The sequence below is a fragment of the Vipera berus genome, assembly GCF_964194415.1.
Source record: "Vipera berus genome assembly, chromosome: 2".
In the NCBI taxonomy this organism is placed as follows: domain Eukaryota; kingdom Metazoa; phylum Chordata; class Lepidosauria; order Squamata; family Viperidae; genus Vipera; species Vipera berus.
In genome coordinates this window covers 208,174,324-208,246,217 of record NC_138203.1, presented here as the reverse complement: position 1 = coordinate 208,246,217, position 71,894 = coordinate 208,174,324, and the positions used below count along the sequence as shown (strand labels likewise).

At 39.7% G+C, this 71,894-nt stretch overlaps 3 protein-coding genes across 5 annotated transcripts; 2 read left to right on the top strand and 1 right to left on the bottom strand.

The window, feature by feature from the left end:
- Positions 1–8,431: 8,431 nt before the first annotated feature.
- SMIM3 (small integral membrane protein 3) lies at positions 8,432–25,495 on the bottom strand. 2 transcript variants are annotated; one of them, XM_081321169.1, is made up of 3 exons: positions 25,207–25,495; positions 12,861–13,390; positions 8,432–9,044 (listed from the first exon to the last, which is right to left on the bottom strand). In XM_081321169.1, exon 2 carries the CDS (start codon positions 13,372–13,374, stop codon positions 13,183–13,185), a length of 192 nt encoding a protein of 63 aa, XP_081177295.1. In that variant the 5' UTR covers positions 13,375–13,390; positions 25,207–25,495; the 3' UTR covers positions 8,432–9,044; positions 12,861–13,182. The 2 variants fall into 2 exon arrangements, with proteins under 2 accessions (XP_081177295.1, XP_081177296.1); XM_081321170.1 differs by lacking the exon at positions 25,207–25,495 and adding an exon at positions 24,936–25,003.
- An 8,718-nt stretch (positions 25,496–34,213) lies between these two features.
- DCTN4 (dynactin subunit 4) lies at positions 34,214–52,950 on the top strand. 2 transcript variants are annotated; one of them, XM_081317689.1, is made up of 14 exons: positions 34,214–34,391; positions 36,675–36,745; positions 37,579–37,757; positions 39,616–39,659; positions 40,031–40,138; positions 41,080–41,100; positions 43,012–43,085; positions 43,912–44,024; positions 44,151–44,260; positions 45,860–45,933; positions 47,960–48,014; positions 50,416–50,523; positions 50,854–50,951; positions 51,163–52,950. In XM_081317689.1, the coding sequence occupies exons 1-14, from the start codon at positions 34,257–34,259 to the stop codon at positions 51,374–51,376; spliced, it is 1,404 nt and encodes a 467-aa protein (XP_081173815.1). In that variant the 5' UTR covers positions 34,214–34,256; the 3' UTR covers positions 51,377–52,950. The 2 variants fall into 2 exon arrangements, with proteins under 2 accessions (XP_081173815.1, XP_081173816.1); XM_081317690.1 differs by lacking the exon at positions 41,080–41,100.
- A 4,068-nt stretch (positions 52,951–57,018) lies between these two features.
- RBM22 (RNA binding motif protein 22) lies at positions 57,019–66,364 on the top strand. Its single transcript, XM_081316987.1, has 11 exons — positions 57,019–57,131; positions 57,650–57,703; positions 58,647–58,676; positions 59,345–59,477; positions 61,701–61,801; positions 61,956–62,128; positions 62,751–62,951; positions 63,642–63,806; positions 63,948–64,036; positions 64,885–65,019; positions 66,023–66,364. Exons 1-11 carry the CDS (start codon positions 57,078–57,080, stop codon positions 66,151–66,153), a joined length of 1,266 nt encoding a protein of 421 aa, XP_081173113.1. The 5' UTR covers positions 57,019–57,077; the 3' UTR covers positions 66,154–66,364.
- Positions 66,365–71,894: the final 5,530 nt, after the last annotated feature.

Here is a 71,894-nt window from a genome sequence, read left to right as displayed (position 1 = left end):
AGGAGAAATTTCCTGACAGTTAGAACAATTAATCAGTGGAACAATCTGATTCCAGAAGCTGTGAATGCTCCAACACAGGAAGTTTTAAGGAGAAACTGGACAGCCATTTGTCTGAAATGGTATAGGGTTTCTTGCCTGAGCAGTAGGTTGGACTTAGATAACCTTCAAGGTCCCTTCTAACTTTATCATCATCATCATCATCATCATCATCATCATCATCATCATCATTATTATTATTATTATTATTATTATTATTATTATTATTATTATTATTATTATTATTTCCTGCATTATTACAAGAATATACCTTCAATGGAATCAGACTTAGCATTAACTATCATTAGGTCTTCACTACTAGTCCCCAGGCTTTATTGGATTGGACTATAGCCCTCACATCATCCCCAGGTAGCATGGCAATGTCGAAAATTATAATCGGCAAATCAAAGGGACAAAATTAAGGATTTCTGGCAATAATCTTCCAGGGCTGCAGACAAGAGACCTACTCTAGAGATGGAAGCCAAGGGTTCCAGCTGAGAAGTTTTATACTCAGATCATACATTCTGTTCCTGAGTCACAATTTTATCAGAGCATTCCCTAGCATGCAAGGCTGAATGAGAAAATTCTCAATGTTCCAGACACTAATAACCACCATGCTTTACTGCAAAGTTTTATTGTGCATACTCAATAACTATAATAAATAATGTGCCAGTAAATACCACTGCTGTATATAGCAAGCTTCAGATTTCTTATGAATTTTGAAATTAAAAATTTCATCTCTCTCTCTCATATAAATCAAGACATTTACTAGATTTAGGTAAATACCAGTGAAAAGCTAAAAATAAAATCCATGGATATTTTATTTTCTGTAAAATGCTATTCTGCTATTTTCTCTTAACAGAAGTAACTCTGCCAGATTTATGCCTTAGGAAGACATTTATTATAACATGCCAGGATATTTAGAAATGTTCTAACTCTGTGGTGGCGAACCTATGGCACGCATGCCACAAGAAAAACACAGAGCCCTCTGTGTAGGCACGTGCACAGTCGCCCCAGTTCTAGGCCTTCAGCTGAGTTTTATAAAACCTTTTCGTTTTAGGCCTCCACTGCTGTGTGCAAAAAAAAAAAAAAGGTTCAATCAATGAATCAATTTCAACTTCTTGTGAGAAAAAAAAGATCTCGCAAAGTTGGAATTGATTGATTGAACTTTTTAGTCCCACCCAGTCTGCCATTATCACCACAGCCAAACTCACCCAATTGGCCACGCCCACCCAATGGCCCACACCCACCCAATGGGCCACGCCCACCTGGCACCTGACGATATTTAAGTGGGTTCTGGGTTGCTGTTTGGGCACACAGTCTCTAAAAGGTTCGCCATCACTGTTCTAACTCATTAATTTTAAAACAGGTGCTTCTTACATTCTTCTTAGAGTTATTTTAAAATAATATTCTTACACTGATCTTTTGGCATTAGTCTTTATCTAATAATGTGCATTAACAAACAGAAAAAAGTCTATAAACAACTGACTTCTTTTTTCTTATTTATTCTTAGCAAATTACAGCCATTAAACTGAATATATAAAAAGAGTCTATTCTTCTCAATAGGAAGTTTATCTGCCTATGATATACAATTTTAAGTCTTAGGCAAGATCACAGCAGACTTTTAACATGGCAATTTTTTATGGAGCTTCTAGGTGATGTCACTACAGTGTAGAAAACAACCCATGTTTTGTCTCTTGTTAATCTTTTACTTAAAACGAAAGAAAAGTCTGAAATGTCATTTGCTAACCCTGCAAATGTGCAAGAACATTGAAGAACAGTTTGAGTGGCAGACGCTCCTGAGATGTTCCTTCATGCCTCAGCCCTCTCCATGTTGACGTCTACAGCTTAGTAAGACACACTGTTTGCAGTGCATTTATTTTGATGTCCCAGATACTGACATCTCGGTTTAAAATCAAACTCGAAAAGCATTCTGTCTGCAAGACTGATCAATTGTGCAGAAGCTCTCTAATATTGCCAATGAATGAGGCAAGGAACAAGCCATCAGAAAATAAACATTCCAGCATGAGTTGTCTATGGTTGGGCTGAAAAACAGTGGAGTTCCCAATGGCAAAAATATAGGTGAAATGTGTGAGCATCACAAAATACTGTAAGACTACTTTAACAGAATCTTGCAAAATTCTGTTAAAGTAGCCTTACAATAAAGCACAATCGGCTCATCTGGTCTACCTGGTCAGACGACAGTAAGAGAAGTGCCTCCTGATTTAGGAATGGGGTTACTGCCACGATTTATGAAATAACCCTGCTGGCCATAAGTCCACACATGTTCTTTGAGGAGGAACCACAAATCTAGGAGCACTCCCAGATTGTGTGCCGACTTTGCCTGGGGAAATTTTCCTTTACTGAATATAATGGAAAATCTCCAAAATTGTGAGGCTCTAAAACCCACAGCCAGTCAGTCTGGTTACATTGTGCCAAAGCCAATGTCTTTCTCTGTGTTTGTCTTCACCCAGACCCATGTAACCTTTAGGTACTTCATGAACTTCATGAACTTCAGTAGTATCACTTAGATAACCCAGCACAGAAATATATAACTGAATATCATCATGGATTCAAACCCATGCTGATGGGTGACTTCAGCCATTGCTTAATATGGATGTTAAATTGGAGCATGGAGAGTCAAGGCCAACAAAATAGAGGTCTAGGGTTGGACCTCACATTTTACCAACAGAAGTCTTCAAGAATTGAACTTCATTCAAGGGAATCTTTAATAACTTCCTGTTTGGATTATTGCTATGCATTATATATGGGCCTGCTGTCAAGGTTCTGACTGATTAAGCATCAGCAAGATGATCCAATCTGTTAATGCAAAACTTTATTGAGTACATCATTTCGGCATGAATGAAAGCATAACCAGCTCTGGTTATTTCCTGCGCAATCTACTATAGTTAAAATATAGAATCCTCCTTTCTGCTATTAGTGCAGGTCACATTGCCCAATCAAGTAACAAAATATTATTATGAGAAAATGTCTCTGTGGGTTAACAACCACCTGTTGAAACGTCCTTGATTCCCATGGCTTGACTTCTTGTTGTCCAAAGCCTGCATTCCATTTCCCCCTCTCCTCCCCCCAGTGCGTTTGCAAGCTAAGAAGCAGTAATGGTAGCAATATCATGTGTGTATTTCTAGTTTGACACCTGCCTTGGAACAAAGAAGAGGGCCTCAAACTATTCTCCAAAGCACCAGAGGGCAAGATAAGAAACAATGGTTGGACCAAAGAGAGAAGCAACCTGGAATTAAGGAGAAACTTCCTAACAGTGAGGACAATTAACCAGTGGAACAGCTTGCCTTCAGAAATCGTGGGCGCTCCTTCACTGGAGATTTTTAAGAAGAGACTGGATAGTCACTTGTCTGAAATGGTACAGGTTCTCCTGCTCGAGCAGGGGGCTGGACTAGAAGACCTCCAAGGTCCCTTCCAGCTCTATTCTATTCTAAGTTGTAAAGTTAAAGATTGGAGCTGACCGCCCAATCATCCTTATTCCTGCCTACATTGAAAGTGAGTGAATTGGTGCTCTTCCTACTGTTGACAAAGAGGAACAAGTAAAAAGAAGTCAGCGCCCTGCCTAAGCTACTGAAATCCTGGAATATTTATTTAAAAATAGTCTCAACTCTACTCAGTTTAAAAAAATAAATTCTGAACATAAACCACTGGCATATCTCCTTTCCAGAGTCAACCCTTTCAATATATGTTTGTGCCCTCTTGTGAGGTCACTCGTAATAGGATGCAGCTGTCCAGCTACCCAGTTACTTCTTTATTAATAATCCTGCTGAGACAGGAAAGTCTCAGTTTTTCCACCAAATGGCTTTTCCAGTGCTAAACTGAAATGAAAGACGGGCAATTTATTCCATGCAAAATGCTTGTTTTTCAGGCTACAGGAGCAGCAACTGATTGTAAGAGCATTTCCTTGCTGCCACTCTTTTCACTTCACTGAAATAATCCGAAAGTTCCTCCTCCCTTCCCCTTTTCACATAAAAGAGAAAACAACAAGACAAAAACACAAAACGACTAGCTTTGCATGCATGTTCAGTCATCCACTGCTGAAAAGAAAAGGACAGTTTTGAACTTTTGTTCATTTAATCCTTGCTAATGCTCCCCTGAAGGTCCTCTTGTGGCAAGAATAGCAGCCAATCAATTGTGCATAATCCCTGAAGACCTTTATCGGGATTTATATTTTATTTTGATTTTTCCATTTGGGTTATGCTACAGCTGAGCTGGAAATAAATCTTCTCTGTTGCCAGATCTAGGTGGTGTCATGGGATCACAGAAGTCTGGAGTTGTTTTGATACAGTGTACTGCAGTTATTTATTAAATGTATCTGCTGCTGATCTCACTGCATACTGTCATAAATAGCAGTATAAAACAATTAGAAGAGTAAAACATTAAACATTGGGGATTAAAAGTAAAAGCATTAAAATCAATAACAAAGAGGATAAAAAAGGACCAATACATAAATTTATTTATTTATTTATTAATGGGACTTATATCCCGCCCTAACTCCCGAGGGACTCGGGGCGGCTAACATCAACAAAAATTAAAGGTCTCTGTACAGTAAATTAAAATTAAGAATTGAAATAAATTAAAGATTAGAGTTAAAATTGTAAACATAATTAAAATCCCTGTCAGTCCAGGTCAGCCAGGTGGAATCTTCTCCTAATCTACTACCGGTAGCCACATCCAGAGTGGAACATCCAAATTGGGGCTCCAAGCTAGTTGGCAAAGACGGTTTTCCAGGCCCTTTCAGAAGACCAAGAAAGTGAAATGGATCTCATCTCAGTGGGATGGGGTGGTGATGGTGTAAGATGTTCCAAAGGGCTGGACCACAACAGAAAAGGCTCTTCTTCTGGACCCTCCAGCCACAATTCTTTAGCTGATGGGATCCGTAGCACGCCCCTTCTGCCAGAGGGACTAAGGCGGACCAATCCCATTGGTGTGAGATGGTTCTTCAGGTGGACCCATGCCATAAAGACAGTGGTGGGACTCAAATATGTGAACAACCGGTTCTCTGTGTGGATGCTGCTTCCAGAAGTCCATTCTGGGCCTGGGCAACAAAACATTAGCTCCTGGTTCTGCCGAACTGGTGCGAACTGGCTGAATCCCACCACCGCATAAAGAGCTTTAACGGTCTTAACCAACACCTATACAAAAAGTATAAAAATGCTTTCTAGCAAGCAATACTACTGCTTGTTTTTTTTCTTCCAGTTTATAGCAGTTTGGTTGTTTATGCTTGTTTGCATCCCTCAGATACAGTATCCATACAATTCTTACTATTTGTGAAACAAATGAGTATAATCCCAGTCTCTTGAATATGGAACTCATAATGTTAAGTCGCCATTTATGAAACCGATGCTCTGTTTACTGAAGGAAAAAGGGAGAGTGAAATATTCCTGCTTTCTCTTTGTCTCTGATTCTTACAACTTTCTCCGTCAACGAAGGGTGAAAATTTTAATTTAATTTAATTTAATAACATTTATATACCGCCCTTCTCCCTAAGGACTCAGGGCGGTTCACAGGGCAGAATAAAATAGCAAATACAAACATTAAAAAAGATTAAACAATTGCCCTAGTTAAAAACAATATAGATACAACGCTAAAAACCCCCAGAAAAATTAAAAAGCGAAAGATAAAACAACCCCAACACAACCCCCCTCAGGCTAGGCCGGCTTGTACAAACAAAAATGTCTTGAGATCGCGACGAAAGGAGCGAAGATCGGGCGCCGTCCGGAGCTCTACCGGTAGCTGATTCCACAGCTCCGGAGCGCCCACAGAGAAGGATCTCCCCCTGGGGGCCACCAATCGACATTCTCTGATCGGTGGCACCCTGAGGAGGCCCTCTCTGTGGGAACGCACAGGGCGCAGGGAGCTTGATGCCGGCAGCAGATGTTCCCTGAGGTACTCCGGCCCCATGCCATGGAGTGCTTTGAATACCGTTACCAGTACCTTGAATCTCACCCGGAAGACAACTGGCAACCAATGCAGCTCACGGAGCAGAGGTGTAACGTGGGAGTATCGGGAGACTCCCAACACCACTCTCGCGGCTGCATTCTGTACCAGTTGGAGCTTCCGAGTGGTCCTCAAGGGCAGCCCCATGTAGAGAGCGTTGCAGTAGTCCAGACGAGAGGACACGAGCGCATGAGTGACCGTGCATAGATCATCCCGGCTAAGATAGGGCCGCAACTGACGCACCAGGCGAACCTGTGCGAAGGCCCCCCTAGTCACGGCTCCTATATGATCTTCCAAGGTGAGCCGTGAATCTAGGAGGACCCCCAAGTTGCGAGCCCTATCTACGGGGGGCAATAATTCACCCCCCATAGCTAGAGGTGGAATGTCCGAATAAACCCGGGATGAAGATATGCAGAGCCACTCAGTCTTGTCGGGGTTGAGCTGGAGTCTGTTCCTCCCCATCCAGACCCGAACCGCCTCCATATTCATCCGCCTGTGCAAGTGCCAACAAAAATATCCCTGCCTCATTTATCTATGTGGTTGCCATATATAACAAAGTTCACAGGGTTTGCCTATGCTGCTATGACTCCATCCAAACAATGGGAAACATGTTTACTTATTTCATACTGATATTAATTAAGGAAGACATTCACTTAACCATAAGCAAAGGAAATTGCTTTCCAAATGATGGATCTCTCTGCCTGCCTACAAGAGTTTATTAGAAGCAGGGACTAACAAGTCAAATGAAGAAAGGGAGCTGGTGTTTTCCAGATGGGCTGGGTATGAATATTAGGAATTAAAGTTCAACATATCTGAAGGCCATTGCTTGAGGAAGGCTAACTCAATCCAGAAAAGCAATCCTCATTTGAAAATTCAGAATGCCTTTCTTTAAATGTTTGTATTTTCAAACATTTTAAATTATACACTGTGAAGTCAGTGGAGTAATGGCATGATACAAGGTAGCACACCCCCTGGGTTTTTTTATAGTAGGAATGATGACATTTTTTGTTTCCTTGTCCTAAAAGTGAATGGGATGCTCATGGACCTTTCCTGGTGCATTCATTTGCAAATAAGGCAGCATAGAGGCATCCAGGGAAGAGACCCAAGGGGAGGCTGGATATTTATTTATTTTTTGGTAGCATGCCTATCTCAGTATAAAATAAATAGTAACTCACTTAATAGCACATCTTTGTAAGATTGTTTGCACTTTTAATTTAGTTTCTCATAGCTCAATGTACTTAACATGTCAAACTTCTGCAGACTAAAGTACTGCAGTTCAACGGAATTTAAGACTGAGCCTCCTTTGAGTTGAATTTGACCTGATTCAATAAGTCTAGGAGCTTTGTTAATTTCCTTTGCACTTATGAGTTGCCACTACAATTTTCTGGATTTCCCAACCCCATCTGCCCCCAAATTCCATGTCTTAACCAAAAGCTCTGATGTTTTGAATCAAATTACTGACCACGTCTGAATTTGCCTAGCATTTTGAGACCAGCCAGAAATGGCTAAGTCACTGGGTGAGTCTATTTATTCCAGTGTAAATCTTGATTTTCTTACTAACAGGCCCCAGTATGTGAGCTGGAACAAGTATTTCTAACACAATTTTCCTGAGCACAGATTCTCCTCAGGGCTGCATCCTAAGTCCACTGCTGATCACCCTGTTGACCCACGACTGTTGTGTTAGGTTTGCCACCAACCATATTGTGAAATATGCAGATGATACAATGGTAGTGTGCCTTATTCAAGATGACAATGAGGGTGCTTACCACAATGAAGTTGAGGGCTTTGTGAACTGGTGTAAGAAAAACATTGGTAAAATCAAAGAGATCATTGTCGATTTCAGAAAAGGCAGGCACAGACACACTCCTGTGTGTACTAATGATTCACCTGTGAAGATGGTTTCCAGCATCAAATTTCTGGGTGTACAGTAGGCTGGCTTGGTCACTAAGGGTGAGACACTGATAAAGCGAGCACAGCAGTGCCTGCATTTTCTGTGTCGCATGAGAAAAACACTACACACCTGGAACACTACACATCTTCATGACCTGTTTTCTTCGTTATCTTGTGGGAGGAGGCTTTGTGGTATCCGAAGCAGAACATCCAGATTCAGTCACACTTTTGTTCCACACAGTGTTAATCTTGTGAATTCTCAAGCATCCTCTTTCCGCTATTTATTCAAGATGGACAGTTATTAATATTTATATGTTATTTATATGTAAAGGTGTAGGTTTATACATATGTTGTACATAGCATGTTTAAATGTGTGTTATGTATGTGTACACTTTTGAGAGCAAGCAACAAAATTTCATTTTTAATGTGTGCCAATGCGCCCATAGGAAAAGATGACAATAAAGGTTATCATCTAAATATATTCATTGTTGGGATATGATGCGGTTTTTCCACAAAGTTGTTTCATTAAATATAAATAATGCTAAATGTTAAAAAGTTAATGAAAGTGTTTGACCATTGCTGGGAATGCTCAAACTAAAAAAAAAAGTCATTCATTCTTGTTGGTTAGTGTGCTGCATTAGTATAGGGATAGTATAGGCTGCTCCCCCACAATCTTTATGTAATCCAGAGGAAAGGGTGATAAAATATTTGATGAATTGTAATCTAATTGCTTCTGTTTCTCCATAAAATTGATCTTTTTTATCCCTTTTCTTAAAGATGGTCACTAGATTTTGAGGCCACTTTTGCATTAAGATTTATTATATAAAGCATTCCATATGTTCCATAAAGCATTGCTGGAACATAAAACAAATTTTGTGTCAGCAAATTAAATATTTCATATGCCCTTCAGTAAAAATAAAATAAAAAGCAAAACAAAATGGAATATGGCTGCTGTAAAAAAAAATTGAATTCTTCCTCCTAAAAAATGTTTTTTGTTTACTTTCTATTCTGGTTTGGCCTGAATCAGATTAAGGCAATTTATTAGTAAACACAGAAGGACATACTTTGTTTTAGAGGTTTTTCAAGGATGAATAGTCTCTATCAAACAGTTTGTGCACTCCTCAGAGACGCTAGCAGTTCTTTTCACAGTGGTATGCCTGCAGAGAAAAGACAAATATAATTCTGGGGAAGAAATTGAACAGATTTGGGTATAAAACTATTTGGGGTAAAGCACATTATTTTTCTGAGTATTGTATTTCATTTTCTGTAATTGTCTCCTTGGTCTCCCCTGCTCCTCTGTGATTGAAACCGGTCATTATGCAGCATTTTCTTATCCTAATTGAGTCTCTTATTAATTCCTTGGAGAAAAAAATGTTTCCTCATAATTAAGACTAATAGGAGACCAGGCGTATCACATATCTTAATTGGATTTATCCTTAGCATACTTCCTTATGACACTTTAGACTAGAGACTCAAACAGCCCTTGACTTTTTCATAAAAATGTAGAGTTCATGATTTAACTGATAATATATCTGAGCTGTGAACCAGGACATTTCATCTTCAAATTTCTCCATAGCTGCATTGGCAGTATGTGCACTAAAACTGGAATAATACAAAAAGATTTGCATGATCACATATGCACTATAGCAGGCATATCAAACTCGTGACGTCATGTGATGTCGTGCGACGTATTGTGACTCTTTCCCCATTACCGGCAATGGGGAGGGAGCGGTTTTGTTGTGATGCGTCCGGCCCGCAGGCCACAGTTTGACATGCCTGCACTATAGCAATGTACAAACATTGTCAACTGCTTAGAGTTCCAGAGGATTTGGCGGTATACAAGTTGAGATACTGAATTTTAGATCTCTCCTCACTTGAGATTAATTTTGGAGAAAAAAATGACCAAAGGTGTCTGTAAAATGATATATTTTGGTCAGTTCACCTTTGCTATTTATCTTACTATTGTGTTTTGAATGCAGCACTTTTTCCAGATGGCACCCAGGATTGTATATAGTTAGTTAGTCCAATGTTAGTTCAATTATTGAATTTTGACTCTAGAGGATAGCTCTTAGGGAGAAGTGGAGAGGATATGAATATGGATATGAATTGTTGTCTGGCTGTAAATAAATGCAGAATTAACTTTGGGAATAGAGAAGGATTCTGTGAATCATTAAAGGAAGACTTGCAGAAAAGATTACACTGTCCTGAAAGAAACTCAAAACTTGTGGTTTTGAAAACAAAACAAACTCTGTTTTTAGTTTAAGATGGGGTCCACAGAAGCTTAGTGAAGTCTTTAAGATTTGGTTATTTTACTAAAATAAAGCACATTCTTTTCTAAAGGAAAGAGGGAAAAGGAAGTGGAAGAGCAGCTGAGAACAGATGTGTCACAATGGCATTGATGGTGGAGGTATGAAGAGAGAAAGTGAGATAAGGGGTAAGCTGAAAGGCCGTATGTAGACTACAGGTAATCCTCAACTTACAACACAGTTCATTTAGTGACTGTTCAAAGTTACAACAGCACTGAAATGCTGGGCTTTATGACTGTTTTTCCACACTTACAACTGTTGCAGCACCCCCATGGTCACAAAATCAAAATTCAGATGCTTGGGAACTGGTTCATATTTGTGACACAAATCATAACACAATCTGGTTTTGCACAATGTGTTACCATTTCCACTTGGAAATCAGAGCCCATCGTTATATAGCAGAATAAGAAAAGTTCATTCCTCCATTTTGAGAGCAAACCACTTGTGCATGCAATACAGTTAAGCTAGTTTTTGTATTAAATATATGTTTATTTAATTCCTCTGAATTATACTCCGCCCCTAGGCTTCACTGTGCAGGAAACAGGATGTAGTAAATAAACATCTTCTATCTCTTTCTCCTAGGCTAAAGGCCGACTCATCTCACTATTGAGGGCTTCCATCCAATTCCGCAGCTCATACCACATCTAACCTAGACTATATGAGAAAATGCTACAAAGTGACCCTAAGACAGTGTCATGACACAAAGCAGCTATGGAATCAAAACCTCATCCTGTACAAAACAAGCATGATCTCAGAGTTTCAAAGACTCAGATATCAGGTTTTGTATTTTCTGTAATTCTAGCCTCTATCTAATATTGCTGTAAGCTTGTTTCTTCCTTTCCAACTAAACCTACAATCTTGTACCCTTGCAAGATTCTCATCTCAAGTGTCCACCAATTACTGCTCAATTTCTCCCTAGCAGCATCTGTTTTCCCTTGGCATTTAACACACACTTTGGGCTTACATACAGTATATATATTTCCTGCTTCAAGGACAATTGGCGATAAGTTTGCATTATGATCTTAGCTTTGTTTGAGCATTTTGAAGCTTGACCAAACAGATAAGGGAGGACTAGAATGATATGAAGTTACACAATAAAATACTAAAATACTGTAAGATATTTCAAGGCCAAACAGGAAGAAGGAAACCAATATTCAAACATCAAAATTCAGAGACAGGCCCCAATAACAGTTTATCACATGGCATTGTACAATATTGTAATTTAATATAACCATTTTCTCATGATATGCTGACTGGAAATGAATTCGGTGTCAGTTGATATGTATATGAATACTGATTGTGTCATTTCTTAAACATTATAATATTAGTATTTTTTACCTACAAAAATATTTCCTTTAAGACATGAACCAAAATCTCTGCTAAATGTTTCTGTTTGCTGTAGATCTTAGAGGTCTAACAACCCATCAGGATGAAAGACTCCATGCTCTACTGTGCAAAGGAATGGAAAACAAGTGACACTCGAATGTGCTCATTCTTGATACCAGCAGTAACTATGAGGGGGAAAAAGGGACATTAAATTGACTTGTGCTTGAAAATGCTCAGCCAGATAAATGAAATGTATAGAATGGCTGTCCCCAAGAAATCTGAATGATTTTGTTCCAACTATCAAATTGAGGAAGCTGCTGTGGTCCTTCTAAGAAGCCAATTACTAAAAAGAGAACATATTTTAAAAGGTTTGATGACTGGAATCAATCTCCTAAAATAATAAAAAACTCCATCATAATACTATTTGTATAGCACAATGACTGTAAAATATTTTTTGAGATAGACCTTCTTATCATAAAATCTAGTTTCAGAAATGAAAAGTTTTTTATTTTCCTTTTCTCATGGCATCCTACACAAATCCCTTACAGTAAAATATTTTTTACAAAATCTTAACCTCCCCCTTCACTTTCTCTATGTTATGTTCAATTTCTTTAAAATAAACCTCCCATTATGAATGTACTGTTCAACTGCACTAGTTACCAAATATGATTTCCACCAGCCACTTATCTGCTGACTTCTCATTTCTCCCTCTTAATCCTCTTTAACTGCTGCTGCTTGAAACAGAGGGTGCTGGGAGAAAACAAGGACCACAAATATATCAGCTGAGACAGGGGTGTCAAACTCAATTTCATTGAGGGCCGCATCAGCATTGTGGTTGCCCTCAGGGGGCCGAGTGGGTGTGGCCAGGGTGGGTGGGGGCTACTGGGTGGGCGTGGCCAGAGTGCATATGGCCTACTGGGTGGGCGTGGCCAGCTCTACATGGTTCGCATCAAGGGTGCCTATGGGGGCCTGGGCAGGAGTGGGACAGATCTGAGGGTCTCTGGCAGGAGGAGGGTCTCTGGGCCAGGGCCAAGGCAGAGGGGGCCGTTCCCTCACTGTTTCCAGGATGGCTTCGCGGGCCACATGAAACCACTTCGCGGGCCGGATCCGGCCCCCGGGCCTTGTGTTTGACATGTCTGAGCTAAGACCTCTAGCTCTCCATCTCATCTGATTTGTGTGGAGTGAAGACTGTTTGGATCATCAAGTTGCTTACCCAAAGCAGCCCCTATTTAATTTTTACTAAAGTGTCCTTTTCAGCACTTTGATTCTGCCATCTCCTTATTCCTTTGGAATAGTTTGCTAAGTAAACATGAAGAGTCATTTTGAATGAAGTACACACACCAGAAACCAAAACTGGAATGATCTGGAATTCTGTAGCAGTTTAGCTGATTCCACAAGTGGGGATAAAGTCCAGGATGTAATGTTCTGTGGACATCGGCCAAATAGATAAGCAGGCTTGAAGATATTTTTTGTGAGCTGTAGCATTCTTATCACATGTTGACAGCAGATGTGTTGCTACCATATCCTTGCTGACAATTTACCAATGTCTGCTCAGGGATCAACCTAATCTTGAAAACCGCCAAATAAATTGGCTGCTTTTCCTGTTCCATTTAGCCCGTGTTCCTCAAAAGCAGAGTCCAAACAGTGACAAGGAGGCCCAAACTCATTCAGCACCATTGTGGTGCATAGGATGTGTCCAGACCCTATAAATAATCACCGTTGTTGCTGGGCACAATACTAATAAAGTCATGATGACAATGGTGCCCAGGATGATTAAGACAATGGCCCAAATGTCCAGAATGTGCTTTGGAAGGGCGAGTTGGGTAGATTCCATGCTCTCTGAGTTACCCATCATCTTCTTGAATTCTTCCCTAAATCAAAAAGAAGGGAAGAAAAGTTATCAAATAGACAGGAAATAAAGCAAAAAGTTAGTATGGTCCTCCAGAGACTGCAACATCCAACAATCCTCACCATTGACCATGATGGTTCAATTCAAGGTGTAGTACATTAATCCATGGAAAGAACAGTTCAAACAAGCATATATTTATCAAATTCCTTAACTGCCCATCTCCCTCACTGAGTCTTTTCTCTACAGCAGTACTGGAATTTCTTTTAAGCAGAGTAGAGCATTTTTAGATATCTTACAAATAGTAAGATGTAAACTAAGTGTTTACAGAATTAAATCTTTAAAAGTAGAAATATCCAGTTTGTGCCAGCAAGGTTAAACAAGCCTAATGGGATAGAATTCCTCAAGCTTGGCAAGTTGAAGATGTCCAGACTTCAACTCCCAGAATTCTTGCCAAGTTGAGAAACACTGGGATAGATCACTTTGAGGACAGAGGCTTGCCCTTATATCATATAGAATTTGATGTAATTTGCTATTTGATTTGCTAAATAAACAAATAAATCCATTTGTGCATTGTAAGATAAAATGGATATATCAGAATGTTCACATTTTTTCTCTTTTTATGGAAGCTGGCAATCATTTGTCAGATAGCAACAGGCAACCTTTATGTGCAGAACGGTAGGATATATGACAGAATGACAGGGAAGCAGCTTTTAAAGTTGGGTTACTGTTTATACACTTATTTTCTTCCATTCAATTATGTCCATTTCTCAGAGACTGCTTGGACAAATCCAAGAAGTTTTCTTGGCAAAGTTTTTCAGAAGTGTTTGCCACTGCTTCTTTCCTAGGGCTGAAAGAAAGTGACTGGTCAAAGGTGCCCGAGTTGCCTTTGTTCCTAATGCACAGCTAGAATTCATGGTCCCCTAGTTTCTAGCTTGATGCCTTAATCACTACACCAAAAGGTTTCTCTACTTGTACACAGGTAGTCCTTGACTTACCACAGTTTATTTAGACTGTTCAAAGTTACAACGGCACTGAATAAAGTGACTTATGACCATTTTTCAGACTTATGACTGTTGCAGCATCCCCATGGCCAGGTGATCAAAATTCAGATGCTTGGCAATTGGTTCATATTTATGATGATTGCAGTGTCCCACGGTCATGTGATCACGTTTCGCAACCTTCTGACAAACAAAGCCAATGGGGAAGCTGGATTCACTTAACAACTGTGTTATTAAGTTTATAACTGCAATGATTCACTGAACAACTGTGGCAAGAAAGGTGGTAAAATCGGTCAAAATTCACTTAATAAATGTCTCACTTAGCAACAGAAAATTTGGGCTCAAAATTGAGGACTACCTGTTCTAAACCATTACAAAATATTCTTTTCAATGGGAGGATCTTTGGAGGAGTGGAAAACCATGTATTCTGATACTCTTCAATAAACTATGTTGTAAAAGTATTTACTATATGTAATTATTATTTTAATTAACCTTTGGTTTATAATCTGATGTGGAGGATCACTGCCCTTTCAGTCCACACACACTGCTTTGTAACTAAGTAGAGAAGAGACAGCTGTTTTAACAATAATGCCTTCGGGAAAGGCTTAACAGGGTTGTTGTTGGAAAAATAGGAGAAGGAAGGAATGTCATGTATTCTGACTGCTTTGAGTTATTTATAAAAATAATAAAGACTGGATAAAAATAAATAAAAATAAATTCAAAGAACACAAGAAAAGTGGAAATAGATAATTGCTCAGAGTAAAGAAGGACTTATTCACCTGACAAGTACATTCCTCACCATTAATGTCAAATAATACTTTCTTACTGTACTTCAGAGATTAATTTGAGACTTATGATGAAGTACTGCTGAGTTGTCTCAAGGCTGCATGAGAGCTGGGAGTTGCCATAATATATAGTTTACATCAATTAATATTATTAACATTATTATTATCATTATTATTAACATTGTTATTAACAACATATAAGAGACTAGACAGGAGATAGAGAGCTTAGCAATAATTTTCATCCCCTTGTGTTAATTTTTTCAAAGCCAAACTTTCCATATCACTCTGCTAGCAAGAATCGGATAAGAGAAAACTTGAAGCTTGAATTTGAAAATGATTCAACAATAAAAAAAATCATTAAAAGCTGCAGCAAATTTCCAGCACTGGATATGTTCCTATTAGTGTATTAGTAGACTTCAGATCCCTCCAAAGGCTAGGCTGGCTTGGCATTCTGGGAATTACAAATCCAACACATTTGGAGGATAGCAGATCAAGGAAAACAGGTTTAGATTAGAGTAGTTAATTTGATATTCTGATCCTATTGCATCAGAAGAAGGTGCAATTCTGAGAGTGAGGTGAAATAAGTTCCTTACTATCAAATGACACTGTAATTGGAAACTTATAGTTGGAAGTGATGGCATTGCCAGTAACCCAAGTTCTAGTAATGCTATTAAAAAAAAGCTTTTTTTAAAAAAAACTGCAGTGTATTTCTATCTTGCACCTGATGGAGAATCTCAGATTTGGAACCCCACTAGAGTAGCATTTACTGCTATAATTAGGAGAAGAACCCTAAGTATTGTGATGGGCAAGGTGATGTGATGGACTACAGTGAAGCAGCAATTTCCCAGGGATGATGGAACACATTCCAAAGGAGGGTGGATGGGTGGGTGAGACAAGCGACAGCACAGTCCACAGCTGGATTGTGAGAAGAGAAAGAGATTTGGGATAGCCACTCTCTAGAATCTGCCAGGGTATAGTTGTTAGGTTAGAGTAGTATAGGTTTAGTCTGGAAAGATTCTGTCTACAGGTAAAGAATTGAATTTTCACTGAATTGTGTTATGTCGTTCTTGGACTAAACCTGACAAGAACATGCCAGCATTTGGCATTTGGGATAGTGGTGAAGTTTGATTTTTCTTTCTAGGAAGGTTTTAATAGTTATTAAGACATTTTAGAGGTTTATTCTTTCTAACTAAATGAAACATCAGAAATAAATCACATAAAAGGGCTTGACCCTTTGTTTGCTCATCAACAAGATCACTGTGACTCTGGGTGTTTTTGCCAAAGAGAAAGAAATCAGGAGGAAAAAAAAAAAGAATGGGTTTGAAAACGAGTCAAATCCAGCAAGGAGATATGGAGGGGGGAAAAAAACCAGGGGAAAAATTATTGCTCCATTCTAACCTCACCTTTCTTCCTCCTGGTCATATGATCCATATCAAAGCTTGTGCAGCTTTCAACTATGCCCAGCTGTACACAGGCACAGTACATTATTTTGTTCTGCAGAAAAAAACTCAGGCGCTTCCTATAGATGCTATTAGTAAAGGAACTGGAAAACTTCCAACATCTACCCCCTCTTGTATAGTTTCTCTTCCAACTTTTTTGCAAACCAAGGAATGAATGTTTACAAATATATGCACAGAAATACATATACATCTTTCTTTGCATCATTTTTTTTGCGTGCGATAGGGAGGAGGGATAGTTTTAGCCAGTGCTTTTTTTGTAAAAAAAAAAAAAAAGGTGCCGGAACTCACACACGTCATACAACCCGCTTTGCCTACCCTACAAGGTTCCATCCAAAAAAGGTGCCGGAACTCCGTTCTGGGCGTTCTATGACAAAAAAAGTCCTGGTTTTAGCCATGACCCACTGAAACAAAGGCCATGCACTTAGCTATTATCCAACTTGAAAAGATGACAATTCAAGTTCTGATTGGCTGGCAACTCTCTGTGCTCATCTGTGCTACAAAGGGCAAACTAGTGATCAGCAGTTTTATGTGACTCCTTGACTCAGATACATAGAGCCATGACTATGTCCACATCATCTCAATATTTGAATAGATCTGCAAATTTTGTCCTAAACAGGATTGAGAGGCACAGAAAGGGTGGTCATCTTGAAGAGATCCATGAATAAGAAGCATTTCAAAACATTCAATCATTGTGTTATCAAAAGCACAAACAATACTAGCCCATCCTATCAGTCCCCCGACAGAAAATTGGCTTTGCTACTCTAGGTTTGTAAACTGTGACACTACTCCTAACTAGATGCAATAGTACGTGAGAATCACCTTGAGGGACAAGGGGAAGAGACGCTGCCTAGGAAACAATGGAAGAAAAGAGGAGGGAACCTTAATGTTCAGAAGGAGAAATTTAGGAAGGAAATCTCCTCCTACCCATGGATCAAGCAGTTGAAAATGGCGGAAAGAGATTTGTATCTTCAGATTTGCAAGGTTCTATTCATGTAGCCTTACAATAAAGTAGAATGAGCTCGTTTAGTTATGTTTCACTTGGAAGGATTGACACTAGATCAGGGTGACGTATCTTTGTAATACCTGGCTTATCTGTGTAAAGCCAGTCCCTACGTTACGGACAGCAAAACAAACACACAACCTTTCACTGATCTCAAACCACACATACATGCCATTTTCTTGTCAACAATATAGAAATTTGTCATTGTCAGCTTCCAGGATGTTTTCTTCAATTTCCCAGGTAACCTACAATTGTAGCCTTCCTAAATCCTGATATTGTTATTTATTTATTTAGTATCATCCCGGTGATGGACAGAGTGGATGCACTCCAGTTTCCCTAAATAAGCTGTTGCTATCTTGAAGGACCAAGGAAGTTGCCTCTGCCTCTGAAATAGCCTGAAAGCCTGAAGAGCCAGCTTTGTTCCCAGAGCTGGGGTTACTGTATTTGGGAGACCCCGTCAGGTTTTTTTGGTCCTGGGTTTTTTTTAAAAAAAAACTGTTTTAACTGTGTATTTGGATTCTGTAAGTCACGCAGAATCCAATGGAATGGGCAGCCATAACAATGTGACTTGTTTTTAGTCCAGCATTGCATGTCAACTATAAGTATTCCTGCTGCTTTAACTGCAACTTCTCACTTTTAAATTTTTTCTCTAAAGTCCTTCCCTGTATGAAAATTAGAAAATTAGTTGAATTTTCAACTAATAAAAGAAATATTTTTTTTACTACGTGAACTAAGTTATTTAAAGATATTGCTAACTGCGGAAGAAAGCAGTTTTAAAATGTAAGGTGAAACTAAATGCATATATACAGGAAATGTAAGCACTGAATTAAATAAATGCCATTTCTGGAAAATTATGTAAACAGTATAGATATATGTGTTTATTCAAAGTAAATCCTTTTGACTTCAATGAGCTTTATTCTTATGTAGGGACTGCAATTTTCAAACATGCATGGCTCAGGAATTCTGGGAGTTGAAGTCCACGAGCCATAAAAGAGCCAAGGTTGCCGACCCCTGCTCTGTGTCCTCAACAGGCACTTTTGCTAAGAGGAGCGTCTGTCCCTTTTTGAAACTTCTCTCCTTGTTCATGGTAATCCCGATCCATGTCAAGATCCTGCACATTTATGCTGTAGAAAAGAAATATACAATGGACAGCTTCATGCTACATGATTGATTTAATATTTAATGTTTTGCCTTACTTTGCACTGGAATCTTCTCTCAATTTAACTGCATTTAAATCTGATTGGCCCACAAATCCAACGAAAGGCATACAATAAATAATTTTTTATTGAGATGTAATTGATTTAACAGATATGAAAGGAGACCTGGATAAAAATTCCTATAACCCCCTCCCCCCACTTTTTAACTCTAAACTGACTCATTTGACATCCCTTTTGCATATAGATAATATAGACTTTGCAGAAGCCTGTTGTGACTTTGACGTCAGAATGAGCAGGTTAAGCTGGAGTCAGGATAAAGATTTTCTCAAGCAATCAAGATCAAAGATAACATTGTTACATCAAAGTTTGTGTGGATTCAAAGGCCAGCTACACCCATCTTCATGTCTCAGAGAGATGACTTGTTAAAACATAGGCATTTTGTAAAAAAGCTGCAAGCAAATCGAAAAATGAATAAACATCCTACTTTGATTTCTCATATTTAATAAGGAGCGATTTAATCACATCTCAAAATTCTATTAATTGACCATATTAACAACCATCTCCCCATTTGTTGTGAAAAGAGAATATGGAAGCCTTACTGCCCAATCTTTTGTACATATGTGTATTTCTAGAGCACTTTTGTGCCCATTGCTAGGATTTAAAAAGGGGGTGCACACATGTACAGTTATAATTGGAAAATTACTCATAACTGGGAAAGTGGATAAGTTGATAGTGTTGCACCTTGCTGATTGCTACTAAGTGGCAATTTACTTAGTTATTTAAGAAAATGTATATGCCTGTCCAACTCACTCTCAGGACTCCAGGCAGCTTACAAAGATAAAAACCCAATAAACAAACAAAAAAAAGCAATACTCTCCTCCCTCACACACACTACCCTGACAACATCAGTCAAATTTAAGCCACTTGATGGGCTCCATCCCATTCTGGGTTTATTTATTATTTATTTATTAATTTAATTTATATACCGCCCTTCTCCCGGAGGACTCAGGGCGGTGAACAGGGCAATGCATAAAAACTAGATACAAAAATTAAAATTATTAAAACGTGATTAAACAATGCCCATAAAATTAATACAAATTAAAATTGAAGTTCATTTATAAAAATCCCACCCCGTCCCATCAGGCCAGGCCAGCTTGTTTAAAGAGATGGGTTTTAAGATCGCGCCGGAAGGAGCGGAGATCGGGCGCCATCCGGAGCTCGACCGGAAGATGGTTCCATAAATCCGGTGCACCCACAGAGAACGCCCTCCCCCTGGGGGCCACCAGTCGGCATTCTTTGACCGGTGGCACCCTGAGGAGGCCCTCTCTGTGGGAGCGTACTGGGCGGAGGGAAGTTGACGCCGGCTGCAGGTGCTCCCCAAGGTATTCCGGACCCATGCCATGAAGGGCTTTGTAGGTCATTACCAACACCTTGAACCTCACCCGGAAGACAACTGGTAGCCAATGCAGCTCGCGGAGCAAAGGTGTGACATGGGAGTATCGGGAAACTCCCAATACAACTCTCGCGGCTGCATTCTGTACCAGTTGGAGCCTCCGAGTGGTCTTCAAGGGTAGCCCCATGTAGAGAGCGTTGCAGTAATCAAGACGAGAGGTCACGAGCGCATGAGTGACCGTACGTAAGGCATCCCGGTCTAGATAGGGCCACAACTGGCGCACCAGGCGAACCTGGGCGAAGGCCCCCCTAGTCACAGCTACAATATGGTCTTCTAAGGAGAGCTGTGAATCTAGGAGGACTCCCAAGTTGCGAGCCCTATCTACAGGAGGTAATGACTCACCCCCCATAGTGAGGGGTAGGATATCCTGAATATCCCGAGATGCCGGTACGCACAGCCACTCAGTCTTGTCAGGATTGAGTCGAAGCCTGTTCCTCCCCATCCAGACCCGGACCGCCTCCAGGCACCGGGACATCACGTCGAGGGCATCACCGGGGTGGTTTGGGGTCGAAATGAAAAGTTGGGTATCATCAGCATACTGATGATACCCAACTCCAAAACCACGAATGATCTCACCCAGCGGTTTCATGTAGATGTTGAACAGGAGAGGCGAGAGGACCGACCCCTGAGGGACTCCACAAACGAGAGGCCTCGCGGTCGACCTCTGCCCCCCTGCCAACACCGACTGCGAGCGTCCCAGGAGATAGGAGGAGAACCACTGAAGAATCGTGCCTCCCACTCCCAATCCCCTGAGACGCCGCAGCAGGATACCATGGTCGATGGTATCGAAAGCCGCTGAGAGGTCTAATAGGACTAGGACAGAGGAATATCCCTTGTCCTGAGCCCTCCAGAGATCATTCACCAGCGCGACCAATGCCGTCTCCGTGCTGTACCCGGGCCTGAAGCCCGATTGGTACGGGTCTAGATAATCCGCTTCATCCAGGACCAGAGGGAGCTGATGCGCCACCACACTCTCAACAACCTTCGCAAGAAAGCGAAGGTTGGAGACCGGACGAAAGTTATTCAACACAGCCGGGTCCAAGGCAGGCTTCTTGAGGAGAGGTTTCCCAAGCCTCTTGACAAAACATGGTCCTCTAAAAGAGTGTCAAAGTGGGGTGGGGGGCAATCTTATCTCTGCAGGGATGATGTTGCACAGGTAGAGAGGCACCATGGAGACGGCCCTTCTTGGTCACAGTAGATATACCACCTTAGGAGAGGAGACCTGTAGCATTCCCTGCCTCCATGTTCTGGTAGATTGGGTAGATGTGACTGGGAAAAGATGGTCCTTCAAATAACCTGGTCCCAAGACAAGCAGGGCTTTGAAAGTGGCAATCAGCACCTTGATTGGACCTGGAAACAGCAAATTCAGCTCCCGGAGGAGAGATGACACATGTGCACATCTAAGCCTGCACAAAACCATACAAACCATTGCATTTTGAACCAATTGAAGTTTCCAGATACTTTGCAAAGGCGGCCTCATGTACAGTGGGTTGTAATAGTCAAGATGGGAGGTGACTAGGGCAGGAATGACTACTTTTTTTAAAATTCCATTTATATCCCGCCCTTCTCCGAAGACTCAGGGCGGCTTACAAGCTTAGCAGTGAACAGGGATTGTTCATCCAGGAAATGGCATAACTGGTACATCACCCACAGTTGCACAAAGGCCCTCCTGGCTACAACTGCCATCTGTTCCTCGAACAGGAGCCATGAATCCAGGAGAATCCCCAGAACGCACACTGGATCTTGTCTGGGAGGATGCCACCCATCCAAGACCAGAGATGGCAATTGTTCATGGACAAAAGAACCCCAAACCCAGAGCCATTTGGCTTTGCCAAGGTTCAGTTTCAGTCTGTTGCTCCCCATCCAGCCTCCAAGCATTAAGAGAGGGAGGTCATGGCATCAGTTAACTCACCAGGGGCCAAGACATAGATGGATGTTATCAGCATGTTGATGATATTTCAGCCCATGGTGGCAGATGATCTCACCCAGCGGATTCATGTAGATATTAAACAGAAGCAGAGAAAGTGCTAAGCCCTGTAGGGCCCCACAAAGCAGGGGATGAGAGCTAGACCTCTAACTTCCTATCAACACCAACTGAGCCTGAACACAGAGGAAGGAAGTGAACCAGAATAGCACAGGGGCACCCCACTCCCAATCCCTGAAGCTGCTCCGAAGCATACCATGGTCAATGATATAGAAGGTTGCTGAGAGGTCAAGTTGACTATAGCAAGGACAGAGATCATCAAAAAGGCCCTTTCCGTCCCATATCCAGTCCTGAACTCTAACTAAAAAGGGTCCAGATAATCCATTTCATTCAGAAATCCCTGGAGCTGCTGTGCAAGCATTTTCTCAACAACCTTCTCTCGAAAGGGAAGACAGGAGATATAAAATAGTAAAAAAGGTTAGTTAATTTAGGATAGGTTTTCTCTATCTAGTGACAACTTAGCAACCAGTCATTAGAAACACAATTATATAGGAACAGGGCTCTCACACCAGAATTGCAAAAATTTAAACAATAAATTGATGACAGCAAACAGGAATGTCTATGTTTCTTTGCTTCATTTAATGACTGCTTGGAGTTCTTTAGCCCTTATATTGATAGGCTAGTGGTAAGATCAGATTCAAGATCAGATTTAAGCCTATTCCTAATAGTATCATAAAGATACAGTAGCACTGATCCTCAATAGTAACATAAACCCATTTTTTGAAGTAGTAAAACTTCTACGGTTGCTGGAATTGGGTATGTGTAGTTTAACGAAGAGAAGAGTGAGGGGTGACATTGTCCAAAGTTGTCCACTATATCTTAGAAAGAGGCAGCACAGAAGAAAGAGAAACAAACTCATACTGGAAATTTCCAGTAGGAAATTAGAATCAGATTGCTGCCAAGCATCATAATAATGAAGCAGTTAGAAACACGTCTCTTCCTCTAGCAATTCTGGACAAAAAATATGAATGCCAACACGATATTTAACAGGAACTAATTGCTATTTGTTCATTACCCACGATATTTAACAGGAACTAATTGCTATTTGTGCATGTACCCATTTGTTCATTAAGCTAATGGATAGGGACACCTTCCTTACTTTACACAGTGCTACCATAAAGGTCCAAGTGAGAAAGGATCTTAAGGGGCTTCTTTTCAGTGATTATCAAACTTCACAAATATTTTCTCCCTATGATTACCACCATAGCAACCCCTGGAAACTTATTCTGACTGTAGAAATGAATAACGGAGATTGTAAAAGAATCCATAGTGGGCAGTCAAAAGCCTTTATCCTTTTGAACTACATAAAGAAACCTATAGCATGTTTTCTACAAATTTTCTACACATTTTATTTTGTCAAATCAATATACGTCCTCCAACAGCACCAACGCAGGCCCAGGCACACACAAGATTAGAAGAGCCATTACATCTTATGTGATACTTGTCATGCTCTTCCAGCAATGCCCCTTACCTAGGACAAACAGGATAAACTTTGGACAAAAGAATAAATGGGCACAAGTTTGACATCAGACTCAAAACAAGGACAAAGAAATTTCAGAGTGATTCAACCTCTCAAACCTTCTACTGTGGATCTCAAAGTGGTTATTTTGAAAAAAAAAAGAGGTTTTAACAGCATCTTTGAAATGATTGAGCTTACATACATCAGAAGGTTTAAGGCTTTCTCAAAAGGCCTCACTGAATACAATGTTTTAACACATTACAATAGGTACTTAATATAACAAAAGACATCTAAATTGATCAAGTAATCAGCATAATCAACCTATCTTCCCCTCCCTTCTCCTGCCCTCACATCCTTCTAGTCACTGCAGCTCTCAAAAGTGTATGTCTTTAATAAAATTTGTTAGTCAGAAAAATTGTCTAGTCACTGCAGCTCTCAAAAGTGTATGTCTTTAATAAAATTTGTTTGTCAGAAAAATTGCTATCAGACTCCTCCTGATTTATGCTAACACAGCTCTCCTCCTACAATGCCTCCCGAACCACAAGAATTTTCAGTCATCCCACAGCCAAGTGCTGTGATGAGAAAAAAAACAACAACCCCACAGCACAGAACTGGCTAAGACATCTCAGCAAAAATAACTGGATATATTTGTAGCGTGCAATAAGGGCTTTCAGGTAAAAGTCTCACCAAGAATGTTCTTTAAAATGAGAAAACAAAGCAGCCGTAATCCAGCATCCAGAGACTGCATCAACATGTCGTTTCACCTATATGCCTCAAGGCTTGTATGTCTCAAAGGTTCACCTAGAAAAAAAAACACGCTCCTGGAAATATAATGGAGCGCTACTTTTCGGGAGCCAAATAAAATTACTGACAAGACAACCCTATCCGGGGAAAAAAAACTGACTAAAAACGCTCAAACCAGAAAAGGGAACTTCTGAAAAGCGAACCAAAGACGGACTTTTAATTTTTTATTTATTTAACAGCGTGGAGTTTCCCGTGGGACCGAAAAATAGAGAAATGAGTCCAATGGAAGAGAAACGGCAATCGTGCAAGCGGGAAAGGAAGTGTGAAAGCTGTATATTAAAAAAAATCGCGTTTTTTTTCCTAAGGATCCACCAAGTCGTCCAAAATTTACTGGAGTTCTCCCTTAATGGCCACGAACCAGTTCCTGCTTACCCTGAAATTGCATCGCAATCCGAATCAAAACTGTGTGTGTGTGTGTGTGTGTGTGTGTGTGTGTGTGCAGCATTGCTACCTACTGACTGACTTACCCAAGTTAGTTCGTTGTTGGAGGTAAGCCGCCCGTGGGCTGCATCCACTTTCCTGGGAGGAAGCCCCGCGGACTTAGAGGGTAAAATGTTCAAGCGCCCCTCGCGCTCAAGAACCGGTACCTTCCCGCCTCCGCGCCCGCCCCCTCCTTCGAAAATAATAATAATAATAATAATAATAATAATAATAATAATAATAATAATAATAATAATAATAATAATAATAATAATAATAATAATAATAATAATAATAATAATAATAATAATAAATCACCTGCTCGGCTCGGGTCAAAGGGGCAGGACGCCCTTCGCGCCCATCAGCGGGAAGGTCGCCTTGCGTTCAGGCAGGAAGAGGCGAGTTTCCGGGCGCTGGAGCCGTCCGCCGCCCGACGTGATGCTTCCCTTCTCAAGAAAGGAGGATAAAGCGCCGCACAAGGGTTTTTCTCGTCCGGCGTAAAAGTGACAGAATAATTCTGTTTAGCTTGGCTCGCAGGCAGGCAGGCTGGCTGGCTGGCTGGCCGGCTGGCTGGCAGCCTTTCGTAGCCCCGGCCAGAGCTTCCCTTCTACTCTCAAGAGAGAGAAGAATGAATTCCAAGACTCGAACAGCTCTCGTCTGCAGGGCTTCGTTTGTTCTCATTGCCCACCGAGCCACCTAGTGGTGGGTAAAGGCGTGAAGATCCCTCGACAGGCGTTTAGTGCCAAAGGGAGGGAGGGAGGGAGGGAGGGGTGCGTGATTGGTGATGTGCCCCCAAGTTGGTGTCGACTCCTAGATAGATGTTCTTTCTCTATGACGATCTTTCCCTAATGTTTTTCAGGTTTCCCAACAGTGCACCCATCGCTACTGTAACTGAATCCACCCACCTTGTGCTGGCCTTCCACTTTTTCCTTCCTTCCACCTTTCCCAGCAACAGAGTCTTTTCCACAAAGCCATTGTCCTCAATTAATCTCCTCAAGAAACAATGGATGGAAACTAACCAGGGAGAGAAGCAACCTGGAATTAAGGAGAAACGTTCTAATAAAGAGGAAATATACTAAAATAATAGTGAAATAAATGTATTCTTGTCCTTAGAACAGATGCTGATCAAGGAAGCCATAATCCTGTTAGCGTAACTACACGTATTCCCCCCCCCATGACTGTCTTAAAGAGGAATGTATTAAAGTCCTTGTTTAAGCAAACATAGTCTTGTCCTTAAGGCAGATGATGATTGGGATAATTATATCCTGTCTACACGTACTACAAGTAATTTTCTTCTGTAAACTGTCTTGGGATAAGAATGTGTAGAATATTAACCACATAAGTAAAAATGTATAACAATGTATAACAATGTATAACTAGGAATTAGAGGTGTATAAAAATGTCTGTTGATGAGCCCTTTGGGGTTCAGACCTTTTGCTTTGTTCAAGCCTTCTGAACCTGCGCATTAAACTTTTCCTTTCCTGAAGAGCTGGCGTGAGTCTCTTGTTTTTACAACACTGACAGTGAGAACAATTAATCAGTGGAGCAGTTTGCTTTCAGAAATTGTGGGTGCTTCATCAGTGGAGGTCTTTAAGAAGAGACTGGACAGCCATTTGTCTGAAATGGTATAGGGTCTCCTGCCTGAGCATGGGGTTGGACTAGATGACCTATAAGGTGCCTTCCAACTCTATTTTATTCTAATATGTCAGAAGTAAGATAATTTGAGCCTCATCATTTGGGCCTCGGGTGGGAACTCTAGATTGATTTGTGTTGGGGAGACTCAAATAATACCAAATTATTATTTATTAAAATAATATTTACATTTTGCTTCATTTTCTCTCTCTATATATATGGCCGGTCATTATTTTCTATGACCTTCTCTAATGTAACTTTTATCAATTTAAAACAATAAATGTTAAGAAATAGCTTTTATTTAGATACTTATTCAGTTAATTTGTATATTGCTTCTCATATCAAAGACAGCTCAAGGCATGGTATGGGAAGCATTTCAAGGAAAAAAAATAACTAAACATGTTTAATACATTTTTTAAAAAAATACATCTTGAGAATCTTGTTGCAAATTTCCTCAAAGGCCAATTTATTGATTTCTATTGAATTGCTTTGACGAAACAGAAGATTGTTTCACAATGCATGTACACATTTAACATCTAGTGACAACTTTGCTTATATAAGTTGGAGACGTCACCATCCGCCATATGACATATTTGTCTCATTACCATACTTTCAAAGATATATGTGTTTTTCCCATTGTTTTTCAATTGCTAAGTTGTGTCTGACTTTTCGCAACCCCATGGACCACAGCATGCCAGCCTCTCCTATCATCCACTCTCTCCTGGAGTTTGCCCAAATCTGAGTGTGTGTGAGGATTTTAAGACTCGAGGTCTGTCGTCTGCTTGTAATGTCATGAATCACTCCTACAACACATGAAAGAATAATAAAAGAATTACAGGTTCTTTATTTGCATAATGAAAAGCCCTCCTCCTCCTCCTCCTCTTCCTCCCCCCCCCCCCGCTCCTCCTCCTTTCACTACCAAGACTCTATGAAAATGCATGCATAAAATGGAACAACTGAATGAGGAAGCTTGTAGTTTCCTGGAACCTAGAACTGCAGATGAATTATAATGATTCATGCTTTCCAAAGCATTTTTGTTTGATATCCAGAAAGCAAAAGAAAACCAAACGTTCTAAAAAGACTATGTTTTTGATATTCATGACTTTATTCAAAACCTTAGTTCCCTGACAGCAGTAAGGGTTTCTTAAATGGCAGGTGTTCTTAAAATGGCATTCCCTTACATGGGGGAAGGTGGAAGATAGTTCCCAGTCTAGCTGCAATATTTTGCTGCTTCTGTTACCTCAGAACAGCTTTTAAACAGCCTGGAAACTGGCTACAGTATTCCCCTGGCTAGAATGATCATAGAAACACTTTTCTAGATTCTCTGCTAATGGTTCTTCTCCCAAGAAAAAAATGACTTTTCCTACAGGGATTAAAGCCAAAAGCAGAAACAGCAGCACCCAGCTTTCACCCTGAGCCAAACCTTGTCTGATCATACGAGTACTGGGATGATGCCCGTTTGCCTGAGACAAAGAAGTTTAAAGAACTTCTGGATTCATCTAGAAAAACATCCCCCACCCACTCCAGCTCTGAGTCTTTGCAGAGAGGAACTTGCTTAATGAATTCCAGAAACAATGAGTGACTGGCTGATTCAGGAAAGATTGACAGCCAGTATTATGTGGTTTGTTGTAAATAAATCAATAAGTGGTTGGGTGAAAGATATTCTGTTCAGCCTCCACTCACTACGTTTATATCATACAGGAAACGGAATATGATGCTTGTCTTATTTCCAAGACTATAGTATAGTCTTTCAGAATAACCATGATTTTTATTCAGCTTCTCCAAAAGGACGCTTTTAAAGTTTTCATTTCCATGTTAGTTTCATAATCCCAAAAGACTAAGGAAGGCAGCTTTTCATTTAGTCCCAGTATGAGACAAATAAGTTACATCACTGTTTCTCACAATATATTTTTAATTTGTAACAAATATGAATAGATTAGAAAAGGATTAATACTATTGAAATGCCTAGAATACTGACAAACAATTACTGGTTCAGACTGCTGGCACAAACAATTAAAACTCAGGAAAATAATGTATTCTCTGTGTGTTTTTCTCAGAAATCAAGTCATATGGAAACCATTACAGTTACGTCAACAAAATGGAGATATATTGAATGGATTCCCAGTTATCCTTAAGAGAATTATTCTGAATAAAATCTTTGGAACATGAATGAAGCTGAAGTAATTCTACATTAGGTTCCCAGAAAGAAGATAAAAATCAACACTGAGCACTTTGCTAGAATGTGTCTATGATCGTAAACTGCTTGTTTTGCTGAAATACCACAGAGGCAGCATTCATGATGTAAAAGAAACCAAAACAAAAATGAAAAAACCAAAACTGATTCCATTGTGAGAAACTGACTTGCTTTCTTTCTTATGGAATATTCCACCATTAACAGCTACCTACTTTCTCTCGGAATATTCCACTGTTCCATGAAGTTAAAAGGTCCAAGAAAATTCTTCGATTTTGGGCTGTTTCTCATGATGAAAGATAGTGCATATGCACTCTTATCAGGAAAAAAAAAGTAACTATGGAAAAAAAGGTAACAGTTCAGTTTTCAACAGCCCTGCTTACTTACATATAAATTTGGGGAAGAGCAGTTGGTCTGCAGGTGTGAGAAATAAATAAATGAATGAATGAATGAAAAGAAAAAGGGGGGAAAAAGGAAAAGTAGGTGCAATTCAGTATCATTTGTGATTTGACATGCAGCAGATATTATTTAAGAGGACAACACCAAATGCAGCAGCCTCTCTGGGTTATACTGTATGCTCAGCTGATACTTTTGCACATGTTCTTTTCAGGAGAGAATGCTTTGTTTTCTGATCAAACTCGTGCACTGTTCTGTAGTTTAGTCAATCATGTAGGAACAAAGATAATGTGTTCCTATGCTTGCTTTTCTTTATAGGTGGCAAAAAAAACCATAACAAAAATAATTTACATTGTTTCCCTTGTAAAATAAAGCAACTGTATTAAAAATATCTTTTCCTGATGACACTGAAGACTAAATTTCCTAATTTGGCAGTTCCTAGATCAGGGGTAGGCAACCTCGGCTCTTTTATGACTCATGGACTTCAACTCCCAGAATTCCTGAGCCAGCATGACTCAGCTTGGAAACCTCTCCTTTTCCCTCAGCATGGCTGGCTCAGGAATTCTGGGAGTTGAAGTCCATGAGTCATAAAAAAGCCGAGGTTGCCTACCCCTGTCCTAGATCAATATCCATAGGTGCATATCCGGTTCAATTTAGATGGCCAAAGCATGTGCTTTATAAATTAGAAGTGACATGCACATTCTTCAGCTGAACTGATCTTCAAAGAGCATAATATTGTTAATTTCATTTGTGACAAAGGAAATTGTGCCTTCTATATGTGCCATATATGTAAGTGAAACTCTGAAGACTGTGAGTGGAATTTGAACTATTCTAAAGTAAACTGCAAGAAATAAATAGCAATGACAATATACCGTATTTTCCGGCGTATAAGACGACTGGGCGTATAAGACGACCCCTGACTTTTGAGAAGATTTTCAAGATTTTTCGTCTTATACGCCGGAAAATACTTACATGCCAGTTGCCAAGTGTCCGACACAAGCCCGATTCAGCCCCGTCTGATGCAAATGGTGCAAAGCCACGCGCTCTTCCAGGCCAGACTCTGCAAGCAGCATGCCAGAAGCCGCAACCACCGCGGGAACTCTGAGTCCCCGCCTTTCGGCAGCCTGCACAGCCAAGCACGATCCGGCTTTGAGATAGCATTTGCAGACGGAGCAGCTGCCGCGTCTGGAGCCAAGCCCCGCCCGGGAGACGGTTGGCCAGGCGGGCCCAGAAGACGTGCTAGAGAGCCGGGCTTGGGGCGGCCATGCCGAGGCCGGCTGGCGAGGGCCGCTGCATGGTCTGCGGGCAAGAGGGGCGCCAAGTACCGCTGTTCTGCACTCCGTGACCGGGCAAGCGATTCTTCCGGTCGGTGCGGGTCAGGCGGTGCCTCGGCAGGAGCAAAGGTGCTCCCTTCCTACTGTCGAGCAGCGCGCCTCTGGGGACCGCCTGCCCCTCCTCTTTTCGGGGACCTGACAGCCAGCATTGGAAGTGCCAGCATGGCCAGTCCTACAGAGAGCAACGGCGGCGGCTGCAATAGCCGCCCCAGGAGCTGACGAGAGTTTGCCCTCCATCACCCATTCACCATCGGCCGCTTAACCACGGGTCACCATTGCCTACCTCCATTCACCCAGCGATCCCGCCGTCCAGCAGAAAAGAGAAAAGATCAGAGAGGTGAATAGTATTTTCTGGCGTATAAGACGACTGGGCGTATAAGACGACCCCCAACTTTTGAGAAGATTTTCGTGGGTTAAAAAGTCGTCTTATACGCTGGAAAATACGGTAGCTGTCCTTGAGCTCTAGAGTCCTTTGCAGAAATTGAAACATTTCTGGATCATACAGAAAAGACGTCCGAGAACTCTTCGCAAATGGTCTCTAGTGTGCGGCAGCCCTGCGTCTGGTGAATCCCCACGATCCTGATTCCCAGTGCCTTGAACCAGCCCAGCCCCACAAGGCTGGTGCGTTGCCCTTCTACCACCAGTGCATCCAACACTCCCTTGAAACCCTTGTACTGCACCTCCACTGACGCCTCCCCCCGGACGTTTATCGGAATGTTCTGGAAGTCAGTGAGGGTCAGTCTGGATGACCTCAATGGAACCCACTGGCTGCTCCGCCTGCATACTGTCTTAAAGGTTTCAACCGAGATAATGGAGACGGCCGACCTTGAATCCAGTTCCATTTTGCATGGAACTCCTTGCAGCTTTACTGCCAGCTTTATTTTCGGGGTGATGGGTTTCGGACCCCCCATTGTGCAGACGGCTGCCCTGCGTTCCGTATGGCTGACAGTCAATCGCCGATGCCGTTCTCCAGTACCTGTGGCTGTCTGGAACTCTGCTTCCACCTCCTGCAGGTTGTCTCGTAGCTTGCTTCGGCAAACAGACGCAATGTGCCCGGTCTTTCCGCACGCCCGGCACTTGGCTGACTTGAACCGGCAGGTAGACCGAGGGTGCTGTCCGCCGCAGCTCGAACATCGGGTAGACCAGGGGCTGTTTGCGCTGCAACCAGGGCACTGGGTAGACCGGGTTTGTCTGTGTCCACAGCCGCAGTGCTGGGTAGACCGGGGGTGGTTTGCTCCGCAGCCGGGGAACTGGGTAGACCGGGGGTTGTTCGCTCCGCACCTGCATTCTGGGCATCTCTGTTCCGTCGTTGATGGCCTTGTCTCCCTCGTGTTGTCTTGTTTAGTGTCGGATGGTCGTGGGCCGCGGGGGATTGCGTCAACCTCGGTCGCTGGTCCCTTGTCTCTGCTGCAATCGCTCACCTGATGGATGGCTCCGCCGGTGCCGCACCCTTGTGGTTCCTTCAGGTCCGTCCCCTCTGCAATGTCCCAGGCTAGGAACTCCTCCTGGACTTCCCGCAGCGTTAGCTTCGGCCTGGACAACAGCTTTTGCCGCAGTTTTTTTTCACGCAGGCCGAAGACTATGCGGTCCCTCAGCCTTACTTTGAGGTTCTCGAAGTTGCAGAGGCGGGCTGCCTGTCTGAGTGTGGCCATGTATTGCTTAGCCGACTCCCCCGCACGTTGGTCCCGCTTCTCGAATTAGTACCTCCAAGCGATTTTGGACATGTCGGGTCGGAGGTGTGTGGTCAAGTTGTCCAGGAGTTCTTTGTAGCTGACGGAGTCAACGTCCTCCGGTGAGCACAGACCGACCGCCAGCTGGTAGGTGTCCGTTCCACAGCTACACAGCAACGCCGCCGCTTTCTGGCCGTCGTCCACAACCCCGTTTGCCCATAGGTAGCATTCTAGCTGCCCCATGAATGATTCCCATTCTTCCGGGCGACCGCTGTTAAAAAGGGGATACTGACCAAGCTGAGCCATGCCGCTGTCACGGGTTGTCCTGTTCTGACACCGCTGCGCTCCCTCGGTTGCTGCACCCGATCGTGATTTCCTCCGCTGTTATTGCTTCTCGGGGCAGGATCCCACCTTCGTCGCCAGTGTAAGATCACGTGGACACACAAGAGGAACACTCAGGTGGGCGTGAAAGATTCTTTATTGAAGTCAGTACTCACAAGCTTGCAAGGGGTTTACCTGGCGTGCTTTTATACCTGCCCAGGTGAATGCCAACCAACAGCTTCAAACCTGGGCTTCCCACCAGTGCAGGTAGCCAATCGTTTTAAACCCTGGCTTCCCGCCAGGTCTGGCTATAGCCCGGGGCTGTCATACCTGTTTAAACCAGGCTTTCCCGCCAAATGCAGTTATAGCCTGGAGCTGTCCAGCCCCGCGCCTCCTGCTGTGCTGACAGTTTGTGTATGCTGGAACTGCATACACTACAGTTATAATAACTAAAATACAGTAAATCTGTTTGAAAATATGAAATTGCAATATTTACTTTACCACTGTTACACAATGATTATTTTGCAATCAAATAAATCAATTTCTGTTAGAAGTAACTCTTAGAGGTTTAAAGGTTATCTTTTTTTTTTGGAGGAAAAAAGCAACACTTTTGAATTGGTTTGAAGCACAGCTCACTATTTATTTATTTCTTCCTTTTTGAAAGCATGAGTTCCAATTATACAACCTGCTGCAACCAACCAGCAGAGGGGGGAAAAATAAAAACCAAACACCCCCCACCCCACCTCCGTTGCCAATCCTCAACAGAAATGCTCACAACAATGAAAACCTTGGACAGGAGGAAGAGCGCCGCCGGGTGGGCAGGCAGGTGTCTTGTTCGGCTGTGGCTTGGGGGGCACTTTTTTCTGTGCCATTGTAACTTTGAACAGTCACTAAGCGAACTGTTGTAAGTCGTGGACTACCTGTACTTCATCACTTTTTTTCCCTTTTTTGGTCATCAAGTTTTTGACACCTTGCTAGGCGACTGGTGGTACTCGGATGTTGCCATATCCTAAAAGTGGTACAATGGGTGAAAAGGTTGAAAAGCCCTGTTCTAAATAATGCTTGCTGGGGATAGAACATTTTGGAAAAAGCCTTACCGGCAGCTTGATCAGACTTCTCCCTCCCTGCCCCCCCTCCCCCAAAAAACAAGCCACAACACATTGACTGTTAGTTCCACATACTGTAGTTTTCAAAGAGGCAACTCATTTAGTCTGTTGCTCTCTCCTGAAGTCACTTGATTCCAAAATAACAATGCCAATTTTTTCCAAGTGAGTGATCTGCAATGTATTCGATCATAGTTTTCAAAATTGCAACCAACCTCACCTAATTTCCTTGCCTCCCGGAGGAACGGATTACAACCAACCATTAGTCGGAAAATGGGAATTAGTTTAAGCAGGGGTAGGGACCCTTGGCTCTTTTATGACTTGTGGACTTCAATACCCAGAATTCCTGAACCAGCCATGCTGACTCAGGATTTCTGGGAATTGAAGTCCACAAGTCATAAAAGAGCCAAGATTCCCTACTCCTGGAAGGTGCCTGGTACACAGACTGGAGAAGATAAATGTATCGAATTGCCATAAGACGCGCTAATTTTAAATTTGGCAACTAATTCTCAATGCGTTGACTAACCTCAACCTTCCATTCCTACGTTTCCTACGTTTTACATCCCTGTCTGATCTCACTTTAGAGAACTGGCGGAAGTGACGATGCGTTGGTTATCGCGGCCCATGCACGAGACCTAATGTTTCCGGGTCACGTGGCGGAAATCCGGATAGTTGGGTGCGGCGGGGCGCGGAAGAGCTGGGCCATCTCTCTTCTCCCAAGATGGCTTCTCTTCTTCAGTCAGACCGCGTCTCCTACCTGGTGCGCGGCGAAAAGGAGATCCGCATGCCGCTTTCGCAGCTGTATTTCTGTCGCTACTGCAGTGAACTCCGTTCCCTTGAGTGTGTCTCGCATGAGGTAAATTAGCCCGTGTTATAGAGCCTGGGGTCTTTGATAGCACGCCAGCGGTGTGGATTGGCTAACCCTGCTGCCACTCGTTAGTCCCCCTTCATCCAATTGGCTGAGGGATGTGTGCCACATTGCCCGTTGTTCTGATTTGGAGCTCGGAGAACAGAGCCTTGATTGTCCCTCTGTCAGTGTCCTTTTGTGCTGCCTTGGCTAGGTGGAAAGGGAATAAATTCTGGGTAGGAAGAGATTTATAGGAAGGGTGGAGGAATCTTTTAGCATAGGGTTTAGTATAGGGTTTCCTGCCTTAGCAGGGGGTTGGACTAGATGACCTCCATGGTCCCTTCCAACATATTATTATTATTATTATTATTATTATTATTATTATTATTATTATTATTATTATTATTATTATTATTATTATATTTGAAATAACACTTCTTCCCGTGAAGTTGTTGCTTTTCCTATGTAAGTTGCCACCACTCATTGTTCATAGTATGTTGTGCTTCCCAGTTGGTTACTGTTGCATCCTTTAATCTGTTTAAACCACATCCTTATTCTCCCCCTCCCTAGTTTATATATTTATGTCATGTCTGCCTGCCAGCTTGTCTCTGTCCAACTGGATTCTAGGTGATAATGTTGCAATCAGGTACTATTACCCATCTAACTGTAGGAAGCTTGTATTTGCAAAAAAAACAGTGGGCAATTATGAGTGGGCTACAAGCTTGATTCATAATGTGGGGCCTGTAAGTTGCAACATTCTTGGGGATGTATTTTATGATATGTCCCACTTTATTTTAATTTTAGGTTTTTTTTTAATGGGACACTAGGGTGCTGCAAAGCACAAACAGTATTCCAAAGACTGCTTCTAGTCCCCAGATATATTGTGGAGGCATTCTTAAAAGATGAAAATGATTGAGGACTCACTTAAGTGTTTTGTTTTGAAGTGTATCCGCAGGTCCAGAAAAGGGTAGTAATACACAGTTATGATAAGAGTATCCTGAAAGACTAAAAAAAGAGTGTGCCAAGGAACAAACTCACCCGTTTCTGTCTAGTACAGTGATTTTTGTGTGAGCATTCCCATGACATTTTCTCAGAGTTCCAGATGTGCTGTCCAGTTTGCAAAGCTAGGGGGCCCTTGGAATTCAGTACTGTATTTTGTAATACTGAAAATCAATTTATTAAACAATATTATTCAGTTACAATTTAGAATTAATCTTTTGATATTCTGAGAAGTGAGTGTACCAATAAAAATATGCAGCTTTTGTTCAAATTTTACAGGGGCTCCCAGATTTAAACAAGTGTCCCATTGGTTAAACACAAAATAGTAAAGGAACTCTGCTACTCCAAACATTCTAGAAATCTCCGAAGATGAGACCCTACTTCCTGCACTTAATTTTGACATTGTTTGGGTTGCAGGCCCAACACTGTAAAAGCCTGTTTTTAAATCCATTTTGTTTATGAACATGAATGAAGAAGAATATTTTAATTTTAAGCGTACTCTGTTACTGTAGTGTGTTTTTGAATGTGAACCAATTTCCATTTTAAAACAATCTATAAGCACTGAACAAGAAATATCTTAGTCATTATGATTAAGTGGTCTTAATCTGAAGTATTAGTTTTTGAATTAATTATTTTTCAGTTGTTCAGTTTTGAAAAAAAAGCTAAGAATAATTAAAGAAGGCAACAAGCTATTGGAACCTAGTTGGATAGGGAAATAAATTTTAAAAATTGGTTCATGACAGGACAATTTCCAAATTTGATCTTTGGCATCTTCTGTTCAAAATACTAATAGTTGAGAATGAGAAAAAAATTGCTAGAAAATTCATGGAATCACTGCTGATTTTAAGTTTGTTTTTCATCCCAGTTATAATGCCAATTTTAATTGTCATTAATAATCCTGGGGATTGTACTTTAATGACAGTGCTGACTATTTTTCTGGTACAGATCTAAATTTCCTCTCAATAATAATATCTAGAATAGAAAGAAATGCTGCATTGTCAGCCCTTCTGAATCACCTTATGCCTTCTGAGCATGACATTTGATGTTACATTTTAATATTTCATTTTAAAATGAGATAAATTTTCTCTACAATTAAATGCCTATCTGGTCTTTGAGAGCAAAATCTGAAATAATAATCAAATTTAAGGTTTTGTGGTTTATAAGTCAGTTTTTTGGATATTGTCCTGTCGCAGCCCCTAAAAATCAAAATGTCTTTTTTGTTACAAAGATAAGAAGCAGCACTAGTTCAAGTATAATGGTGAAGAAAGATGACTTTTAAAAATTATTCTATAGGTGGATTCTCACTATTGTCCCAGCTGCTTGGAGAATATGCCTTCAGCTGAAGCCAAGCTGAAAAAAAATAGGTAAGACTACATTGTCCCTTCTTTCTTTTCCTAAAAACATTCTTTTGTGTTTTTCATAATCTTTTTATATTTGACCACATGCTTATTAATTTGAAACCCACTTTGAATTTAATAGTACAGGTAGTCCTCGATTTATGACCATAACTGAACCCAAAATTTCTGTTGCTGAGACATTTGTGGGGGTGTGTGTGTTTGCCTCATTTTACGACTTTTCTTGCCAGTTGTTAAGTGAATCACTGCAGTTACGTTAGTAACACGGTTGCCACATGGTTAAGTGAATCTGACTTCCCCATTGACTTTGCTTGTCAGAAGATTACAAAGGGTGATCACATGACCCTGGGACACTACAACTGTCTGAATTTGGATCATGTGACCATGGGGATGCTACAATGGTTGTAAGTATGAAAAACAACCATCAATCACTTTTTTCAGTGCTGTTGCAACTTCAGAAGTTACAACAGCACTGAAAACTGTTGTAAGTTGAGGACTACCTGTATAGAATCTTAATGGATTGATTATTACAAAATCTGAAGGATTGTACATGACAGGATTTTTGTCTTTTTATAAAGGAAAAGACAACATGAATTAACTTCCTGTTGGTTGCCTCAATGAGTTTTTCTCAGCCAGAAATACTATTTTAAATTTATTGTTAGGAGGAATTTTTGAATTATATGTACATTTGTAAATCAAGAATCTTGACTCCAATTTCTATACAGCTTTTAATTTCAACAAATCAATATGGTTTACATAATAATGAGCATTGTCACTCTAAGAAGACAAATACAGTCAAATCCATTCAATTAAAAAGCTATTACTGGTGTCTTCTTGCTTAGGTGTGCTAACTGTTTTGATTGCCCTTGCTGTATGCATACCCTTTCTACCCGAGCAACAAGCATTCCTGCTCCATTGCCTGATGATCCAGCTAAGACTACAATGAAAAAAGCTTATTATCTGGCCTGTGGATTTTGCCGCTGGACATCCAGGGATGTTGGCATGGCAGATAAATCGGTTGGTGAGTGTCATATCTAAAATAAATGGGACAAAAAACTATATATATTATGCAGTTATTGGTCAAAAGGGGAACGTTGTTGTATTATGCTAAAAACTGGTAGTACACACCGAAGGATTCAGAGAATTTGAATGGAATTAAATTCAATGACTAATGTCTTTGCCTTTGCCACAGAGAGAAATGTGTTCTATAAATATGTGCTTTGTCACTTCAGTTGATAATGAGGGTCCCCAAATACTGTATGTTAGTGAAATAATACCTATTGAAGGTATTTAAACATTTTGCTGGATTGGATCAAAAGTTTATTTTGTCCAATTTTTGCACCAATTGGAAAATATTTTTCTTTGCAACAAACATTTAGAGGTAGCACTATCCAGCATGACTAATTGGTTTAAGAGCCTGAGTCATCATTAATTCTGTTAATTCCTTTTTCAAGACATCTAAATTAGTGTCATTATATATGAAGAAGTAAACTCCATAATTAAACTGCATGCTTTTTTGTCCTAATTTCCCACTATTCATTGTTAGCAGATGAACCAGGCGCTAGTTTTATGAGAGACAACAAATGACTGTTTTGTCCACACTCTTCACACTATACATACAAATCTTCTTCAATATCTTTTCTTCTGAATGAAATATTCCGGAATTTTGTAAGAGAATTGCTTCTTTCCATAATAATTGTGCAAAAGGAAGCTGATGAATAGTAGAACAAAGCAAAAGAAAAACAATGGACGTAATTTCAATCATTTCAGCAGTATAGTCTCTTATCCTCGTCCTTTCCAATGGTTCTATAATTAGCAGACACTAGATATTCCTAACATAAGACATATAAGAATGGGAACCCTTACTAATGGCAAGAAATTTGAAGGAAAAAGTAATTTCTGCCTTCCACTTTTCTTTCAGGGAGGGCCGGTCTCCACTATGTGCAGAAAATATTATCAACTCAGCAAAATCCTCTTGTTATTTATATAGATATCTGTCTTCTCCCCCCCTCCCCCCGCCCAGATATGTTTTGAAGATGCATATGAGAGTGGAATGTTTTGTAATATTTCGTTCTGTAACATTGTACATTGTTGTTACCCACTATGTGGAATACTTTTTTCTATCTGCTGATTTTCCTTAAGGAAGTCTTTTTCACTGTGTACTAATTGTAACAATAAAATTCCCTTGCAATAGGGAAATTTGCAAGGGAAAAATGGAAGGTACAAGGTAGATTTTTATCACCTGTGTTTGATTTGCTGATGTATCATTGATATTTTATGTCCCTGTTAACATTAACCAACTTTCAATTATTAGATAAGAAACACAAGCTGCTTTCTGAGTCATCTTATACAGTGATTATTATGTCATATTATTATTATTAGGTATTATGTCATTCTAAGGGGACGCGGTGGCTCAGTGGGTTGGGATGCTGAGCTTGTCGATCAGAAGGTCGGCAGTTTGGCAGGTCGAATCCCGAGTGCCGCGTAACAGAGTGAGCGCCTGTTACTCGTCCCAGTTTCTGCCAACCTAACAGTTTGAAAGCACGTAAAAATGCAAGTAGAAAAATAGGGACCACTCCGGTGGGAAGGTAACAGCGTTCTGTGCGCCTTTGGCGTCTAGTCATGCCGGCCACATGACCATGGAGATGTCCTCGGACAAGCGCTGGCTCTTTGGCTTTGAAACGGAGATGAGCACCGGCCCTTAGAATCGGAAACGACTAGCACGCATGTGCGGGGGAACCTTTACCTTATTAGGCCAGGGATGGATTTAGCAGAGGAGAAGAGCAGACAGTTACTTTCTGTATAGTTTATTTTTGACTAGAACATGTGTTTCATGATTTGCTTCTTGATCGTTCATGTTATTTTTTGTTACATTGCAGCCAGTGGAGGTTGGCAGGAACCTGAAAATCCTTATACACAAAAGGTAACTAAAAGAAACATATTCAGGAATAAATTAATTTACTAGGAAATATGAAAGTGAAATAAATCAGGAATGAATTGATTTGTTCCATTTCTCTGTGTTTAGCCTCTACTAAAAAACAGCAAAGTCCATTCAAATGGGTAAATATGTAGGAATAGTGGCACAAATTAAACATAAAATATTCTATAAAGAAAATAAATAGGGGGAGAAAGAGTTGCTAGGAAGAGAGAGAGTAAATTTTTAACTCCACTATGTGAAGATTTGTAAATGCAGTGAAAGGTTTTTTTTTTAAAAAAATGTTCAGAATGAATTGAGGAAAAAAATTATTGTAAAGAATGTGCCTTCGCATGCTTAAAATGTTTCTTTTTATATAGATTAATAAACTGGTGGAATATTATCAACAGTTGGCTCAGAAGGAGAAGATGGAAAGAGATCGTAAAAAATTAGTTCGACGGCGACCATACATGCCACTGGCTTTTTCGGTAAGCTAGGAAAACAGCACACAAATTGTTGAGATCACACAGTGAGCACCAGATGTAACATTCTAAAGTACAGTGATTTTATAGCTGACATTTCTAAAACTGAAGCAAGAAAATTTAAAAAATGATAAATGGAACTTATCTGAAGTTTTCATAGCTTATGTTTTATTAAAAGATACCATTTACAGGTAGTCTTCGACTTACAACTTTTCATTTACTGACTGTTTGACATTATAAGGGCACTGAAAAAAGGGACTTATGACAATTTTCACACTTATGACCATTGCACCATTCCCATTGGTCTTGTGATCAAAATTCAGATACTTGATAATTGACTCATATTTATGACAGTTGCATTGTTCTGGAGTCATGTGATTCCCTTTTTGCTACCTTTTGACACAAAGTCAATAGGGAAGCCAAATTCACTTAACAACTGCAGTGATTCACTTAACAACTGTGGCAAGATAGGTCATAACATTGACTTAACTTTCTTGCTTAGCAGTAGGAATTTTGGGCCGAATTGTGGCCGTAAGTCGAGGACTACCTATATTTGAAATAAATGTAGGCATTCATACTTTTAAATCATAAAGTAACTTGGCTTGTATTTTACAATGAAGGTTCAGATTTGGAAATGGGCCCCAATACCTTCAGCTTTCAAATGCTGGATTATTGTTATTCTGTATACAGGGATTTAGCTCAGAGTTGGCACAAATGTAATGTCTGTGAGATATTTAGATTTAAATATGTATTTTGTTTTAATTTTCAGCTATGCATTCAGTGTCATATGAAAAGCTTATGTTTTTCTTGGCTAAATAATTTTGCATATGCTTGCTGCCTTTTGGATAACTGTATAACTTGCTTGTTCTGTGCATTGCTTTTGTCTTTATTGGTGCATTTTTTTTATCTCCGTTGCTACCTGCTGCTAATTTGGGGGCTCTCCACAGCAACATACTATACATGTAGTGGTAAGTTCCTTTAGCTGGTTTTCCTTTAGCCGGATTCAGCTAGTCAGATTGTCTTTATTGCATTTGGGTAACTAACAAGCTCATAGTAGGAAAGTTCACATTCAGTCTGAATGAATTAATACTTATTTAAGTTTAGCAATCATGTAACTTGGTGTATTCCGTAGAATTTTTTTACATAAAACCAAAATTGTTCAGTGTAAGACCCTATAAATGTACTGTGTGGTCACAATCTTTGATGAACTTGAGCATTGTTAAGAACAATTGGTAGGATTAGCCTGGACAAGTATGTTTTGTGCTTCCCCTGTCTATGATTCTTGTGACACATTTTAGTCCTCTTGAACTATAGATTGCCTATAAATACAATACTCCCTGTCCACAATTTTGCCACTTAAATATTTCTTTCCCTGTTAAAAACCATGTCCTTTTAAACAGCATTGCTGTATAAAAACTTTAATATAGATTTTATCTGATACGCCACCCACCAAAGCTTTACAAAATAATAGGCGAGCTAGAGAGGCAAATTAATATCGCAAAGTATTTAGCAATTTTACTATAGAGCTAAACCTTCTAGCCTTACTTTGAAGATAATACAGGCCTAACTATTAAAAGTGGCAGGGAGATAAGTGAAATAATTCAAACCACCTGATCAGTAAAATTGCCATATAAATTGTGCTTTTAACATTGGATTCAGTGAACTATGGCAATTACTATACTTTTCTGAGAATTTGCATGACCTCTTGACCATGGAGAAATTTAGTTTCATTTTAGATTTCACTTTTTAGTGCATTGGTCTGGCACTAATGGGGAAAAAAAAACTTTCAGTTGTTTTCTGTATGCAGAGGAACATTTTTGAATTTAGCCTACTTTTCTTTAGAAATTAGCAACCTTCAGTTTTAATATCTGCTGTCACAACTCAGAATGTTAATCAATTTGTTGGCAAGTACCTCAGCTGACTGTTGTTAACTCAAGTATGGTGTAATGGTGTGATTTCAGACCATTATAGTGATTATATATTTGTCATTTCTATATTTTCTTTAGGTCTATTGCAGTAGGGGGCATTTGGCCACAAAAGTACTTTTCCTCCTAGAATGTAAACTATGTTGTAAGTTGCCCAGAGTCGTTGGATACGAGATAGGCAGCAAATTAAATAAATAAATAAATAAATAAATAAATAAATAAATAAATAAATAAATAAATAAATAAATAAATATTTATGTTCCAAGCTAGGAGACTTAAATATCAAATGAAATTTAAATGAAAGCACTAAATCACTTTATTGTAGAATAGACAGTGATTGAAGGTCTTGTTCCTTTTTTGCTTTTGTATGTTTGCTTTTTGTTAGTCAAACTATCAAAACTTTTATCTGAACAGAGACTTCCAAATTTGCTTTTCTTGTAATTGATACATCTTGTTTTTAAGCTGCCTCAAACCCCAAGATGGTATGTTTTCATTTACCGACTCACCTCTTGTTGTTGACAGGTAATCCTTGACTTACAACCACAGTTGGGACCAGAATTTTGGTTTTAACTAATTGTGGTAGTAAGATGAGGTAGCACATGACCAGACTCATTTTTTAATAACTGTTTTTATGACAGTCGTTGAATTAGTCACTGTGGTAGTTAAAGCAAAACAGTGTTTGTAAAGGTGGTTGTAAAAGTGAAACCACTTTATGGACACAATTTTGCTGGAAAATGGCAAAAAAGGAGCAAAATGTGATGTGACTGTGGGACACTGCAAACTAATTGTAAAAGTGAGCTGATTGTCAAGCACCTGAAATGCGTCACTGTGGGGTTGGTGTGGCAATCATAACTTCATGGATGGGTCACAAGTAACTTTTTTTCAGTCTGGTTACTCTGAAGGGTTGTTAAGCAACCAGTCAAAAGTCAAGGATTACCTGTATCTCTTTTGTAGGACAAATATGGCCTTGGAACCAGGCTCCAACGTCAGAGGCCTGGGGCCCCCATCAGTGCCCTTACTGGACTTTCGTGAGTACTAGTTCTTTCACATCAGTGATTGATAAAGTTACATTGCTTAATACCAATCATATAAAATGGAAATAGCCTCAGAGTCAAGGATAACTCTGGGTTTTCCTTAGCTGATTAGTTAAATGATTAGTTAAATGCTGTACTTTCAATACCAGTGTGTGGACATCTAAGCCAGACATGTAAAACACAAGGCACGGGGGGGGGGGGCAGATCCGGCCCGCGAAGTGGTTTCATGCGGCCCGCGAAGCCATCCTGGAAACAGTGAGGGAATGGCCCCCACTGCCTTGGCCCCAGCTCAGAGACCCTCCTTCTGCCAGAGACCCTCAGATCTGTCCCACTCCCCCATAGGCACCTTTGATGCGAACAATGTAGAGCTGGCCACACCCACCCAGTAGGCCATACGCACTCTAGCCATGCCCACCCAGTAGGCCACGCCCACCTAGGCCATACCCACCCGGCCCCCTGAGGGCAACCGCAATGCTGATGTGGCCCTCAATGAAATTGAGTTTGACACCCCTGATCTAAGCTGTACCTGCAATCTTGTCTAAAGTGTCATTTTATATTTTTTTTTAAAAAAACCCTACAGCTCATTTTCTTACCTCTAAAATTTGCTATTTATATTAATTCAGTGATAAAATGTAAAGCTTAAATTAGGTTGAGTGTTACAGCTTGGTACGACTATTCCAAATGCTGCAAGAATATCTGAATATAAGTAAAGAATTAGTCTCTAACAGCTCTACACGGCTTCATTTGAACCAGCAATTTAGTACTGGTCAGGCTTTTATGGCTTCTTTCAAAAGCAATCGATCCATTCCTTTTGCCTCAGGCTGAAAGAAGGGGAAGACCACAAGGAGATAAAAATTGAACCAGCTCAGGCTGTGGAAGAAGTAGAACCTTTACCTGAGGATTATTACACAAGGCCAGTCAATCTAACGGAAGGTAATAGTTTAGCTTGTCTTTGGCACATTTTGGCCCAAGCTGATTGATTCAAATAATGCTTGTTCTTGTTATTCAAAATCATTAACTGAGATTGTGAATTTTCTGAACTTCCTGTGTTGTGAATAGTGACAACCTTAAAGCAGCGCCTCCTACAGCCAGATTTTCAGCCCATCTGTGCTTCTCAACTTTATCCACGTCATAAGCACCTTCTGATCAAACGCTCACTGCGATGCAGGGTATGTAATCGCTATGAAAAACTACTACCATCACACAGTCATTTTTGGCAAAATCAGAGATCGTATGCAAATTCCAGAATTCCCTGTCCTGGAATTGTTCCAATTCTCTTTCATGTAACTTTCAGCTTTGGCCCTTGGCTGATTTTGAATGTAATTGACACGGGAATGCATGTTTTGAGAATTCTTAGATTACAATAAATTTGTATTACTTCAGTAGGAAAATATTACTTCTCTCTGACTATACAACGAGGCAGTGTGCTTTATAAATGCATTTTACAGTGTTGAAACCCAACTGTAAAGTTATTTTGCCTTGTGAGGTCACAAAGATGCAATGTGTTTATTCCAGTGGCTACTGTTAATAGTGGTAAGGAGTAATGTGGAATACTGACAATTCCAGGCAATAATACATGGCCAAAATTAAACTGAATGAGGTAGACGCTAAGTGCTTTATTTCAACTACAAGCATATTATCATTGAGTTGAATTAGTTCTTTAGTTCTTATTTGAATATGAGAACTAACGACCAAAGGAAAGACCAATAAAAGACTAAGCTGCAAAGATGTAAAGAACCTTACCCTGAAAGATACATTTAGAATATAAATTTGTATAGTTATTTGTAGAATTCATTGTCCAAATGAATGTAGGTTTAAATGTTACATTGGATAAATTTGTGATGCAGACTAACTTGACATTTGGGTTTCAACACTGTAAAATGCATTTATAAAGCACACTGCCTCATTGTATAGTCAAGAGACGCAGAAGGTAATCTGTAGATATTCTGCATAATGGTTATATTTATACCAGTTCCTAGGCAAGGTATGTTTCCATGTTATCTTCTCAAAGGCTTGTGGCTAGCTGTTACAGGAAACAACATCCTGAACTCAGTAAACCTTGATTGACAGTTGTGTTGGAATATGTCTGTGAAGGGGGAGGTGATGTGGTGGATTAAAATAACAGCAGGTTCCCAGGAAGGAGGGGCCACATTCCAAGGGTGGAAACAACAGGAAGCACAGTTTGGAGCTGGACTGTGGAAAGAGATTTAGGATAGCCCCTCCCTAGAATTTCCCAGGGTATCTCCACTAGGTTAGAGTAGCATAAGATTAAGCTGACAAGATTCTGTCTATACAGTATTATGCAAATAAAGAACTGAAGTTTGACTGGCTTTTTTTTTACTTCTTGGGCTAGGTCTGATAATAGAGCAGGTTCTTTTTTTAGGAAACAAAGTTACCTTTCTGAATGTCTAAATTAAAACTTTCAGCATTTTTATAGGCTAGTTCCATTGTTAAGGAAATACTTTATATTCATATGGATGAATGCCCTTGTTTTTTCCCCCCATGCTCATGGCCCTTCCTTCGTATCTATTCTGGAGAATACTGGGTTCTCTGCAGCAGATTTGAGATCCACTTAAGGCTTCAGTTCAGGAGGAATCCATCCCAGGAGAAGTTTCCATTCTACTCTCAACAGCCACTCTTCGATACAGTCCAGCCCTTACATTCTGTTTAGTGAATTGAGTAAAATAAAATGATTCTGCAGTGGTATTTATAATTCTTAAGCATAGCTTTGCAAACTTCTTATTCTCATTTTTTTCTTTTGTTTGTAGAAATGTGAACACAATTTGAGTAAACCAGAGTTCAACCCCACATCAATAAAATTCAAAATTCAATTGGCTGCTGTGTAAGTAATTTGAAAACAGTGACTGCAAGAAATCAAAAGACCTGAAGCAAATTCTCATGGCTGGTATAAATCTATATCTGCTGTATACAATTTCTTCTGGCAAATAAAGGTTCTCACAATCCAAGTACCAGCACGCAGAAAACTAATCTGCTAGTAGCAAATTTTCTATTTTAGCCTTTCTTATGAATATAGATACAATAAATGTGTGAATATATGTATTTTTAATTCCATTTTTATTAAGCAATGCAGCGCAGTCAGCTAGACATTATGTTAAGTGTTGTTTTTCTTTCACAAAAGGCTACAATAGCCATTTAATTCAAGTATGTGTGCTTCTGATAGTTCAGTTGGTTTCTGCTCTGGCAGATTGAAAATTAGTATGACTTATCTTACTGGCAGGTAAGATTTATTCTACTGATCCTAGCCAGAAGATAAGATTACTTCTATCCCATGGAGGAAACCACTTCCTTCAGTCTTTAGCCTTGATTTCTAGAAAAAGCCAACTTAACTTTCAGCTCTACAGTAAGGGTTGAGAAAGAAAAAAAATGGAATTGGGAAAAGCCATGCTTAGTCGCTTTATCAGCAAGATGGGTGGCATATAAATTTAATAAATAAATTAATAAATAAACAGTGAAGTGTTGATGCTGACACCATGAAGTGTGAGTAATCAAGCTAAGTGATTCCGGCAAGCATAGCTGATCTGTGCTGAAAAGAGATCACACCTCAGGATCAGTGACTGGGGGAAGGACATTGCTCATTCAGAAATTGAGCTGAATTGTGGAGAATTGGTCTCCAAAGCAGTGGAACACAACAGAGGAAGCAAGCACCTGTGTTAGTGTTGAACACCTCTGTAGTACAGCCAAATAATCTCCCCATGCAGGCCTTAATAGCTATAGCCAGCTTGCCTGAGCAAGCCAGATCTTAGTTGTACCCAATGCTGAAACAGTTGCTGGTAATTCACAATCTCTTTCATGCTCAATGGAAAAAGGGGGAAAAGGATGACATAGGAAGGGGCCATCTGGCAGCATCAGAGGTAAAGACTCTATAACAGCAAGGAGAGGGCTGCTTATACTTTGAGATAAGTATGTGAAATAATGAAGAGTCCCCACATCCCACGATGAGAGAAGCAGATGTTTATTGATAGACCCAACAATCCCACTCTACAAGTTAGAGAAAGATGAGAGGTTTAAGAGAGCGGTGGCTGATTTTGTTTATTATCCTGTCCAAAATGGTTCTTCCACTTCCTATGTGCTCGTGTCAGTGGCAAGCTTTTTTTGTGGTTACAATGATTTACAGCATAAAGAATTTAAACTACAATGCTGAAATAATTGTAGGAGAGCCATGTTAAGTCTATGATAATGAAAAATCAGAAGGGACAGGAAGATACCATTTGGAAAAGAAGTAAATCCAAAACTTCTAATAGCACAATTGAGTGAGAAATAGTGGAGCTTACATACATCGAAAGGTTTCATGGAACACAATGATTTTTAGCATTACAATTAACACTGTAATCCATGTAATATATAACCTGCATAAATGAACCATTTTCCCCCTCCTTCCCTCATCCTAATTTGAATCCTAGCTCACAAGTCATAAAATGTGTAAATCTGGAAAGGTGCTACCAGACTTCTGATTTTCAGCTGAAATAAGCACTTGCTACTGAAGGGAGGGTATTTCCTTCATGGGATGGGAAAATGTCTTCTAGTCCTGCCTACTAGTTGAAAGAAATGAAATTAACTCTTTCCTGTGAGGTCCATCTTTTTGTGATTAGAGAAAGCAACTTCACAGTAAGCCCAATTACTGTACTGTATGAAAAACAAACTGGAAGCTATAAATTACAGTATAACTTCCTTACAAAAACCTGTTTCCCAATCGTATGTTTTTGCTAGTTTTTTAAAATGTTTCAGTGTTCAGAATAATTTGAAAACTGCATGATTGAAAAAAAATGAGGTATTTAAAATTATAAAATAAAGGAAAAAAGCTAGAGACAATGCCATTCATATATTTCCTATTGGTGTTTTTTTTATAGCAATTACATCCCAGAAGTGAGAATCATGTCAATTCCTAATCTGCGTTATATGAAGGTTAGTAGTTGTTTATTTTAACCCACTTTGAAGATGGACCTTCAAAGCTTTGTGAAGCCTGAATATGAGTGGCTGTGAAATTTTTCGTTTTGTTTACAAATGTGACAGAGGCCTGGAAAGCTAACGTGTTAATTTTTAATAACATTGATTCAGTGAAGAGATGACTCTAACTCATGGTTTCACAATCCACAATTTTTAAATTGGATTCAAAAGCCTATCAGGATGAAACAATTGAAAAAGATGTCCATAAGTAATACGTGCCAACATAAATGTCAGAAGTTTAAGCGTGCTTTTGAGAATTGTAAATCTTGAAGCATTTCCCCTTTTTTTTCATGTAGGAAAGAGTAGGTAGAGTGATAACGCCAAACCTTAAGGTGAAAACCTGGAGGTGTCAAACCTCTCTCCCAGATGCCCTCTAGTTTTAGAAGCCGTGGCGCGCTTTCCTGGCATCAGGGTAGTGCTTGTTAATTATTATCGTCAGCATGTGACTTCCTGGAAATGCCTTTGCTTGATACCTTTTCACAAATCTTGCCAGCTCTTTGGCTTCTGGTAAATGGCAGGGAAAAAGATTGGGAGAAAAAAAATGGAATGGTGGTACTCTTTGGCCTCTGTAGCATTGTGGTGTATAATTATGGAAAACAGCCCTCCTACTTTCTTTCGGGAAGCTAGGTCATAATTACAAGCTATAATTTGAAAGGGGAATTGCTTTATTAAAAATAAGAAAGTGAAACATTCAATGGACAAGGAGATTAATTAAACTATACAGTGCTGCTATTATCACAAACACCTTATAGCAGACATGTCAAACACAAGGCCCGGGGGGCGGATCCGGCCCACGAAGTGGTTTCATGTGGCCCGCGAAGCCATCCTGGAAACAGTGAGGGAACGCCCCCCGCTGCCTTGGCCCTGGCCGAGAGACCCTCCTTCTGCCAGAGACCCTCAGATCTGTCTCACTCCTTCCCAGGCCCCCATAGGCACCCCTTGATGCGAATGATGTAGAGCTGGCCACGCCCACCCAGTAGGCCATACGCACTTTAGCCACACCCACCCAGTAGGCCACACCCACCCAGGCCACACCCACCCGGCCCCCTGAGGGCAACCGCAATGCTAATACGGCCCTCAATGAAATTGAGTTTGACATCCCTGTTCTAGATTATTCCTAGATAACAGGCTTCCCTGGCGTTTTAGATCACTGCAGGCCCTTAGAAAGCCAAAGATGTGAAGGACACAGACGAAAGTGTGAAGGTTTCAGATCCTAACATAGAATGGAAGAAGCAGGCCTTTTGAGAAAAAAAAAATGAGTTTGACACCCCTGCCTTATAGAAACCTCCCACTGGGAAACAAATCCCTCAACATACATGTTTTTTTTAAAGAATCTACTAATATAAAAACAACTCTGATGGAAAGAGTTGCCACTTTCTATGAAATAGGACAATTTTAAAAAACCAGAGATAGGAAATTAAAACCAGACGGGCCCTTCAGAAATCTTAATGTAGTGCTAACTAGGCATATACTTATGCTTCTTCAAGTAGTAATTCCTTGACTCAGTTTCCTTCTTTTACCTATCCTTGCTGGAACCTTTAGTCTTAAATTTGAGGTTAGAAGTGAATCTTGACTTCCTCCAACCCAAGCTTACAATTTCTTGCTTCTTTCTCCCAGAGGTCTCTGGGAAAAAGAAAAAAAAGACTTTTTTTTTCTCTAGCAAAGAGGAAAGAGTTTGTGGGGAGGTGATTATTTTCTGTCATGCAGATACGTGCTTGAAGCCTAGCCAAGAGTCCCTGGTGACCTTAGTTACATATGACATACATAGTTGATAGAATCCATGGCTAGCATACTTATTTCAGATTTTTTGTTTGATTTTGGTTTGGTTGACTGCAAACGAATTCATAATTTTCCTTAACTCCAATATGAATTGGATATTTATAGTTTAGAAAAATGAATGGGATAATGGTTCACATGTTGCTGTTTAAGAGGTTAGCACTTCCTAAAAGGGCATCGTACAGGCAAAAATGAATGTTCTCAATCTAGGACACAGGTCTGCAACCCACGGCTCCATAGCCGCATGCGGCTCTTTCAGCCGTCTCCTGCGGCTCCCAGTCCTCTGCCATGTGCAGTCCAAAAAAAAAAAAAGTGGGACTAAAAAAGTTCAACCAATCAATTCAAATATGCAGGGTAGGTGCATATCTCACCTTGGCTCCACTCTTCAGTCAAACCCTGTTCTGCACATGCGCGCATGTACGCACATGCGCACACATTTTTTGCGGCTCCCAGTTTTTCCTTTTGTGAGGGAACCGGTTCCGAGTGGCTCTTTCACTGTTTCAGGTTGCTGACCCCTGATCTAGGACCATATAGAACCTTCATGAATGTTACTTTGTCTCTTATATACTTCTGTCATTCATAGGAAAGTCAGGTTCTTCTAACTCTAACCAATCCAGTGGAAAACCTTACCCATGTGACCTTAAAAGAATGTGAGGAAAATGATCCTGAGGATATTAATAGTACTGCAAAGGTACTGTAACTTCTTACCATCTTACATGTGTAAGCTAATGTATACACTGATACTGTGCTAAAAATATATAAGAATTGTGAATACCTGCACAGTCCTTTTTTCAGGTTTAGAATGATTTTCTGCCTTAACCCAGTTATTTAAAAAAAAAGAGAGGAGGCTTTTAATACCCATGATTAGCATAGGCATTAGATCTTGTGAGAAAAATACCACTGCTTTTGGATATGAGAAGCTTCCATGATAGTTTGAATTTCATTAGCAGTTACAGTGGTTCTTAATCTTCCAGGTTCTCATATTTGTTATGAAACCTTTTTTGTCTATGTCTCTTTTCAGGTGATGGTTCCTTCCAAGGAACTAATCTTGGCTGGCAAAGATGCAGCAGCAGAATATGATGACTTGGCAGAATCTCAAGATTTCCAGGATGACCCTGAGTAAGTTTGTCTGTCTGCTTTCATAGGTATAGACTTGCATTTACCAACTGTTGAAAACTGACCAATGCTATCCTGACTTTTTCTAGGTGGAAATTTAAAAAATATTGTTTCTCCTAGCAGCACTAGATTTTAAATAGACCAAAGAATATATTTCATTTATTATTGTTATCATTGTTGTTATTATATTATTATTATTATTCCTGCTTTGTAGCATCATAGCTTTCCGGAAGGCTAACAAAGTTGGGATATTCATCAAAGTTACTCCACAGAAAGAAGAAGGAAAAGTTACTGTAAGCTTTAAGATGAGACATGAGTTCAAAAATCTTGCTGCTCCAATCCGCTCCACAGAGGAATGTGATCAGAGTTGTGAAGTCATTTGGCTCACCCATCATGTGGAGCTCAGCCTGGGCCCTCTGCTTCCCTGAAGTTTGATTGAATGCTAAATGATAGTTGCCTGTTACACTGTGCTTTGAAAATGCATTGTGATAAAATACTGGTTTTACAGAGATGCCTTGGAAAGTGAAATTTCAACCAAAAAAAGCTAGAGTTGAAATAGAAAAAAAGACACTTTTTTTCTCTTTGCCTCCTACTCTTCACGTCCATTACATGAATTAGCAGTTCTGTCACTATAGCACACACATAGTCAAAGTGACAGTACAGCTTTAGTGTGCATGTTTGTACTTATCTTCTATCTTCCTTGAAAAAAGTGTCATACTAGTTCCTTGCAAAACCTTTTACTAGCTTTCCTTGGAACAATTTATCTAAGCTAGTGTTAGACAAAATCTCTTTCCTTCTCTGGTACATTTTCTGATAACTGGATTACTACTTTTCTGATAGTAGTAATTACTTCAAGTGGATTTTTCAGTAAAGCAGTAATCAGCATAGCAGCGTGAAAGGAAGACAAGTAAATAGCACAGGTATCAATACTATATAGTTGGAGGGTTTAACTTCTTATGCTGGAGAATGCTTATTTAAAGGAAAGGCAGTTTTCGATAGTTGCATTTGCTGCTGTACTGCATTTATTGAAGCAAAGATCCAGTTGGGACAAGCACTAGTGTTTTTGTTAAATTATTCCTTTAGGAACAGGATGATGACCAAATATAGTTTATTATGATTTTAATTACTTTTAGTAAGTAAATTTGAAATTTTAAGACCTCTCGGAAAAGTAACTACCATTGCCATTGTACAATTTTGCACTGAAGGTGTAAAATCTTATTTCCCTACTGAACAGATTTCATTAGGTTTTGTTAATAGGAAAATGAATAAATTATAAAATATAATTCCCAAGTTTGGGGTCTTGAATTTTAATGATTTGACATTTAATACTGTAGCACTGCATACACATTGTATGTAATGGGAAAGTGAAAAGATCTGATTGCAGGCTGGTGGCCATGGGCATACATTACAGTGTGAATATTTATCATGTAGTCCAAGATTGGAGAAGATGAATAGAAATGTATAATTGGAAGATGTACTTAAAGCCCTTGGAAATATATTTTCCAGGTTGTTAGAAAGTATATTTAAGTAGTTTTAATTTATTTGGCACTATTTAAATAAAAGTTTCACGTTTATTCTGTGCAATTGATGTAAAAAAATTGATGTAGATTATATACGTTGTGCAGCATGAATTTAAGACATCTAGGCAATATTTATTCAATATGTAGTACAATATTAATGTCTGCTGTTCTCAAATTTATACATTAACACTAACATCCATGATCTAACTCCACACACACTAATTAGAAGTACAATTAATAAATTAATAGTGTAACGAATTAATATATATTTAAGATTCCTTGTAAACACAGAAAGTTGGGACATACTTGAAAAGTCTTTTCTCCTTTTAATCTCTTAGAATATAAGTACTTGTACATATCTCACTTTGCATATCTGTAAAAATATTTCGTTGGAGGAACATTCTGCCTTATCAGTATTAGAATAACTGTGTTGCCTTATTGTACAATTTAGCGAACTTCAAATAAATAAGCACTCAAAGCTGCTTTCATGTATTTTTCTTTTATCATATTTAAGATTTTTCTGTCATATTTGTATGACTAGAAATAACTAGCCTACATTTCTTTTGGCAATGCTAGCATAACATCATGATTTGTAAAACTGGACCAACAAATTACTTTTGCACATCTTTTACAAGGTATGCAATAGTCCCAAATTTTGAATTACAGGTAGTCCTCGATCTACAATTATAATTGACCCCAAAATTTCTGTTCCAAAGTGAAGCATTGGTTAAGTGTGTTTTGCTCCATTTTATGACCTTTCTTGCCACAGCTGTTAAGTGAACCACTGTAGTTGTTAATTTAGTAACCAAGGTTGTTAAGTGAATCTGGCTTCCCTATTGGCTTGGCTTGTCAAAAGGAGATCACATGACTCCAGGACATAGCAGCCGTCATAAATATAAACCAGTTGCTAAGACATCTGAGTTTTGATCACCTAACTATGGGGATGCTGCAATAGTTGTAAGTGTGAAAAATGATCATACGTCCCTTTTTCAGTGCCATTGTAACTTCGAGTGGTCATTAAATGAGCTGTTGTAAGTTGAGGACTAACTGTACTCCATAAAAAGTGGAAATGTGGGTTTTTTTTAACATTCACAAATGTGAATCTGATCAATGCTTTTTCTATATAAAACATTAATTGAAACGATTAGCTTACATTACTATCCTTTAGTTGTCACTTGTGAAACATTTATTGCACTTATAGGCATGATGATTGCAGTAACTGTTGAAACGTTTTAGATTAACTGAAAGCATCCATCCATCCCTTGTATATCCCTCATCTAACCAATTCAGACATGCATATTTAAAATGAATATGAAAGCAAAGAACAAACACTATTTTAGTCAAATTATATACTTTTCTTTGTGAAAATCTATGGTGATCTGTTGTGAAACACTTATTGCAAGTAGAAATGTTAATTGTCCTTTATGTAGCCAATTAGAATTGAAATTAAATTGCCATTCCAAATGCTTTGTAGTGGCAATCAAAAGGCTAAGACTGGCAATTGGCAGGAATTGAAAGATGCTATAGAACTTGGGTGTGATGTACTTCAAACACAGGGCAGCTGAGAACTGGGGCTTTATAACACACTGTGTACTAGAGGGATAAGAGTAGACCACGCAGAAGACACTTTTGCAGCTGCTACGATGCTAGAAAATTCCTTGTAGATTTCCTGGTGGCTTGTAGGATTGTATGCAGATGCAGAATTTTCTAAATGTATTTTTAGATTTGGAAAACATTTCAGGTACCCACTTTCAAGGTCTCTTTCAAAAACCTGCAGTTTTCTCTCAAATGTTTTGATATCACAAAACATCCTTTTTGCTGTTTTCCCTACACCTTGTAGTTGTTTGTTCAGTACATTGAAGTGTAGTGTAAAATCTGTAAAAAACATGAGGTTGGTAAGCCAGGCTATATCAGTGAGCTGTGGATATTCCTGCCCTTTTTCATTCATAAACAACCTAATTTCATCCAAGCAGGCTACAAATCTCTCCAGGACTCGTCCTCTGCTCAGCCACCGGATATTATTATACATAAGTAAACAATTATACTGTGCCTGAACCTCCTCAAGAAGTGCTTGAAACTGTCGAAGATTCAGAGCATGAGCTATGATGTAATTCACCATTTTTGTGACATCTTTGAGGACATCGTCAAATTTTTTGCTGCTTTCCCTGGCACAAACAGCTTCTTGATGTATAATACAATGGAACTGAATGACTTGATGTTTTGTTTCTTTCACAAAGAACTGTAAGAAACCAGATGTTGCCCCCACCATAGAAGGTGCTCTATCAGTAGTAACTGAAACCACTTTTCCTTAGGTCTTGTGACAAAAAAGCCTCCATCACAGCATTGTAGATATCTATCTCTTGTGTTCTTTCAGGCAAAGACACCAGTTTCACCAGCTCTTCTCTCATGATGTCACCAACAGCATAACACAAAATTACTGCTAGCCTTGCATGATCATTTATATCTGTGATTTCATCCAAGCACATGGAGTAACAGGCTGCCTTTTGTAAGTCAGTGGTGAACTGCTGACTTAACATCACTTGCCATGTGCTGGACTCGATCTTTAACAGTATTTCTGCTAAGTGGCATCTCATAAATGCGTTGAATAATTTTATCCTTGTTTGGGAAATCGTGAAAAAGGGAATTACTCCCATACAACATGGCCGTTTTGCTAAAATCCCCATCAGAGAGGGGCTTACCATGTTTTGCTATGCACAGTGAAATTTGAAAACCGGCAGCTGTCAGAAACTCTTTTCTTTCAGTTTCACCAAGTTTGGCAACACTTTTGTGGTTGGTGGCAAAGTGCAGTCTGACACTTGATATGCGACACACAACACTTTCATTACAAAGAATACATAACGCTTTCCCATTGTGTTCAATCACTCCAAATGACTCTGTCCAGGCCTCTTGGAATGAGCTTCCGCTATCTGTTTTTGTTGTACTCATACAAAAACACAAAAATAAAAATGTCAATGCCTTTTCTTTTTCCCTTCTCTCCCTCACTTTTCCCTTTTTCTTTCACACTTTGTTCGCAAAAGCCTCCATTCACTCTCACTCACTCCCGTCTCTTTCAAAGGCACCTTGCTCACTCACTGCCCCATCGCTTCCAAACACCACTTGCTCACTTACTGTCCCATTGCTTCCAAACGCCACTTGCTTGCTTGCTCACTCAGTGCCCCATTGCTTCCAAATGCCACTTGCTCAGTTACTGCCCCATCACTTCCAAACGCCACTTGCTCGCTACTCTGGTGAATTCTGTGCTGGGCCGATGGCGCACTTGCCCACAGAGAGGGCTCTGAGTGCCCCTTCTGGCACGCATGCCATATGTTTGCCACCACTGACGTAGACCATGTTAATATGAACTGTTAACCCAGAGTTGTCACTCAACACACAAATGACCAAGCTATTCTATCTTGGACACATTATGCAAAAACTTAGCTCTCTGGAAAAAGCTCTAATTCTTGGAAATTGGAAGAGGACAACTAGCAGCGAAATGGATGGACTTAGTTACAGTAGTGATAATTGCACTGTTAAAAGATCTTAAATACAAGAATAGGGACAGATTATCATGCAGAAAATCTCTGTGGTCACTAAGAGTTGATACCAACCTGATGGCATGAAATCAATGTTAACATTTTCAGCTGGAATAACAGCCAATTGTTGAGTACATCTACCGCTTACAGTATTCCATAATTCACTAAAAAAACAACACCAAAATCAACTCTTGCTAAAGGGGAAATGATCTTAAATCAATCCAATAAGCAATAATTATTAGCATACTAGTAGCATTTAAACAATTTATATGTCTGCCCATCTTATAGTAATGACTATGACTTGGTGGGGAGGATGAAAACGAAAAAAGACAAGTATGCTCTGAGTTTTACGGCTCAGAAACGTAGGCATAATCGATTCCTCCTTTCTCGTATAAATTTACTCAGAAGCAAGGTTCGCTTTACTCAAGGGGTCTTCTAGATAGCAGCTGAGTTATAAATAATACCTGCAGAGTAGGCGGTGCTTTGAAGCCGAGCTGGGATTAATCTTGAAATACGATGCTGTACTTACGAGTATCCTAACGATCTACCCCGCCTAGAGTGCTGAAAAATGCACCGGCCATTTTCTCTTAGTGTCCATTGCGACTCTTCCCCTCCCCAAGACTCGCTTACATCTTAGTCTGCAACTGAATGACAGTTAGTGTAAGTCGCCTCCGCTTTGCTCACGCTAGCAGTTAAGTCAGCCCGCGCTTGGAGGTCAGGTTTGGGGACAAGCCCAGGAGAAGCACTTCCGGTTCAACCGATCAAAAGGAAGCGGTCTCATCTAATGGGGCATTTAAAAAAACAAAACACCACTCTTATCCGCCCCCTACAGCCATTGGTTAAGGACCTAGACCAGGGGTAGGCAACCTCGGCTCTTTTATGACTCATGGACTTCAACTCCCAGAATTCCTGAGCCAGCATAGCTGGCTCAGGAATTCTGGGAGTTGAAGTCCATGAGTCATAAAAGAGCCGAGGTTGCCTACCCCTGACCTAGACTATGGAAAGGTACTTCCGGAGTGCAGAGCGTCTACTTCCGGGCCCGCTTTTTTTTTCCTTTCAACTTTAAGCACAATAAAATGGCGACGTCTTTGGGATCCAACACGTATAATCGGCAGAACTGGGAGGATGCGGTAAAAAAATAAAATGTTGTCCTTTAGGTTTGGGTGCCCGGCTTTGATAGGAGGGAGAAGGTGGCTTTTGAATCGGGCGGTCTGTTGACATCGTCCCGCTTCGTGGCCGAAGAGGCTTCGATTCCGTTTGCTCTAGAAGAGATGTTGAGAAGCGTGCCCAAGCCGGGGGGCTGCTGCCTGCTCTGAGCTTTTCCTGTGGCAGGATAGAGAAGCCGAGATCTTTGGAGTCTGGCTAGCTTCCTTCCCGGGGTCACACGGAGGGACCGTTGCGGCCACGTACATTGATCATCAGCTCACCTGGAGGAATGAAGCGCGTGGCTTCCTTTCTCTTAATTTAGGCAAGCTTAGAGCATTTAGTTTGTGATCCTGTAGGAATTCAACCATGTGTGGAGTTGGAAGAGTTGTGTCATTTTCTTTTTTTTTTTTTAATCTACAGCCCTGTTGGTGTACAATAGGGTAGGGATGAGGTGTGCTATTATCTTGGGTCTTGGAATAATAATTGTACTTTTTTCCTGTAGGATTTCCCTATTTTGTGCCAGACCTGTCTTGGAGAAAACCCCTATATCCGAATGGTATGTTGTTTGTGACAGAATGATATTGAACGCACAGTAAAGATAAAAGGAAAACATTAATTTAGCTGGATGCATAGTCAAGATTAAAGCAAACGTTTCATTTGATAGTTCTACATGTTTAGTAAGGCAAAAGATCTGTATACTCACCATGTGTGAATACCCTTTTTCGAGTACATTAAGGTATTTGTGTATATATGTATCCTTTGGGGTACATTAAAAGCTAGCTCTAACTTTGAAGAGGATGGCATGCTGGAATTTCTTGGAGATCAAGAAATAGATTTCTGGCAGAGATGGCAAAGATTTCGGCTTATTTGAAAGATCACTCGCAAGAACGTTATATTATGGAATGGAGAAAATGGATTGAGTATATCCAGAACAAATATAGGACTAAAAAGTTTCATGTAGCATTTGAATAAGTCTTCCTTTTCTTTTTCTTTTTTCCTTTTTTTTTCTATATATATTTAATATTAATAGTGTTTGTATTATCCTATATGAGCCAGAGAGTGATAGATTTTAGAGTTTATGGTTGTTAGCATATGGATGTTTATGATCGTTTTTTTTGTTTTTTGTTTTTATACCTTGTACTTAGCTCTGGGAAGTGGGGGGGGAGGGGGAGAGGGGTAGGGAGGGAGGGAGAGGGGAGGGGGAGGGGGGACTGTTAAAGATAAAATGTATGTTAAAACTTTTCAATAAAAAAAAAGAAAGAAATAGATTTCTGATAGGACTATGATATCTGGACTCTTGGAAGATGAAGAGTGAAGATTTCTTGCATGTTATTTTGATTTTAGTGATGATTGGAGACTGATATGCGTTAGATGTAAGTCATGTACAAAATACATATGAGCTTCTTGGATAGTGATGAAAAAGCAAATCTTGACTTTTGAAATACATTGTTTTGGGATAATTATCTGCTGTAAAATGTTTTTTCCTTCCTATATTTTAGACCAAAGAAAAATATGGAAAAGAATGCAAGGTACGCTTTCCTTTGGAAACAAGAACTTATGTAATTGTAAAGAATGGCACACAAGAAGTAGCTTGGGGTTCTGTGAATTGTGGTAATTTCGCTGTTCCTTAGGAAATTGTATAAACCTGGCCATTATCTTAAATTAACATTATTTGCTTTAATTTAGAATATTACAGAACTCTGAATATATTGGATTAACTTGGATGTGTAAATCCAAATTGTTAGTGTCATTATCTAAACATAAATTAGCTGTTTTTCTTTAAACCTAAGTATCTTAGTTGTAAAGGTAAACATTTAAATCACAAGGGTACTTTAGACAGTGGAATATGTATGTGATAAAAAACCAGAGCAACATACCCAGAATCTCTCAACTTTTGAATAATACGTTCTGTTTAAGAAAAGTGGTACAATCTTTAATGCTTACCTCTTATTTTTTATTTCAACAAGACTGAATCTCTCAAAACAGATCTTTCAGGCCACAGTATAGCACATAAATAATGGAAAATTAGATATATCTGTGTATGCCTAAATTGAGATACTGACTTAATGTAGGAATTTATTTGGCTGTTAAGTGTGTCAGCCAGCTAAACTTGTATAGAATACAGGCACAATAGAAATATTTTAAATAAATGCATTAAAATGGATTTTGGTTAGGATTAATGTAATAATTGTTTCAGATCTGTGCCAGGCCGTTCACAGTTTTTCGTTGGTGCCCTGGTGTTCGTATGCGTTTTAAGAAGACTGAAGTGTGCCAAACGTGCAGCAAGCTGAAGAATGTTTGTCAGACTTGCCTTCTTGACTTGGAATATGGTTTGTAGTTTTCATTTTACATTAAATCAATGAGTACAAAATTAACACATTATTATTCCAGTACACAATGAGCTCCTGTTACTGGGAGATCAGAGTCTGCATACCTGAAGTTCTGCAAGATGAAAAATGTTGACATAAACAGCACTAATTTATCAGCTTTGAGAAATGAGTCTTTCTTGAAATGGCAGATGTTGCTGATAGTGCTTAATAGTGAAAATAAAGAAGGGTTTGTCATATAAATTACTAGGTCAAAAAGTCAATCCATGTTCCACTGTTTTGATTAAATCAATATTGGAAGCTCTGTGAAATCAGAAAAGATAGTTTTAATGTTTTTCTCCCTGCTTCATCCCACTAATAAATGGTGGAGAGTCCGGAAAAATATGTAATAAATCTCCACTTATAGTTCTTTTAAGATCCTGGCCTCTGTATTCTCTTTGAGTTATTACAGTTAGTTTTGAAGTGATGTTAGAAAATGGATTAGGTTGAATATTTTTAGGGACATCTGTGTGAGTAGTAATAGTAGATCAGTTAAATCAATTCTGTTTTAAAGCTTGACCATTCTTTTTATGGTTATTATATCTTAAAACATTTCTGTCTTAACACTGTAGATATTTATGTGTGTTTCAGAATGATGTACAGGTAGTCCTCAACTTACGACCACAAGTCCCAAATTTATCTTGCTGAGAAATTTTTTAAGTGACTTTTGCCCCTTACCGACGTTTGCCACATTTGTTAAGTGAAACATTGCTGTTGTTAAATTAGTAACAGGTTGTTAAGTGAATCTGGTGTCCCCATTGACTTTGCTTGTCAGAAGGTTGCAAAAGATAGGAGACACTGCAATCATAAATGTGAGTCAGTTGTCAAGCATGCGAATGTAAATCACATGACCACGGGGATGTTGCAACAGTCATAAGTGTGAAAAATGGTTATAAGTAATTTTTTTCAGTGCTGTTATAACTTCGAACAGTCAGTAAACAAACTTTTGCAAGTCAAGGACTACCTGTACTATACCCATGTTTTAACATCTTTTTTATCTTTGAACCTGAAGTGCTGCATGGCCCCCATACGATATTACATAGCTGAACACGAGTTAAAAGAGAATTGGAATATAGTTATATGGAATAAAATCTCAAAAGTCTCAAGAGGGGAGAAATAATTTTGCAAAAAAATGGATGAAGGAAATGGATGACTGTTATCCAAGTATAGATACTCCTCATTTAACAATGCTAATTGGGACCTAAAACTCCATTGTTAAGTAACCCGGTTGTAAGTTGAAATATTATGTGACTGTGCTACTTAGTGACAGCAGTCCCAGCTGCTTTTGTTAAATGAGGACTAATCTTAAGTGAGGGTTTCATATGTGTGCAACTTCCAATTTTCTGCCAAATTCCCCATGCTTGGGAAGCCAGCAGGGGAAGTCTCAAATTGCAATCCTGTAACCATAGACTCTGTGATGGCTGTTAATATGAGGTCCAGTTGTAACTACGCTCATTCAGCATCATAAGTTTGGTTGCTGAATGAGTGAGCATTAAATGAAGACCACTTATAATGCTAAAAATGTAGATTTTTTACAGGACCTGAGATTTGAGTGACATGGATATTTGTGGTACAATAAAATCAAAGTTCATGTGGATTTTAGAAATAATTATGTTAGATAGGCCATATTAATAATACGGGATAGATACAAATCCAGGTTGTGTCTGAAAACACCTTTGTGGCTCTCAGCACACAAAAAAAATAGTTGAGAAATAAAAGGCAAACAAAAATGGCTATATTATAAATTAGAATTTTATTTAGGGGAATACAAAATAAAATGAAGGAAACAATTGGTGGCAGATGGTTCTAGTTGCCAGCTGTTCTCTTATTTACATTTATCAGAAGGATTTAAAGATAAAAGAGTTCATGGTATTGAACATTGTGGGACTGATTTTGAAATAGAATTTTGTACTAACAGGGAACATGCAATTGCTGAAATGTATAAACTTTTATTGAAATTTGAAATAGAAAAAGAATGAGTGAAAGAATATATAATAAAGTGGACTAAAATATGACTATATGCTACAGATTAGACAGGATTTATGGTGTCTGATTATTACATAGGCTAGATTTAGAGAATGAAGAGCGTCATGATGTAACTTTAGTGAAAGAGGTAAATTTATTATTTGGAAAAATATCTTTTGTTTTCGCTTTGTATCAATTGTCTATTTTGTTCTTCAATATTAGGTTTACCTATTCAGGTTCGTGATGCTGGACTCTCACTTAAAGATGATATGCCCAAGTCGGATGTTAATAAAGAATATTACACCCAAAATATGGAAAGAGAGGTGAAGAAATGTTATTTTTTTGTGGTGTAAATTAAATGAGCCCAATATTTGGACATGAAATTTCTTGGTGTTACTATATACCCCTCAAACCATGAGATGAGTGGCATATAAATTTAATGAAAAAATAACCACCCCTATCTGTCTGCTTTTCTAGATCATGAATTCTGATGGCACTCGACCTGTTGGTGCTCTTGGAAAGGCAACGTCTACCAGTGACATGCTGCTAAAATTGGCTCGGACCACCCCTTACTATAAGCGCAACCGCCCTCATATTTGTTCATTCTGGGTGAAAGGAGAATGTAAAAGGGGAGAAGAGTGTCCTTACAGGTATAACTAAGTGTGGAAGTTTATTAATTTTATAATTTTAAGTTGCCTGGCAAGTGGGTGGCAAAATTGGATGGATGGATGGATAGATATGGAAGGAAAGGGCTCAAAAGTTCAGGCAGTTACTCCCCAAATAATGCATATGCATCAACAAACCAAGACATATCAAAATTAAAGCATTGTTTATTGGATTTCTATTTTCTTATTCATTTAGCACTTCGAGGAAACGTTCCTTTTTTATTTTTCACTCACAACAATCTATTGCAAAAGTGACTGTCGGCTAAGGGTCTGGTAGAATCTGGGTTTTCTTGCTCCGGTGGCAACAACATAATCATTCCACTTGGTCTCTGCTATTACTGTTGAGACAGTAGTTATAATTCTTAGATAATACTTACTAAGACATTGATTCTGATGATTGAGAAACTCGTAAAATTGCAGCAATGGTGCTTTTTTAAGAATTTCCAATACTTGCAGGATCTCACCACACCTAATAATCTAGCTTCCTTTTTAAGTTCTCTGGATGTTATGTTGCCAAATTAGGGCCACGGTTTAGAAGGCTCGATGAATCAAACGAATTTAGCCACTTTTAACAACATATCATACAATATTGCTTCTGAACCTTTAGACACGAAAAACCTACAGATCCAGATGATCCTCTTGCAGATCAGAACATTAAAGATCGCTACTATGGTATAAATGATCCTGTGGCTGACAAGCTCCTCAAACGAGCTTCTACAATGCCTCGTCTGGACCCCCCTGATGACAAGACAATTACCACACTGTATGTCGGAGGTCTGGGCGATACTATCACTGAGTCTGACCTTAGGTATGTCCCTGTTGTTGCCTCCTTTCTTGTTAGTGTTATTTATAACTGTTTACTTGAGATTGTCAAGTGGTTCTTCCAGGTTCAGTCAAAAGTGTATGGGCAGTAATAGATATCAGCATGCACAATTTGCTTCTCAAGGCTTTATTTTTAGCCTTTATGTACATTTGATAGCTATTAAATTTTTAATGGCATTCTCATGCTTGAACTGATGCAAGAAATTCTATATCCCACCCTTGATTTTTTCCATGTAATAAACTGGCACATCTCTGAGTCAATATAGAATGTTGTTTTTTGAGAAGATGTTTCTCATTTTTCTGTGTCGTCTTGTTCACGAATAATACAAGCCAAGAGTGGCAATGAGAAGGGATGCCAAATTAAGTCTTTTTAAATAAGATAGCAGTTAAAGTTATGTCAGCATCTTACTATTCTGTTTACTAATGATTCTTGGGCAGTCTTGGCAAATTATAAATTATGGTACTATATATACACATATTTATAGCAACAAGGGCTCTTACGAATTGTTTCAGATTGAAGATTTTTTTAGAATTTCAAATAGCATTCAAATATATAATTAATTGGTGAACTGTTTAGAGGCAAACCTCCTTCACTGGCTATAAAACCAATTCAGTTTGGTGTGACGTAGGTGTGTGTGAGACCGTGTGTTACAGTGTCAGAATGTTTCCTCTTCAGGAATCACTTCTATCAGTTTGGTGAGATTCGGACAATAACAGTGGTCCAGAGGCAGCAGTGTGCATTTATCCAATTTGCTACCCGACAAGCCGCTGAAGTAGCAGCAGAAAAATCCTTCAACAAACTCATTGTGAATGGCCGCAGGCTTAATGTGAAGTGGGGCAGGTAAGTAGTCAGGAAAAAAAAAGGGAAAGCAATATACATTTTTGTTCCACTCTTTTCTCCAGTACAGTTCTTAACTTTGAAGTTAAGTATGTCTTAATTTAACAATCGATCCTAAGTATGGCATCTTTTCCTGGATCTCAGATCTCAAGCAGCGAGGGGGAAAGAGAAGGAACGAGAAGGGACTACAGAATCTGGTCTAAAATTGGAACCAGTTCCTGGTCTACCTGGAGGTAAGGCAAGGCAGTTGTCTTCTGCCAAAACCATCATGACAGCCTTAGCCAAGGGAAATGCAGGACGTATTTGTTTTTCTTGGTCTAACCTTCGAAGGCAATTATGTCCTCGAAAGGGACTGAAGTAGAACTTCTTGAGTTCTGTTTAATTATAAATTGAATAAAGAATTAGAACAAGTCTGTGAATGAAGGCCTGGATTGATATTTGAAGCCTATTGTTCTAGTTCTTGGAAAGGTGTAAAGAGCTAGGGTTAGATTCAAGGGCTTTTCATACGTCTATATTTTTTATTTATTTTAGTGGTTCTGAAACTTTTCAAGAGATATCGGTTGTTTATTACTAATATGGGCTTTTCATAACAACAGGTCTGTGAAGCAGTCTGGGATGAGAGAGTGACTGTACTGCTAGAGTGCAGTGCCTTTCCATCTCCTAATCCGTGTTGGATCTCTGCTAAATAATGAAGATGTTGTGAGGTTTTGATGTTCTCTGAGCTTGGATGTTTGTTTGCAGATATTCCTTTATACAACTAAATAGCATCATCACTGTCAGTGTGAGGTTTTGCTGGCAGGGCAAACTACTACTTATAAACCGACAGGAAACCCCACATTGACTCGCACTGATGATGCTACATAGTAGTAGAGTATCGAAACATCTGCAAGCAACCAAGATTCAGGGACTAGGAATAGTTCCACAGCTCCACCCTGAGCTTATAACTATTCTCTTCTATTGGAATGAAGACACTGTTGTGAAAACAGGTGTAAGTGATACTTTCTTGACCTAAATTGTTCAGACGTGTGGCTACTGAGGTCGCTGGAAAAAGTTTTAACAACCGAAATGTTATGCCCTGCAGCTCTTCCACCTCCTCCTGCAGCAGAAGAGGAAGCGGCTTCTGCAAACTATTTCAATCTACCTCCCAGTGGCCCTCCAGCTGTTGTAAACATTGCCCTCCCGCCGCCTCCTGGCATCGCGCCACCCCCACCCCCAGGTAATTATTACTTCTGACCCTGGAGAAACAGTTGCTTGAGTACCGTTCTTTGAACGAACGGAGGAGCATATTCCGTTGCCTGAGCATCTTCAGAAACTTGCAAAGAGTGGGGGACAGGAATGTCACTTAAAAAAAACACCCTCCTGCTATTTCAGCAGCATTTTTTGCTTTCTTCATTTCTAGCCTTTGCGAAACAAACCCAGGGGATAAGAAAATAGTTGGGTCTAAATTATTTTTTGACTAGAAGATTTTCAGATTGATTGTAAAAAACCAAATCCTTGGTTCAGTGTATAAATCTATACAGGTAGTTCTTGACCTACAACCATTCGTTCAAACGTGCGGCACTGAAAAAAGTGATTTGTGACTATTTTTCACACGACAGTTGTAGCATCCCCAGGGTCATGTGATCAAGATTCAGATGCTTGGCAACTGGCATGTGTTTGTGACGGTTGCAGTGTCCCGGGGTCATGTGATCACCTTTTTGTCACCTGACAGGCAGAGTCAGTGGGAAAGCTGGATTCACTTTACAAGCATGTTACTAACTTAAAAACTGCAGTGATTCATTTAACTATGGCAAGGTCATAAAATGGGGCAAAACTCACTTAACAAATGTTGCGCTTAACAACAGAAATTTTGGGTTCAGTTGTGGTCGTAAGTCGAGGATTACCCATATATAATTGCCACCGTAATTCTTTTTTAAAAATACATTCGCGATGCTTTGTTTTGAAAAGAATTTTGTTTTGAATTTTTGAATTATAAATCATGCAAAAACCTCCAGGCAACATGCACTTGAAATATGATAAAACTAAAAGCAAAAATGCAGCTAACTAACGGCAGCTAAATCAAAATATATTAAGGGTAAATAAAAATATTAAGGCTCAAAATCCAATCATTTCAGCACGTTCCAGAGGAGCTGTTAAGTCTTGCCTTTATTTGCAAAACATCTTGCTTTTATATTGGGAAATGAATTGTCCATAATCTTTTTTTTCTTTTTATCCTGCAGGATTTGGGCCACACATGTTTCATGCAATGGGACCTCCACCTCCTTTTATGAGGGCTCCAGGCCCCATACATTATCCTTCTCAAGATCCTCAAAGAATGGGTGCACATGCAGGAAAACACAGCAATCCTTAACCCCACTGACTCCTTTCTTATTTTTCTTTGGACAAGACATTTAAATTTGTGGCATATGACATACAGTTACAATAAATCGCCCTTGTTTCTGTGCACTCGGCACAGATTTAATTTTATTGTGTTTCACAGCAACAAAAACTGATCCCCTGTATAATAACCAAAATTCTTAATTTGGGGGGGGGAGGAAAGGGTGGTTTGTGTTTAAACAAAAGAAGAAGCATAGCTATGAATTTTTAAAAAAAACAAAACATTTTGCTAGAGTTACAAGCACCATAAATTCCATTTTGCACACCTTTGATAAGTCTTTTGGCTTATTGTTATTTTAAGTCTGCTTACTGCCAGTCAGTTAACAGTGGAATTGACCCAGGCCTCTTCAGGTCTAGGACACACCTTCACAGCTCAGTTACTCTTATCACTGTTGAAATTAGCTCCAGATTCCTCCTTGCGCCGAGCTGGACTGGCATAAAGTAGAAGGCCTCAGCAGACTCCTTTGAAGATCATGCAGATGGTGTGCCACTTTGTATCAAAGCTGTTTCTGTCATTCATGATCCTGGCTGTAATACATGCTATCAAAGTGTTGAGACGGCAGTTCTGCATGCTTGCTAATCCTCTTGTTACAGAGGAAACGACCTGAAGTAAAAGCTCCACGGCCTTCATTTGCTACCCTAGCTTGTCTGGTTTATTCCTTAATCTAGTTTTTGATTATTGATGGTTGTTTTAGATAATGTGTTTCATTATTTACTTTGCACCATCTTTCTCTGTCCTTGGTCTGTAACGTGTCTTTAGTAAAGAAAATCGTATTTTTTACCTATTCTCAAATTTCGTTATTTTTTTTAAACAAAATATTCCTAATTGGTTTTCTCAGTGATGTTTGAACCTAGCCTTTAGTTTGTTTATTTGTTAAATTAATTTTCTGCCTGTCTTGCCATGGGGTGACTATGTGACTTATGTTAATAAAAAGGAAGAAAATGAAAGGAGTGTAAACAGAAGTAAAATAATAGAACAATAAAAGAAGGCACACAACGAGAATTGTCATCATGCTAGCCATGATGCCGGATGGAGGCTTCGTCCCAGTGGTGGGATTCAAATATACGAACAACCGGTTCTCTGTGTGGATGCCGCTTCTGGAAGTCCATTCCGGGCCTGGACAACAAATAATTAGCTACCGGTTCTGCTAAAGTGGTGCGAACCGGCTGAACCCCACCCCTGCCTCGTCTGCATGTTTCCAACCCATACGGTCCTGAGCTTTCTTTTGCCAATTGGGCCTGCAAGACTTGCTGATGTCGTCGATCCATGGTAACCAAAAAGATGGATGGAGAACAGAGACCAAGGGGAGGGAGGTGGAGTCCACCTCCACTATGGAACTCCCCCCATTTGGTTCCCAGGCCAACTGGCATAGCCAGGTCTTCAGGCTCTTGTGGAAGGATCGGGGAGAGGGGGAGGAATCTTACTTAAAAAAGTAAGATGTTTTGAAGGCAGGTGTTGCAGCAGAGGCTGTTCTGGCTCTTGATAGTCGGAGTTGTCTAACAATCTAAAGTAGTCCCTGTTTGCCAGCAAGAGTAGGATAGGCTTGTCCTAGCTGGACAAAGCAGTTCATCAGATGGCCTGAACCTATGCCGTTAAGGGCTTTAAAGGTAATAACACTGAACTGCATTTGGAAAAACATTGGTCAACATTGAAGTTTGCAGAGCAGAGGTGTAATAGGGGTCATCTTTCTGGGGCCCCAAGACTGCTTTCACTGCCGCGCTTTGCATCAGCTGAAGCTTCGGAATGGACTTCAAGGATGGCCCCTTACAGAGTGTGTTGCAGTAGTCCAGGTGAGAAATGACCACAGTTGCATAATTGCAGCTCTCCAAAATGAAGATACACTCTTCAATGTTTGCTTCATAATCCAGACTGTTGGAAAGACAGTAATAAACCTATCCCACCATGCATTTTGACTTTTAGGCCTGTTGACATAGCTGGAACCCAAATTGTAGGGTTATAATGCTCATGTTCTTACCCAGGCAATTTCAATTTCCAGACTTTATAAAGTGGATGAACATCGACAATTCAGAAATGAATTGCATAAAATATTGACTTCCCCCCCCAGCCATTTTTAATAATTAAACATAGCTCAAGAACCAATATTAAAATGCTATACCTGAACTTAGGCATGCCTCATATCAGACTGCTTTCCCAGTTTTGTCTGGAAAAAGGGGGATGTCAATAAAGCGTGATGGCAGAAGTGATATTGTGACACTAGTCCTACCGTTGCGTGGACAAAAAGGAAGGAGCAATGTAATGCTGCTCTTGCTGCTTTGCCTTTTTTTTAAAGTCCTGCCTCCTCTCCCCCACCACTATCCCAAAACCTCCAGTAGATACTGCTGAACGTGACTTTTACATCACTTAAGAACCACAGTATTTAATATCCGTGAACAACCTACAGCAATAGATTTAAGAAAGCAGAATATTAAAATCAAAGTTTATAATCTAACTATAACTGTGGTTAGGCAAGTGTGTCCAAGCATCAGCCTTGAATACAGAGATAGCAGTATTGAATCACTGCATCTGATAACCCATCTGAATTACATAGTTACAAAAAAGGTTACTCTGTTATATACTGTCGCCCTGCCTGTTTAACTTCTAAGCAGAGCACATCATGAGAAAGGCAGGGCTAGATGTATCAAAAGTTGGAATTAAGATTGCCAGGAGAAATATCAACAATCTAAGATATGCAGATGATACCACTCTAATGGCAGAAAGTGAAGAGCAACTAAAGAGCCTCTTGTTACGAGTAAAGAAGGAGAGTGCAAAAGTTGGGTTGAAACTAAACATTAAGAAAACCAAGATCATGGCATCTGGCCCTCTCAATTCCTGGCAAATAGATGGGGAAGAAATGGAGGTAGTGACAGATTTTATTTTCCTGGGCTCCAAGATCACCGCAGATGGGGACTGCAGCCAAGAAATTAAAAGACGCTTGCTCCTGGGGAGGAAAGCCATGGTAAATCTAGACAGCACACTAAAAAGCAGAGACATCACCCTGTCAACAAAAGTGTGTATAGTCAAGGCTATGGTCTTCCCAGTTGCAATGTATGGCTGTGAAAGTTGGACCATAAGAAAGGCTGAGCGCCAAAGAATTGAGGCCTTTGAAGTATGGTGCTGGAGAAGACTCCTGCGAGTCCCTTGGACTGCAAGGCGATCAAACCGGTCAGTCCTAGAGGAGATCAACCCTGACTACTCTTTAGAAGGCCAGATCCTGAAGTTGAAACTCAAATAGTTTGGCCACCTAATGAGAAGGAAGGACTCACTGGAGAAGAGCCTAATGCTGGGAAAGGTTGAGGGCAAGAGAAGAAGGGGACAACAGAGAATGAGGTGGCTGGATGGAGTCACTGAAGCAGTAGGCGTGAGCCTAAATGGACTCCAGAAGACGGTAGAGGACAGGAAGGCCTGGAGGAAGGTTGTCCATGGGGTTGCGATGGGTCGGACACGACTTTACAGCTAACAACAACAAAGCACCTTAGACATGTAAAGTGCCACAAGAGTCCCATGAGTGTGAGAGGTTACAAATGTGGTAAGTAAAATTTTTAGCAAATTATTGTGACCATAGCTGTCTAAAAATTGTAGCCACAATATAGTGATTGGGGTGCTAAAATAGCCTTTGAAGTTTGCCATTAATGATGATGAGGATGAGATGTCTTTTTATTAGTTTTACCTTCATATCATGAATAATTTCTCTTCTTTGGAAAAATAACGTTGCTTGACCGAAACAAAAAACTCAAAGCAAAATGCATTTAAAATAGATCACTTTATTTCGCTAATATATAAACATGATATATACTTAACCAGGCTAAAAAGTAGACAATTGTTTACTGAAAACAAACCAAAAAAATGTTAACGATGATTAGTAAGAACCTCTGTGTTTCTGATATTTCATTGCCAAAGTGCCAGTGGAGCCAATCTTAATGGCCCCTTTGCATATAGTTCAAATTTGCTTTGAAGTTTGGGAGATCCTCAGAGCAAATTTGTATTATGGGAGGGGAAAAAGAGGGAGGACACAATAGAAAGTCCATAAATTATGTAATCTAATTCTTTAATACAGCTGAATAAATTCAAACATGAAGGAAAGTGTATTAATAAAGATAGATAATAGAATGAGGCTTTCTATTGTTTTGCACAAACTCTTTGGTTCCAAGATCTGGCAAGTAGACATCTCCAGCTTTGTCAATATACTTAATAGTCTTAATAGGCATATAGAAAGAATAAAGGAGCACAAACTGGTCAAAATCCAAACTACTTATCAGGATCCTGCAAAGACAATCATTGATAAAGCTGTTATTTTAAAAAAATCTCCCCCTTTCCCCATAAGTTTTAGTTAGTTTCTGGATATTATATTGCAGTATCTCATTAACTTTTCTCAATATTTTTAATGATGGATTTCCTAATTCTTTTTAATAAATATAACTTCACAAAAATAAGTGGGGGCAATGTAACCTGCAAGAGCTAATAGGAATATGAATTTCATTTAACAATGATATTGATATAATCTCTTACTGTGACCCCAGTTCTCTGTCTTCTTCTAGAAAACGTCTAGTAATCTTTTGTCAAAAACTGGACTTGTATCTTTACCTAGGTTATTGAAAATAAACGTCTGAAAACAGCTTCCAACATCAGAAAAACAGAGTTGTAATAGATGTGATTTTTTAAAAAAAAATTTCTAGCAACTCTTACAACATCTTGCTTTGATCACTCTCAAAAAATTCTGGGTATTTAATTAGAGATAAACTAGATGTAACCATAAATCCACATCTGACCTATCATTTCTTTCAAAATATCAACAACATGAAATTCAGTTCATTTTAACCTGCTTTATTTTATTTCAAATTTAATTTCAGTTTAGATGGCTACCCATCTAATGAAATGGATCTGAGTGGCAATCAGCAGATCACAAAATAAAAACAACACCTCAATAAATCTGTAAACCGCAGCAAGGTTTAAACAAAAATCTTTTGCTATCATTAGAACCATTCTACAGGATCTGTCATATATTCCAATCCTTATGCCTGATGGAGAGTGCAAAACCTGGGTTGAAACTTAACATTAAAAAAACAAAGATCATGGCATCTGACCCTCTCAATTCCTGGCAAATAGATGGGGAAGAAATGGAGGTAGTGACAGATTTTATTTTCCTGGGCTCCAAGATCACTGCAGATGGGGACTGTAGTCAAGAAATTAAAAGACGCTTGCTCCTCGGGAGGAAAGCCATGGCAAATCTAGACAGCACACTAAAAAGCTGAGATATCACCCTGTCAACAAAAGTGTGTATAGTCAAGGCTATGGTCTTCCCAGTTGCAATGTATGGCAGTGAAAGCTGGACCATAAAAAAGGCTGAGCGCCAAAGAATTGAGGCCTTTGAACTATGGTGCTGGAGAAGACTCCTGCAAGTCCCTTGGACTGCAAGGCGATCAAACCGGTCAGTCCTAGAGGAGATCAACCCTGACTGCTCTCTACAGTAGAAGGCCAGATCCTGAAGCTAAAACTCAAATACTTTGGCCACTTAATGAGAAGGAAGGACTCACTGGAGAAGAGCCTAATGCTGGGAAGATTGAGGGCAATAGAAGAAGGGGACGACAGAGAATGAGGTGGCTGGATGGAGTCACTGAAGCAGTAGGCGTGAGCTTAAATGGACTCCAGAAGATGGTAGAGGACAGGAAGGCCTGGAGGAACGTTGTCCATAGGGTCGCGATGGGTCGGACACGACT

What these genes read in the sequence shown, in the direction of transcription:
- DCTN4 (XM_081317689.1), top strand. Translation starts at nt 34,257, where the DNA reads ATGGCTTCTCTTCTTCAGTCAGACCGCGTCTCCTACCTGGTGCGCGGC. An exon ending in AGTGCCCTTACTGGACTTTC is followed by an intron (nt 43,086 to 43,911) that starts GTGAGTACTAGT and finishes CTTTTGCCTCAG; the next exon opens with GCTGAAAGAAGGGGAAGACC. An exon ending in AAAATTCAATTGGCTGCTGT is followed by an intron (nt 45,934 to 47,959) that starts GTAAGTAATTTG and finishes TTTTTTTTATAG; the next exon opens with CAATTACATCCCAGAAGTGA.
- RBM22 (XM_081316987.1), top strand. Translation starts at nt 57,078, where the DNA reads ATGGCGACGTCTTTGGGATCCAACACGTATAATCGGCAGAACTGGGAG. An exon ending in GGCAGAACTGGGAGGATGCG is followed by an intron (nt 57,132 to 57,649) that starts GTAAAAAAATAA and finishes TTTTTCCTGTAG; the next exon opens with GATTTCCCTATTTTGTGCCA. An exon ending in GGAGAAGAGTGTCCTTACAG is followed by an intron (nt 62,129 to 62,750) that starts GTATAACTAAGT and finishes CTGAACCTTTAG; the next exon opens with ACACGAAAAACCTACAGATC.
- SMIM3 (XM_081321169.1), bottom strand. Translation starts at nt 13,374, where the DNA reads ATGATGGGTAACTCAGAGAGCATGGAATCTACCCAACTCGCCCTTCCA.